The 71,812-nt window shown below is 37.2% G+C and overlaps 7 protein-coding genes across 7 annotated transcripts; 5 read left to right on the top strand and 2 right to left on the bottom strand.

The window, feature by feature from the left end:
- Nucleotides 1–29,488: 29,488 nt before the first annotated feature.
- On the top strand, nucleotides 29,489–29,725 carry K441DRAFT_583922 (uncharacterized protein; the record flags this gene model as incomplete). The annotated part of the gene is given in 2 exon segments (XM_067644521.1): nucleotides 29,489–29,569; nucleotides 29,588–29,725. Coding segments are annotated over 2 exon segments (219 nt in total), but the record flags the coding sequence as incomplete, so codon positions are not given.
- An 11,284-nt stretch (nucleotides 29,726–41,009) lies between these two features.
- K441DRAFT_278290 (uncharacterized protein) lies at nucleotides 41,010–41,425 on the bottom strand. Its single transcript, XM_067640917.1, has one exon. It carries the CDS (start codon nucleotides 41,314–41,316, stop codon nucleotides 41,077–41,079), a length of 240 nt encoding a protein of 79 aa, XP_067498979.1. The 5' UTR covers nucleotides 41,317–41,425; the 3' UTR covers nucleotides 41,010–41,076.
- A 697-nt stretch (nucleotides 41,426–42,122) lies between these two features.
- K441DRAFT_735136 (uncharacterized protein) lies at nucleotides 42,123–44,475 on the top strand (the record flags this gene model as incomplete). The annotated part of the gene is made up of 5 exons (XM_067654293.1): nucleotides 42,123–42,258; nucleotides 42,317–42,352; nucleotides 42,618–42,706; nucleotides 43,111–43,409; nucleotides 43,466–44,475. 5 exons carry the CDS (start codon nucleotides 42,123–42,125, stop codon nucleotides 44,100–44,102), a joined length of 1,197 nt encoding a protein of 398 aa, XP_067498978.1. The 3' UTR covers nucleotides 44,103–44,475.
- A 19,933-nt stretch (nucleotides 44,476–64,408) lies between these two features.
- On the bottom strand, nucleotides 64,409–64,580 carry K441DRAFT_735132 (uncharacterized protein; the record flags this gene model as incomplete). Its single annotated transcript, XM_067654292.1, has 1 exon — nucleotides 64,409–64,580. A coding segment is annotated over one exon (153 nt), but the record flags the coding sequence as incomplete, so codon positions are not given.
- Nucleotides 64,581–68,206: 3,626 nt separating this feature from the next.
- Nucleotides 68,207–68,777, top strand: K441DRAFT_278185 (uncharacterized protein). The gene is made up of 2 exons (XM_067640916.1): nucleotides 68,207–68,388; nucleotides 68,437–68,777. The coding sequence occupies exons 1-2, from the start codon at nucleotides 68,243–68,245 to the stop codon at nucleotides 68,693–68,695; spliced, it is 405 nt and encodes a 134-aa protein (XP_067498976.1). The 5' UTR covers nucleotides 68,207–68,242; the 3' UTR covers nucleotides 68,696–68,777.
- Nucleotides 68,778–70,130: 1,353 nt separating this feature from the next.
- K441DRAFT_488694 (ankyrin) lies at nucleotides 70,131–70,523 on the top strand (the record flags this gene model as incomplete). Its single annotated transcript, XM_067641963.1, has 1 exon — nucleotides 70,131–70,523. A coding segment is annotated over one exon (393 nt), but the record flags the coding sequence as incomplete, so codon positions are not given.
- A 492-nt stretch (nucleotides 70,524–71,015) lies between these two features.
- K441DRAFT_477668 (ankyrin) lies at nucleotides 71,016–71,381 on the top strand (the record flags this gene model as incomplete). Its single annotated transcript, XM_067641889.1, has 1 exon — nucleotides 71,016–71,381. A coding segment is annotated over one exon (366 nt), but the record flags the coding sequence as incomplete, so codon positions are not given.
- Between the last annotated feature and the right edge of the window lie 431 nt (nucleotides 71,382–71,812).

Genomic DNA, 71,812 nt, shown 5'->3' with positions numbered 1-71,812 from the left:
CTATTAGTAGCGTAGATATTCTAAAATTAAGGGTAGTAGATAGTGGCTAGCTAGTATAGAATAAACTCTAATATACTCCTACGGCTTAAGGTTATTAAGTAGATTAGGCAGATTTATATAGGCCTAGAGGGTTAGCGTGAGTCTGAATGCTGGCTTTATTATTCTTGAGTATAATTTATAGAGGAAATATGCTAGGCTATATATTTATTATATTGTATTAATCTGTTCTATTTTAAGTATGGTTTAGAAAAGCTTTATATATAGTATATATATCTTAACTTCTAAGAAGCCTCTTAAAGCCTTATCTATTAGGCCCCTTAGGGCTATTTTAGTGCGGTCATTAAGTTTAAGTAGGTACTTTATATAATAGCGGCGCCTAATCATAATATAAATATATTCTCTATATCATATAGTAATTTTTACTATCCTAGTTCGAGTAAAGAGCCCTTAGATAGCTCTATGTATACTACCGTTAATAGGATTATTAAGAGCGCGGACATTACTAACGGCGTTGCTAGCGATTAAAGATTGACTAGTAGGATATAAGGGTTATATCTATTTTGTATATCGCTAAGGCGTCGTTACGGGCCTCTCCTTCTACCTACCCAATTGTAACTTAGCGGCTGATTTAGCTAATATTAAATATAAACTATAGATTATCTATTAGAATAATAACAATTGATTTAATAGAATACTATAGATAAGACGAACTTTACTTTAGACTTACTTAATCCGCATATAATATATATCAACCTATTAATATTTGCGGATATCTACAGAACTAAGCCATAGCAAGCCACGGGCATCTTTAAATGTCTTTACCCCTACATAATCGAGTTGCTAATACGCGCGCTAACTAATTAGACCTATGGACAACATAGCCGTGCAGCCGTTTATTTACTATCACGGTAAATATACTTATTTAATAGGTATTACTTTCCTCTACCTCTACCTCCCTAGATTATGATATCTGCGATGAATTTTATATTATATATACCTATGTAAGGATAGGAAAATTTAAACAAAACCCTAAAAACAACCCCCCCTTAATTTTTTTTTTTCTTTTATGTGTTCTGTTTTTCTAGCTTTTATTAGTCTTTATTTATTATATTCTTTTATATATATATTATGCCATTATTATATTTTTTTTTATTCATCGCGCTAACAATTAACGTTATAAATAATATCGAACTACGGCCGCTAACGGCGTAGAGTTAGGTAAAGACATTTATAGAGAGAGTTCCGAACTCTTGTGCTTAGCTATAGCTTCTTTTTTTCTAGCTGCTATATATCCTCGCTAATACTATTACTAGAGACCTAAAAATTACGCAATACCTTCATTATAAATATATAGGCTAAGAGTAATAAAATAGTTTTATTATATATATGTCGGGGTAGAGTAAGCTTATAACTGATGCTTACAGGGCGCTTATCTAAGCTATCAAAACACTAATAGATAGTAGTACTATAGTTTATAACATTTATAACTAACTGATAGTATGGCATAAATTCTCCTTCCCGCTATCAAGTTACTAATTTGTTATATATGTCAGGGATATATGCCCGGTTTAGTACCTCTATCTCATATAATATCAGATATAATTACCTATTACGTGTAATATCGTAAGTAATACGGACTCTTTAATCGCTAGCAACGCGTAGTAATGATGTCGCCGCTCTTAATACCTTATTAAGGTATTATACATAGAGCTATCATAAGTGTCCGAATTGACATCGTAAACCTGAGATCAGTTATATCTTATCTATAGATTCAATATGTATAATTTATTTTTTAAAGATGTAGGCCGACCGTATTTATAAGTAACACTTAGCTACTAAACTTATACGCTAAAATATAGCACCGGTCAAAGCGCGATATATAAATCTTAATAGACTTCTTAGATTATTATCATATATTACATCATTAAATATGTTTATAAACTAACTAGCTTAATAGCCCTTTTATAAAGCTGACATCTAATAATCCACTTCCATTATCTACTATTATTAATTAACCACAGCTGACCTTATATATCCTCCTCTCTAACCTCTAGGCCTAGTATAATTGCACTAATATCTACCCACTTTAAATAAACCTTAGCCTTATGGAGTACTATTAGAGTTATTCTACTAGCTAGCCTACATCTACTACCTATTTAGAATCTAACGTTCTACATATAGAAGGAATATCCTTTAATCCCTTTAGGTTTAACTTGCGCCAATCTATACGTAACTTTATTATACGGCATATATATATAAATATATATAGGCGGTGCTACCTTCGCCTTCTAACGTTGGTCGTATATACCCACTTACTATCGGCTACTAGTCTATTACTAGTATGCTACCGTTCGCGCTATTAAAAGGGTTATTTTTTTTGTAACTATACCCCTGTCTAAATATCTATCTTAATTTCCTCTTCTATATGACAGTAAATTCTTTCTAGTGATATACTATTAATGATATACTATTATTAAGTACTATAGCGCTAATATATAAATGCTTTAAATTACCTTAAGTAATTAATTTGCCTATAATATCCATTAGCTATAAAGCTGCTCTACTTAGGACTCTTCTATACGGTCTTAAATAATACTTTTACATCTATTCGTCTATAGTCTTTAGCGTTTATAATAGTAGTATATGCTTAGTAAATTTTAAATAGATTCTTAGTAAAGTCTTCTTCCCCTTATTATAGGTAGGCTTTATCTCCTCGTAAAAGTGTGATAGGCTTATAACTAAAAGGACCGGTTTCTATATAGGTCTACTAGAATATCTTTCGTATACTACTAAGTCCTATAAGATAAACCTTCTAAGAGATAATAATAATGTTATTTTTAACGCTCTATATGCCCGTACCTAATGAGTTTAGATAACTTACTCCATTAATGCTATACTAACCCTCCTCGTGGACTATAGCCTCTGGCTAGATCAGTTAACAGTAGTTATCGTTAGGGTGGCGTACTCTTAACCCATAAAATCTTAAAGCAGCCTAATTGTTACAGTAAATAGCCGGCTATTATTAATGGTTATACTACAACTCCCCGCGAGTTATAGCATTTATAGAATAGTTAGCATAATATATATGCGTCACTTATCTATTTTAAGCTCTATAGCTTTCTAACTCGTACTATACCTTTTATCTCCCTCTTTTAATCTTCTCCCTTTACCTAATATAATTTTTCTTATAATCAATACTCACAACCTTATAAATACCCTTACTACTTCACTATGAATGTAAATAATAATTCCTTTATATTATCTCTTTAATTATCATTTATTATATATACTACTCAAACTTTTTACTAATAAATTTAAGAACTATTTATTACTACTTCTATAATATATCTTTTATATAATCTATCTACTAATCATTACTTTAAATATATCCTTTTTATTTATATTAATTCTGTTCCTATTCTTAACACGGTCTCGGTATACGTGATTCTATATCCTATGGTTATATAATTATATATCAGAGAGAGATCCTAGGCCTTTTATGAGCGGAGGTAGTTCTTACACTGTAATCCACTATACTGAATAGCTGTTTAGCTTCTTTTCTCTATTATGCGAGCGTTATTTTCTTTTACCTAGAGAGTTACAAAGGGGGCTATTAGGTAGATAGATAACTATGCCCTAGGATAATATGCAGGTCTTCCTAGTGCCTTATTTTTCTTTATTTATCCTTATACCTTTTAAATTGACTCTAGGATGTTATAATGGTATTCATTCCCATAGCGAGGATAATATTAGGACCTAAAGGTTTTTATAATAGGGAGACGCGTGATAGTAAGGAAAGGAGTAGTTGATAAGGGTAGGATATACTGCTTAACGGATATCATAAAGGACGAGTTTAAGAGCGTTTACTGCGGAGCTATAGGGCCTATAGAGACTCCTTATTAAAATTACTACCTTTATACGCTTATAGATATTCCTACTACGCCACTATATACTTACCCGCGGCGGGTAATAGGCGCTCCGCTAAGATCTTAAACCTATATTTACCTTTAAGTTAAGGGAAGGTCCTACGCGCATATGCCCCTAATATTACTATACGCGCCAGTAAGTAGAACTAGGTATAGCCGCCTCTTTAGACTATTAGAGCTCTATATAATAAAAAGCCGCTTATTTATATATTTAGCGGGCTAGCTTTTACCTCCTATATTACTAGGACTTTAGCGACAAGCTATTCCTAAACTTTAGTAAGCGGTTAGTGTAGTATAATATCCGCCTAATTAAGAGCAGTGCTGGGGGACTATAAGACGGCCTTTTTATACAACTTATAGTGGAAGTAGATTACTAAGGTATTCTAAGCTATTGGCGTCTTCTTATAGAAGAAAACCTATATTAGGTAAAGCGCTAGCGCTAAAATAGCGGAGCTAAAAGGGGTTAGTAAGGATTATATTAAACGCGCTAGCAGGTAAAACTAGAAGTAGATAGTTAGCTATTATTTAAACTTACTACCGCGGGAGTTTATACGGATAATAGCCGGCTATTTACTATAAATAGGCTGCTTTAAGATTTATAGGGTAAGCGTCGCCCCCCTAATATACTACTATTGACGATCTAGCCAGAGCTAGACATCTAAAAGGGTTAGTTTAGCCCTTAAGTTAGCTAAGTTAATAACCTTGCGGCTATAGGCGCCATAAACCTCCTGTTTTTATCTCTAGGAGGTTATCCTATAGGACTTAGTAGTCCTCCGCAAGATATCCCTAAGTAGCCCTATATAGAACTACCCGGTCTTTTAGTATAAGGCCTATCTACCCTTTACGCTAGAAGGTTAAAGCCTATCTATAATAGGAGGAAGAAGGCCTTAGACTAGTTATTACATACTTTAACTCGGCTTATACTTAGTCTATTATAAACCGCCTAAAGACTATAGCCGCCCGAGCACGCTAAGCCTAATAGGTTATTATTTAACGCGTAATAGCTAAGCTCCTAGTAGGCGCAGTCTTTATAGCTTTACATTACTTACATCTAGCAGCCTTACCTTTTAGCTATAAGGTTCCCCTTTTAGTATTTATATATTCGCGTCTAATAGTATACTTACTAATAGTACTGTCTATTTAAACGGCCATACCTACTTAGCGGCCTTTATCTTATTTACGGAATATAAGCTAGGATATAATTAGCCTAGGTAAGTTACTATAGCTTCCCACTTTTACTAGCGCCGGCCTATAAGCTATAGCTATAGGCTATAGCCGTAGTAAAGGCCTAGAGCCTAGGTTAGCCGCCTAAGTAGTTCCGCCCGTATATTATTATATGCTAATATAGTAAAGGTCTATATAGGCCCTTTGGCGCAAGTAGAACTAAAAAGGCTTTAAAGTAACTCTTCTATAGTAGCGTTAGATTCTAACTAATAGGGGTAGTAAATAGCGGGCTGGCTAGTAGGTAAGCTCTAATAGTACTCCCTATGGCTTAAGGTTATTAAGGAGATTAGGCCGGGTTATATAGGCCTAAAGGGTTAGCGCAGGAAGCGGCTATATAGTAGGTTAATTAATAGTAAGGAGCTGGATATATGTACTTAAATTAGATTAGCTTTGTAAACGGCTTTAAAGATAGGTAAAAAAGCTTTAAAATATATATAATATCTTAACTTCTAAGAAGTCCTTCTTAAAGCCTTATATCTATAGCCCCTTAGGGGCTTATTAGTATTAGGATATATAGTTTAGTAGGGTACTTATATAGTAATATATACAACTAGCTTCTACCCCCTATTTTGTAAAAAAGCTCCTAAAATTTTATATTTGGTACGCGGGTATTTAATCTCGCCTAATTGTCTACTATATATAGTAAATTATAGCGAAGCTGTATTACCTTAGCTGCTAGAACCTTACTTCTATAGTATTACTAATCTTTATTATATTATAGGTTTCCACCCCTATAATATTGCTAAATTTTATTAATACGTGCAGAGATTCGTTATATTGCGTTTTAGTAGGGGTATAGCCTAAAGAGAAAGCGTTTATATTAAGGTAGCGTGCGTTAGCAAGCTCTAAATTGCTTTAATTAATTCCCCTAGCTAACTAGGGCGATTCGCTAGGGCAACTAAAAAGGTCCTTATGTTATAATAGTGGTGTACGGCTTAGCTAGCGGCCTGCTTAGTTACTAAGGTATATATCATACATATAACCCCCGTTAACATTACGGATATTTATAGCTAAGCCTATAGCCAAGCCGTAGACATCTTTAAATTCTTTACCCATACTAATTAAGCGCTAATACGTCGCGTACTTATTACCTTTAAAGCTTTGCTGCCTTTTATTAGCTATATCAGTAGGGTTACTCTTACTGGTATATATGTTCTCTACCTACGCCTCCACTAGTCTTTATCTGGTCTTTATATAAATAGGCCCCCCCTTATAGCGCATATACTAGTAGCGGCCTCGTCTATATATTTTCCCTGAAACTCTTATTCGCTTATATCACGTCCGCGATAGTCAATACAGTCTGCGCATGCTATAGTTATCTATTTTACACATGGCCGACATTAATCGCTCTCACGATCGTGCGCCTATTCAACCGGCCTTTACAGCTCGACTTCCTCTTAACTTGAAACTCCTATACGAGATTATAGCATCCTCTCTAGTTAAGTGAGCCTATATGATTCCCTACCTACTCCTCTCGGTTATATGTCTTCGTACCTATGCTAACATGACTGGTACTACAGCTATAGCTGTCAGGTTCTCCTAGGACCGTTGTCCATATAGCTAAAGCTTAATTAGATCCGTAAGGTCTTTAGTCACATATATCAATACTTATATATTATAAATAAGCGCTAGGACCAGCTCAGTTATTCTATACGACCGGTTCTGCGTTAGCGTAAGGTATGACATCCTAAATATGCTTATCTTAAATGCGCGGTCATTATAGTCATAGTTCGCTAGCGGATATTACATATTGGAGTAATTCGCATGGTCCGGTTCTGTAGCTAGTAAAATTAGGAGGTATAACTATGACCAGTCCGTAGTCTTAACAGGTTATAGGCAGATTAAGCGGGTCTCCTAGCCGCATATAGTACGCGAGGTAGCGGTATATATAACTAGTCCGAATAAATATACTACGGGCAGAGAATCAGAATTAGTTAGCAGCTTCGCTGGACTTCATTATACAACCGGCTAGTTATAACGGATAGAAAAGCCTTTAAAATAAGCTTTATTGATAAGTCTACTTTGTCTCAGTCTTCATATTATACTATCTAATAGATGACTTTAATGGAGGTACCTATTGTAAGCCATCTGCTTCTATATGTCTCTCCGTGTATTAGGACTTTAATATTAAGCGTAACGATATTAAGTTTAATAGGGATGCTTAGGGTGCTCGTACGATGGCGCCGGGCGCGATAGCTTTAAACATAACGAATGCTCTACGTCCTAATACTGACGCGCCGATTCTTAGCAATCCTATGAGTGAGCGTAGCTAGTTAAACATATGCGCTCAGGCCGCTCTACACTGCATAAGCGCTCGACGAGCGGTGTTGATGAGTTGCTTCGTTAGCGCTTCGCATTTAGAATTACTATTAAGGAAAAGATACTTCTACGCGTTAGCGCGTATTATCAGTAATTATTTATAACGCTATTTTAATCTTAGTACGCGACAATTAATGGCATGTCCTTTAAGATATAAGGACGCTGCTAGAGAAGCTGTCCCTAAGGGGGGTTTATTATTTTCTATATACCGCAGATATAACTAGGGAGGAGAGGTAGAAAAATAGCCTATTAAATAAGTAGTTTACCCGTATACGGGTAATAAATGGGCTCGCTAGGCTATAGCTATTAGTACGCGCGTATTAGCTACTCGAGTGCTTATCACGGCAGTGAATAGGGGCAATATTGTAAAAAGTGTCCACCGGCTTAGCTATAAGGCTTAGCTGTAGATATCGTAAATACCCGTAAATGGTTACTATAGATTATTATGCGGCTTAGGAGACTATAGAGCTCTATCTAGCTATAACACACTATAGTAATATCTATAGTTTAATTATATAGCTAATCACCCTAAGTTACGATGTTGGTAGTAAAGGCCTGTACGTTAGCGCTATATAAGATATTAATCTCATAGTCCGATCTTTAATGGATTAGCAAGGTCTTAGTAAGGTTTGCAGCTCTTATACCTATTAAGTTGTCATAGTAGACTGTCTAAGGGCTCTTTACGTGCGCACTAGATATATAAAGATAGTGCTATAGATTTAATAGGACTGTTTAATATGAAGATTAGGCGCCGCTATTATATAAGTACCCTACTAAACTTATACCGCACTAAAATAAGCCCCTAAGGGGCTATAGATAAAGGCTTTAAGAGGACTTCTTAGAAGTTAGATATATATACTATTTTAAAGCTTTTCTACCTACTTAAAGCCGTTTATAAAGCTAATCTAATAAGCACTGCATTTACTNCTACTATTAATTAACCTACTATATAGCCGCTTCCTCGCTAACCCTCTAGGCCTATATAATCTGCCTAATCTCCTTAATAACCTTAAGCCGTAGGGAGTACTATTAGAGTTTATTCTACTAGCTAGCCTACTATCTACTACCCTATTTAGAATCTAACGCTACTATAGAAGGATTACCTTTAAGCCCTTTAGTTTACTTGCGCCAAAGGGCCTATACGGACTTTATTATACGGCATATATAATATATAGGCGGCTACTTAGGCAGCTACTTGGGCTTAGGCCCTTACTACGGCTATAGCTATAGCTATAGCTACGGCGGCGCTAGTAAAGGGGAAGCTATAGTACTTACCCGGGCTAATATATCCTAGCTTAATTCCGTAATAGATAAAGGCGCTAGTAGATATACTATTAATAGATATACTATTAGTAAGTATACTATTAGACGCGAATATATAAATGCTAAAGGGACCTTAAGCTAAAAGGTAAGGCTGCTAGATATAAGCAATTAAAGCTATAAAGACTGCGCCTACTAGGACTCGGCTATACGGTTAAATAATACTTATAGCTTACATACTTAGGCGTCTATAGTCTTTAGGCGGTTTATAATAGCTAGTATAGCTTAGTAAAGTATTAATAGCTAGCTAAGGCCTTCTTCCTCCTATTATAGGTAGGCTTTAACCTTCCGCGTAAAGGGTAGATAGGCCTTATACTAAAAGACCGGGTGGTTCTATATAGGGCTACTTAGGAATATCTTGCGGAGGACTACTAAGTCCTATAGGATAACCTTCTAGAGATAAAATAGGAGGTTTATAGCGCCTATAGCCGCGAGGTTGTTAACTTAACTAACTTAAGGGCTAAACTAACCCTTCTAGATATCTAGCTCTGGCTAGATCGTTAACAGTAGTATATTAGGGGGGGCGACGCTTACCCTATAAATCTTAAAGCAGCCTATTTACAGTAAATAGCCGGCTATTATCTATATAAACTCCCGCGGTAGCAAGTTTAAATAGTAGCTAACTATCTACTTCTAGTTTTACCTACTAGCGTGTCTAATCTAGTCCTTACTAAACCCTTTTAGCTCCGCTGTTTTAGCGCTAGCGCTTTACCTAATATAGGTTTTCTTCTATAAGAAGACGCCAACGGCTTAGAATACCTTAGTAACCTACTTCCACTATAAGTTATATAAAAAGGCCGTCTTATAGTCCCCAGCACTGCTCTTAATTAGGCGGATATTATACTACTCTAACCGCTTACTAAAGTTTAGAAATAGCTTATTACTAAAGTCCTAGTAATATAGGAGGTAGAAAGCTAGCCTACTAAGCATATAAATAAGCGGCTTTTTATTATATAGAGCTCTAATAGTCTTAAGGCGACTATACCAGTTCTACTTACTAGCGCGTATAGTAAATATTAGGGGCATATAGCGCGTAGGACCTTCCCCTTTAAACTTAAAGGTAAATAGGTTTAAGATCTTGGCGGAGCGCCTATTGCCGCTATAGGTAAGTATATAGTGGCTTAGTAGGATATCTATAAGCGTATAAAGGTAGTATTTTAGTAAGAAGTCTCTATAGGCCTATAGCTCGCGGTAGACGCTCTTAAACTTATCCTCTATATATTCGTTAAGTAGTATATCCCTACCCTTATCTATAAACTACTCTTTTTCCTACTACGCGTCCCTCTATTATAGAACCTTTAGGTAATCCCTAATATTATCCTCCCGTAGGGACTAGTAGTTATTTATCCCTATACCCTTCTACGTCTAATAAAGGTCCGTTAGGGTAGTAATATAGCTATAAACTAAGCGCTAGGAGAGCCGTGTCTTATCCTAGGGCATATTATTACTAGCCTTACGGCTTTTTACTTTTAGTGGCCGGCCTATAACCTCCTTAATAAGAAAAAAAAGTAGCTTCTTTTCTATAACGGTATTNCTATTATAATACTNCTTTNNCTTATAAAAGGCCTAGAAAGACACGCGTTAGTTATAAATATACTACTCTATAAAGCACCTACCTACTTACCTTAAACTCTTTCTACTTTAGCTTATAATTTAGAGACNTATTTTTAGGTCTCTTAGAATATATAANGGTAAGAATACTCTNCGTATTAGCGCGTAGTTTAGCATTATTTATAACGTTAATCTTTACGCGACTAATTAATAGCATTTTTAAGATATATAGGACGCTGCTAAAGAAGCTGCGCCCTAAGGGGGGGTTCCTATTTTCCTATATACGCAGATATAGACTAGGGAGAAGAGGTAGAGAAAGCATACCTACTAGATAAGTAATTTTACCGCATAGGGTAAATAAACGGGCGCACAGCTGGGCTAATAGGCTAATAGTATACGCGTATTAGCGACTTAATTAGTAGGGGTAAAGATATTTAAAGATATCCACGGCTTAGCTGTAGGCTTAGCTATAAACATCTGTAAATATTAATAGGGGTTATATATATTATATGCGGCTTAGCGACTAAGCGGGCGCTTAGCTAAGCTATAAACACTAATAGTATATTTACGGTTTAATTTATATAGCTAAATTAGCTATTAAGTCACGATTTAGCAGGTAGGAGGCCTGTACGCTTAGCGCTATATAGATATTACCCTATATCTACAGTTGATCTTTAATCGCCAGTAACGCCGTAGTAATATTACGCTTTTAATACCTGTTAAATAGTATGCGTAAAGCTATCTAAAGGCTCTTTACTCGCACTAGGATGGTAAGAATTAGCTATAGGTTAATAGAGATATTTACATTTTAGATTAGGCGCCGCTATTAATAATAATTTATTACTTAACGTTTAATTTAGATCCCTATTGGGCCTACGCGGACTACTCCTTATTTATATATAGGGAGAAAACTCAACTTAAGAAAGACTTAACTTAAGAAAACCCCGTAATCTATCTTTTTACCTTTTAGGACTCGCCTATAAGGCGCCTATAAGGCGCCTATAAGTCACCTATAGTGCTCCTACTACCTTACTTTTTAACCTCTTTAGGAACCACTACTGCCGTAATAAGCCTACGGACGCGCTAGTATTGTANACTTTACTCTACTACTATAGAGTTATTAGGGGGCGCCCATTACTCGCCCCCCTACCCTCTATTATTATTTCCTTTATAACCTAAAACTAGTTTAGTATATTTTAGCTAATAAGCCACTAGGTAACCGCCTTAAGGCCTTTTTATATTAAGAGTAGTGTCTTATAGTTCTCTATACTAGCTACTAAGAGTATTACTTCTTAGTTAGTGTATAAGGGGCATAACAGTATTACGTATTTTAGTGTCTATTTTAGCTAGCTATATTTATATTTTAGGCTATTTACTAGGATACCCACCTAGTAGAGCTAGTCTTTTAGTCCTATTATTCCTATTCTTAAGAGTATTACTATTATATTTTCTACCTTTATTAGGCCTTTTTAAAGCCCTAGGGTGTTTACCCCTTATAGCGTTAACTATGCTACAGCCTAGGTTTCTCTTACCTTAGTTAGCCTCTATACCTTTAACTCCTATATACCTCTCTAGCGTTAGTCCAGCCAGTATTATATTATAGTAGATGGTTTCCTAGCGTTCTTTTATACTCTACTTTAGCTCCTTTCTCTTTCTTACTATTATCCTTACTGGCCTCTTATACGTTTCCTTTTCTCCTCTATATAGGCCTAGGCCCTAAAGCAGCACTATTTTTCTTCTACTTTTTTTACCTATTTCTCCAATATATCTTCCCTACTTTAGGGTTATTAGTTTATTCTCCTATAAGGCGCCCTAGGGTCCCTCTATAGTTTATTTAGGCGTATCTTAATATACTTTATAATATTAGAGTTACGTTTCTTTTACGCCCTTTATATTGCAGCGGCTTTAATATATAGTTATAGGGGGGGAATATTAGCTTCCTTCTTAAGTAGTACTATAGCCATTTGCTTATATCCGCCTATTATACTCTAGAGGCAGGCTATTTAGACCTTTTAGAGTGGTTTAAGGAGCGATTTAGGGGGGCCTTTCTTAGATTCTCTAATGGCCCAAATACTNGACCTATATATTATGGTTAGCCGGACAACTACTATATATAGTAGGCGTNACCTNTAAAAGTATAGACCTTATATAGAGTTAANAATCCTAGATAATNTAATATACTATACTTAGCCCTTATAGGCCGCTTNCGCCGTATATACGCTNTANTAGAGCTTACTATCTACCTATACTCCTAATACTCTTAGGCCCTAAACTAGTTAACCCCTAAAGCCTTAAATATAAATTATATGCTAAAGATCTATAGATTAGTTGCGTTTTCTTATAAAATAGATTAGCTAGTATTTCTCTAGTAAGAATTAGACTTTATATTGTCTTGCCTATTTTATATAGGTATTATAAGCTTTTTTTAGTGTTCTATAATTTTCTACGGCTATTAGCCCATATATAATTAGGTTTGTGTCGTTAATAAAGCCTATCCCCTAGGTCACCCCTTCCTTAAAGAAGTTAAGTAGGTTGCTTATAAAGAAAAGGAAGAGTATAGGTAAGAGGGGTAATCCTTATAGTATTCCTGTTGCAACTATAATAAGGGGGCTTTAATATCCGCTAAAGACTAATAATATTTCTTTTTAACCTATAAACCCTTAAATAAATTATATAATCTATTCTAGGAAGCCTTTTACCCTAAGAATATATAGGAGACGCTTATAGGGTACGTTATTATAGGCGCTACTAATATCTAGGCTAAGTATTAATACTATAAAGTCCTTTCACATCGCCTATATAGATTTAATAGTGGTAGCAAGTAGCGTAAGTGCTAATAGTGTTAAGCGGTTCTTTCTTACCCCTATTTAGCTTTGTAGTAGTAAGGCATATTCCTTAGCCGTATCTACTATATAATTCGCTATTACCGTAAGGCAATAGGGCGGTAGCTCCCTAGAAGTAAGTAGTCTACTTTACCTTCTTTATATAGGATAAACGTTGTTATAGCTCTTCTAAGTCTTGGGTAGTAGCCTATTACAAAGTATACTCTAGCTATATTTATAAGCCAAAGTGCTATTAGTAGTCCATAGGTCTTTAGGGCTTTATTTAAGATCCTATCTAGTCCTAGTATTATATTATTTAAAAGGCGGCTAATAGTTCTGGCCATTTCTTTAATTATTATATTACTATTAACCCTTAAGCAAGTTACCGGTGCTTTACCTATAATATTACTAAGGTCTACTAAAGCTGGTTAAGGGGAAAATCTTTCTATAAGGATCTTTACCTTCTTATTATTGTTGCTTATAGCCAGTAATTTACCTAGTCTTCGTAGGGGCGGAAGGTATAGGTCTTCTACTAGGCGTCCCGCCTTTTTCTTTACCTATTTTACTATTCTCTAGAGACCTTTATTATAGGGGAGGCTTAGGTTAGTAGTATACTTATTTATAAACCATCTTCAGCTATTCCTTACTTCTTTTTTTAGGGTATTCTTTAGCTGGTTTCTTATATCTTTATATTATCTCTTATCTTTAGGATTATAGCTACTTATATATTTTCTTTTTACTTATTATTAGCTAGTAATAAGAACCGCGCATTATATAGACCATATATATCGCGTATAGGGGCCTAGTTTTAAGACCGGGCAGTACTTTTTTAGCCTATTTTTAATTGCTATCTAAATCCTTTCTAGTCTTTGGTCGATTTCCTTAGGGGTAGCTAATAAGCCTCGCTTATTTAGTATTGGGTGGATTTCTTCTAGGCCTTAAAGTTGTTATTTAACTATATTAAGGAAGCTGTTTGTCTTAAGCTTTCTTATTATATATCTTTTACTATTAGGTTACGCCTTAATATTTAGATCTAGCTATATTTAGATAGGGATATGGTCTAGAGCGAGTACCTATTCTTCTTTAGGGTTGTACCTTTTAAGTCTCTAGTATAGGCCTTCGTCTATAAATATAAGGTTAATTATACTTCTGGCGGTGTCTTATTGCTATATAATTACTCCTAAGGGGGTGGCCAGCTTAAGGCCCTAGGTATTTATAGCTCTTAGTAGGTACTCTACTTATTATTTAGTAGTAATATAGATACCCTCCTACTACGGGTAGTGGAGGTTTATATCTCCTAATAAAATAGACTCTATACCTTCGGTTTTTAGTAAGCTTATTATTAATATAATATTCTCTGTTTATAGGACCCCTTTAACCCTAGGGTTATACATATTAATAATCTATACTAGTCCCTTATATATCTGGATTGTTATAACTATAATATCTAGGTTAACTGCCTGCTATAACTATAAGGATAGGCTAATAGCCTTACTAATTATAAAGTATACGCGTATAGCTACTTTTAGTTCATATAGAAGCTAGAATCCTTAGGGGTAGTATATTAATTATATATAGGCATTATAATACGGCTCTTGTATAGTAAGGATATAGTATTTCTCTAGGTCTAGGCTATCTAGTAAAGGCCTTGCGAGACGGTAGTTTGTATTACCGCAGTTATACTATATAATAGATAGGTAGTAAACCCCCAGCGAGGGTCCTTCGCCTCTCCTTTATTCCTTACTTCTTCTATTTCTACTTTCTTTAGGATATTTAGAACTTCTATCTCTTATATCTATACCCTAGTTACTACTTATTTTATATAGAGCTTTCTATTTCCATATCTTATATTTCTACTAGCGCTTCTATATCTAAATCTGTTATTATCTCCAGTTCTTCCCCTATTCTTACTAGTTAGCTATATACCCTTTAAGAGTTAGCTATAAATGTTATATTTACCGCGTTAAGTCTAATTCTTAATTATCCTAGTCTTAAGCTTGCTATAGCTGTCTATAAGGGTCTTCCTATAGGGTATCCTCTCCCTTATATCCCCTGTAACCCTTATATCCCTATACAGTCTAGTAATATTACGTGGCGTCGCTTCTAGCCCATTAAGGCTTGGGATGGCTGGCCTAGCCCCCTAGTATTAAAGGTAGGAAACGCTAGAAAGGCACCCGCGCCCCCCTAGCTTATTACCTATTATTTCTATTTATATAACCTAGTATATAGTTATTTCTATAGCTGTTAAGCCCTTACCTTCTATCTCCTATATTTAATATAATCTACTCTCTTCTACGCCTTATATATGCTTTAGTGGCAGTTTACGTATTTTATTTAGTTTTAATTTAAGCAGTGTCTTATATTATAGGGGCCTATATAGTAGCCGTAGCACACCTATACTGCGTATATAGATTAGGTGTGTCCCTATTATACATAGCAATAGTATTATTTTAGGCGGAGTTTATAGTTATAGAGCCTTACGTTATATATAAGGCTATTTATAATAATACCTTTTTAAATAAGGAGTTTTTGTATTTCTAGTATATATATGCTAATAATAAGGGAGCTATATATTTAACCGGCGTTTCCCTAGCGAGTCTCTAGCGACCCTTGTATTCTTTTATTATTCTTATTATATACTTAGTTTATATTTTCCTATTAAAGCTATTAAATTTAGGTAATCTTAAGTCCTAGTATAAGGCGTTCCGTTTGTTTTACTATCTTATATATAGTTACTATATTATCCGCCTAGCGTCCCTTTTCTACCCTAAGGCTTAGGGGAACCACTAGGACTTTAACTAGGTAATCTTTATAAAGCACTTTTATACTAATACGTTCTCCTAGCTTATTCCCTACCCTAATAGCTCGTTCCTTTACCTATTAGTCCCTTAGGGTAACTCTAATATCTCTACTCCTAAGGTATTAGACTATAATACTGTTATAAACCTCTTTATAAATCTCCATAAGGACTTCTATTTCTAATTATCCTCTAAGCTCTTCTACTTTTTCTATATTTAGTTATATTATAATTATATACCTAGATATTGTCTTTAGGGGGGTAGGTTCCCTATACTATAGATATATAGCTATGGCGGCCTAGGTACGGTTCGCCGGTAAAGAGGGGTTTTATTTATTTTTAATTTTGCTTAGCCGTTAGAGGATTTAATTAAGGGTTTACTAGAGGGGCGCCTAGGGTTCGCTAAACTAGCGGAGCCATTCTACTAGCTGCATTAGTTTGTTATAGCTAATAGTTACTCCTCTATAACTATAGATACTAACCGCGTCTAATAGGCTTTATATTTTATTAAATGCCTTCTTAATAGAGGTCTTTCTGCTTTATAGTATGGTATTCGCCCGTTTTTATTATAGAGGGCTATTACTAGACGTGGTTTTGGTGGACGCGTATAAGTATAAACTACCGTTATTTAATATATGCCTCCCCTACAATATATATATCTTAGGGGGATTCTCTAGGTGTTTTTTAGGGTTCTTTTAGTTGGTTTTAGTCTTTTTAGGCTAGGTGCAGTAAGAGCTCCGCTATTTCCGAATTTTATTTAGGTTAGATTAAGGTTATTAAGGCGCCGCTATTATATAAGTACCCTATTAAACTTATACCGCACTAAAATAAGCCCCTAAGGGGCTATAGATAAAGGCTTTAAGAGGACTCCTTAGAAGTTAGATATATATACTATTTTAAAGCTTTTTTATCTATTTAAAGCCGTTTATAAAGCTAATTTAATAAGCACTATATCCGCTCCTACTGTTAATTAACCTATTATATAGCCGCTTTCTCGCTAACCCTCTAGGCCTATATAACCTACTTAATTTCCTTAATAACCTTAAGCTATAGGGAGTACTATTAGAGCTTGTTCTACTAGCCAGCCTATTATTTACTGCCCTATTTAGAATCTAGCGCTACTATAAAAGGATTACCTCTAAGCCCTTTAGTCTACTTACGCTAAAGGGCCTATACGGACTTTACCGTATAGTATATATAATATATAGGCGGCTACTTAGGCAGCTGCTTGGGCTTAGGCCCTTACTATAGCTATAGCTATAGCTATAGCTGCGGCGGCGCTAATAAAGAGGAAGCTATAGTACTTACCTAGGCTAATATATTTTAGCTTAATTCCGTAATAAATAGAGGCGCTAATAAACGTGCTATTAGTAAACATACTATTAATAGGTGTGCTATTAGACGTAAATATACGGATACTAAAGGGACCTTAAGCTGAAAGGTAAGGCTACTAAATATAAGTAATTAAAGCTATAAAGACTACGCCTACTAGGACTTAGCTATATAGTTAAATAATGCCTATAGCTTACGTACTTAGGCGTCTATAGTTTTTAGGCAGTCTATAATAGCTAGTACGGCCTAGTAGAGTATTAATAGCTAGCTAGGGCCTTCTTCCTCCTATTATAGGTAGGCTTTAACCTTCCATATAAAGGGTAGATAGGCTTTATACTAAAAGACCGGGTGGTTCTATATAGGGCTACTTAGGAATATCTCGCGGAGGACTACTAAGTTCTATAAAATAACCTTCTAGAGATAAAATAGGAGGTTTATAGCGCTTATAGCCATAAGGTTATTAACCTAGCCAACCTAAGGGCTAAACTAACCCTTTTAAATGTCTAGCTCTAGCTAGATTATCAACAGTAGTATATTAAGGGGGGTAATACTTACCCTACAAATCTTAAAGCAGCCTATCTACGGTAAATAGCCAGCTATTATCTGTATAAACTCCCACGGTAGTAAGTTTAAGTAATAGCTAACTATCTACTTTTAGTTCTACCTACTAGCGCGTCTAATCTAGTCCTTACTAACCCCTTTTAGCTCTACTATTTTAGCGCTAGCGCTTTGCCTAATATAGGTCTTCTTTTATAAGAAGACGCTAACGGCCTAAAATACCTTAGTAACCTACTCCCGCTATAAGTTATATAAGAAGGCCGTTTTATAGTCCCTAGCGCTACTCCTAATTAGGCGGATATTATACTACGCTAACTATTTACCAAAGTTTAGGAACGGCTTATTACTAAGGTCCTAGTAATATAGGAGGTAAAAAACTAGCCTACTAAGTATATAGATAAGCGGCTTCTTATTATATAGAGCTCTAATAGTCGTAAGGCGGCTATACTAGTTCTACTTACTAGCGCGTATAGTAAATATTAGGGTATATAGCGCGTAGGACCTTCCCCCTTAAACTTAAAGGTAAATAGGTTTAAGATCTTNGCGGAGCACCTATTACTGCCGTAGGTAAGNATATAGTGGCCTANTAGAATATCTATAAGCGTATAAAGGTAGCATTCTAGTAAGGAGTCTCNGTAGGCCTATAGCTTGTAGTAAACGCTCTTAAACTCGTCCTNTNTATATCCGTTAAGTAGTATATCTCTACCCTTATCTATAAACTACTCCTTTTCCTACTACGCGTCTCTCCGTTATAGAACCTTTAGGTAATCCCTAACGTTATCCTCCCGCGGGGACTAGTAGCTATTTATCCCTATACCCTTCTACGTCTAGTAGAGGTCTATTAGGGTAGTAATATAATTATAAACTAAGCGCTAGGAGAGCCGCGTCTTATCCTAGGGTATATTATTACTAGCCTTACAGCTTTTTACTTTTAGTAGCCGGCCTATAACCTCCTTAATAAGGAAAAGAAGTAGCTTCTCTTCTGTAACAGTATTATTATTATAGTACTACTTCCACTTATAAAAGGCCTAGGAAGACGCGCGTTAGTTATAAGTATACTACTCCATAAAGCACCTACCTACTTACCTTAAACTCTTTCTACTTTAGCTTATAATTTAGAGACGTATTTTTAGGTCTCTTAAAATACATAAGGGTAAGGATACTCTACACGTTAGCGCGTAGTTCGGCATTATTTATAATGTTAATCTTTACGCGACTAATTAACGGCATTTTTAAGATATATAGGACGCTGCTAGAGAAGCTGCGCCCTAAGGGGGGGTTTTTATTTTCCTATATACGCAGACATAAACTAGGGAGGAGAGGTAGAGAAAGCATACCTACTAGATAAGTGATCTTACCGCATAGGGTAAATAAACAGGCGCACGGCTAGGCCAATAGGCCAATAGTACGCGCGCATTAGCAACTCGATTAGTAGGGGTAAAGACATTCGAAGATGTCCACGGCTTGGCTATAGGCTCGGCCGTGGATATCCGCGAATGTCGACGGGGGTTGTATATATTATGTGCGGCTCAGCGACTAATCGGGCGCTCAGCCGAGCCGTGAACACCACTATATAATAGCGGCGCCTAATCTAAAACACAAATATCTCTATTAATCTATAGCTAATTTTTACCATCTTAGTGCGAGTAAAGAGCCCTCGGACAGCTCTACGCATACCGCTTAACGGGTATCAAGAGCGCGACGTTGCTGCGGCGTTGCTGGCGATCGAAGATCGACTGTGGATAGGGGTAACATCCATATAGCGCTAAGCGCACGGGCCTCCTGCCTGCCAAATCGTGACTTAGCGGCTGATTCAGCTATATAAATCGAACTGTAGACATACTATTGATGTATACGACCAGCTTCCACCCCCCCCTTCGGCGAGGGCTCCAAAATTTTAAATTCGGTACGCGCATCTAATCTCGTCTGGTCGCCACCAACTGTATATAGTAATTGTAGCGAAGCCGCATGCTTGGCTGCAAGAACTTTGGTTTTGTAGTGTCGTGATCTTCGTCAATACCGTAGGTTTCCACCCATACAACATTGCCAAATTTCATCGGCAATTGCGGAGACGGCTTTATATTCGCGTTTTGGCGGAGGCATAAGCAAAAGAGGAAGCGTACGTTAAGGAAATATATATTAGGGGAGCGTCGTCAAGTAAGTTCTAAATTTGATTTTCCTGGCCAACTAGAATAATTCTCCATGGCAACCAAAATGGTCCTTGCGTGTAGCTATAACCGTTCGCTACAATTACTAGCGAGATTAGATGCGCGTACCGAATTTAAAATTTTGGAGCACTCGCTAAAGGGGGGGGAGGTAAAAGCTGGTCGTGCACATTACTATACTAGTAGAATTTAAGCTATTTTCTAAATCTTAAGATAATTAGATATTTATATATCACGGAACAAGGGCAGTGGCTATAGAGCGTATATATTTGAGGAGTTTACAAGATGTTGCGCGATCGATTGTAAGGGTTAAGGGCGTAAGGAGGTAATATACCTACGCGTAGCTAACATAAGCTATACGCGAGGTGTATGTAAAAGCACGGGGCTCTCCTATAGAGGCCCCTACGGTGGGGTTTTATAACACTACTCCCCCTCCTATAGAGGCGGAGCTCTGGCGACGCTATAGTTACTATATATATATAAAAAGGACACTTAAGGTATAGAAAAGAAGAAAGGGGGGTATTACTAAAGGTTTAAAATAATATTATATAATAAGGCTTAGTATCTAAAAATCTAACTAATTAAATAACTTTAACCGCTAGTTAAAGTTCCTAGATATCTTAATAATATTCTAATTATATAATTGCACTTTACTATAATCTAACGGTAATTTACCCTTACGTAATAATATATAACGGTTTAACTTTATAAGGGCTCCTATAGAGAATTAAGTATAAAATCTTTACTTAAACCTAGTTTCTATAGGTTTATATAATAAAAGTTGCTAATTAAATCCTTTATATTTTTAAAGTATTCCTATAGTTGCTATTCTAGCTAATTTATATTAAATCCTATATATATAACTCTGTAGTAAAGCCATTATTCTTTACCTTTACTAAAGTATTTAAAGTTAATAATTTATTTAATGGTCTACTTCTTATAGTTTTTATCTTTATTCTTATCTTAAATTAGTACTAGTAGGGGTTTAGGCTATATCTACTTTAGTAAGGGGTTAAGCTAATAGAGGTATAGTAGCTATAGGTAAAATACAGGCTATATTCTATAGGTGGCTGGAATAAGTAAAAGTTCTAGCTTATATACAGCTCCCCTATTAATAACTTATTTAATTAAATAGGGGCTAAGGTTCTTATAATTAAGTGACTTTATAGGCCTCTATATAGAGATATTATATATATTTAGCTATACCTAGTCGCTAATATATATCTCTAGTGGTAGCGTTTTATAGCAGTTAGTAAAGTAAGCCTACTTTACTTAAGCCTAGGCTATTTCTCCCTTATAGTAGTTAAGTAGATTTTTTATACGGTCTATATACTAGTTAGTAAGTAGTATCTTAAGGCGTTTTTTATATAGAAGTTTCTTATTAATAGGTTTTAGTAGCTCTATACTAAATTAGGGGTAATAACTCTTATTTATAAAGAATAGAGTAAGTCTTATAGTAGTTAAGACATAGTTATTTACTGCGAATTTGCTTAATAAAAGGTAATCTACCTAGTTATCTTAACTATAGGCGACTACCTATTATAGGTATGCTTTTATACTGGTATTAGCGTTTTTTAGTTACCTAGCAGTTTTTATTATAGAACCCTACTATAGGGGCCTCTATAGGAGAGCCCCGTGCTCTTATATATACCTTATATTAGCTACGCGTAGGTATATTACCTCCTTACGCCCTTAACCTTTATAATTAATCGCGTAACGTCTTATAGACTCCTTAAATACATACGCTTTATAGCTATTACCCTTATTCTATAACATTACGTTACGCCTTTTTACTACTAACGCTTAGCCTATAACCAATTTTATATCTCTATAATACTATAGGCGCTACTAAAAGTAGCGTATCTATAAATTACCTTACTTTATACTTCTAAGGAATCTATAATAGTAAGATAATATTCCTTACTAGCTACTATATTAAACCTAAAGAATAATCTAATACCTATACTTAACCTATAACGCTAATTAATCCTAGAAGAATTTAAATTATTAGCCCTAGCCTTAACCCTTAAAGAGATAGACACTAATAATATCTTATCTTTTATTAACTATATAACTATAGTATAAGGGCGCGGAAAGACTTTAGGGAAGATTTAAAGGAATAATATAAATTCTATCTAAATCTAAGGGTATATAGCTCTCGCTAAGAACAAGACGTTGCGTAAAGAAGAGAAGGGAATAATAAGAGAATTATATAATTAAATAGTTAGGGGCTTAGTGGTCAATGCGTGCGTATATACGCACGCGGTCTTTGACGGACTTTAGTAAAATTTAATTAATTTAGTAGAATTTGGTTAAAGCGTCGGAATTTATCTATTAAGTGTTTCACTAAGACATTCCTACTATAACTAGGCTAGTCCCATTATAGTACCCCCCTTTTAGCTAAAGGTCCAAATAATTTAATTTTAATTAAGACTTATAACTTATCGCGTATTATATTTTCGCGTTAAGTGGCGGTATAGAGTTTTACTAGTTCTAATCGTAAATAGACTAATTAGGATTTTCTATACCCGGTATAAAAAATCGCTATTAGCTTAGTTAGGGCGGTAAGTAGAACTAATATCTTTATAGTAGGTCTTAGCAAGGCAAATCTAACTAATTAGACAACTTTAACCAGCGGTTAAAGTTCCTTAATATCTTACGTATTACATAATTATATCATAAACGTTATAATATATTTTAAGTTTTTTTTAATTTTAAGCTTCCTACTATTATATTTTGTGTATTTATATCAGGTAGTAATTATTTACTTTTATATTATATCTATTTAGCCAGAGTAGGCCGCGAAGAATGGTCTTTATAGAATTCTTTTACTAGGGAAGGCGCGTTAGTCTTAATCTAATTATAGGTTTCCTAAGTTTATATTTTATATCCTTTCTATTTAATAAGAAGTTTAAATTATTTAAATTATATCTTCTATCGCATATTATTAATTAAGTTAATAAAGTAAAAACTATTACCATTATTAATAATTACAGGAGATAGCGGTAGTACTTCGCAAGTTATAGGTTTACCCTTTAAAGGTTATAGTAAGTTTACGTAAAATATTAGATGTATTTTTATCTTAGTTAGCAGTTTAAGTTTATAAGCGTACAGGCTTAGTTTCTTCTTAACTTAGTATAAACCCATAAACTTCCAGTCTAGTTTCTTTAAGGGTTATTAAGTCTTTAGGTTTTATATATTTAGGTAAACTATATTACCTTCCTTAAAGTCCCACGCGGGAGCTTATCCTTTATTTATATGCTATTCCTATACCGTTTAAGCGTATTCTAATTTACTTTATAATAGTTCCGTTAACTGCTTTATTTAATTAGCAAAGTTATATACGTTAATTAGTTAAATCCTCTTAATTATAGGTCCTATTATATTAATTTCGGGTTATAGTTTAAATCTAAGTTAAGGGTCTTATCCGTAGGTTGCGTAGAACGGCGTTACGCCTATTAATTCGTTTCTCGTATTATTTATAGTAAACTTAGCTAACGGTAGCCACTTTTCCTAGTTGTCTTATAGGTAGGAGCAGTATATTTATAGGTATTATTCTATAATTACGTTCGCAATTTTAGTTTAACTATCTATCTCTAAATAAAATACAGTTAAGAGTTATATTTATATACTTAATTGTTTATATAGGGCTTACCAGAAGTCTAAAATAAACTAGCTTCCGTAGTTAGATATTATTAAATTAAAAAGTCTATATAGCTTAAAGACGTACTTAATAAAACATTCGGCTACTAATATTATATTAATTAAGTCTATAGGAATTGTATATCGCATTTTTATAAGACGGTTAATAACTACTATAATATTTGTAAACCTATTACTATTAGGCAGGTCGACTATAAAGTTAATTAAGATATCTCGCTATCTTTGTATTAGAATTAGCAACGGTTAAAGTACTCCTTACTTCTTTATATAAGAGGTCTTTCCATACACGCACATTTTATATACTTAAACATATTTTCGTATATAGTTATACATTATAGGCCAGTAATATACTTATTAGATAATCTTATAGGTCTTTATATAGCTAGGATGCCCTATTATAGGGGAATTATATACAAATTCGAGTATCTTAAATTATAAGGGTTTAGAATTTGGGACTACTATCTTCTATTAATAGTATACCTAATTATTACAAATTTTACATTTAGCGAGTGTAATGTCCTTATATTGCCGTTTCCCTATTTAAATCGCTTTTATTATATTTACTATTTAGGGGTTATTCTTATATTCGTGTTCTATTAATTTATTAATTTCTAATTTATTCCTATTAAGCTCCGCGTCTAAAAATATAGGGCGTAGTTTCTTAAAGCGTTTAGGGGGCAGTAAAATTCGCGATTAATTTATAATCCGTTTATTAAAGGCGTTTATAGGTAAGTCCTATAATTATTATATTAATAAGTTAGGCTTCTAATTAAGTTTGCTAGGTTAGTATATAATCTTAAAGTTAAATTATAAGAGGTTTTTAGCCTAACAAATTTGGCGCTATATTAATTGCTTTATAGTTATAAAGTACTATAGGTTTTTATAGTCTGTTAATACGCGTATTAGGAATAATAATCCTTTAAATTCTGAACGCTATTATTTAAAGCATCTAATAATTATAAGTAGTTCCTTATTATATATCTTATAGTTTAATTTAGCAGGGGTAAGTTTCTGGGAGAGAAAGGCTACTAGGTATAGCTTGCCGTTCTTATTATATTGCGATAATCCTCCTTCTAGTGCATAATTAGATAAGTCTGTTTTAATAATATATTTAAGATCCGGATTAAAGTAGGCGAGAATTAGAGCAGTTGTAAAATAATATTTTAGGTCGTTAAAAGCTTATTCGCATTTAGTAGTCTATTTAAATCTTATATTCTTCCTTATTAAGTTTACTAATAGCTAAATAATTTTTAAGAAGTAATTAATAAATTAATAGTAGAAATCCTTAGATATCTTATATACTACTAGGACTTTCCTAGTTTATAATTATAGCGATTTTCTTAAGGTCTATTTTAATTCCATCGCGAGATATAATTAGGCCTAAGTACGTAACTTTAGACGCATGGAACTTGTATTTCTTAATATCGTATTATAAGCCCGCGTCTTACAGGCGTTTAAGGACTATTTAAATGTGCTTTTAATACTTAAAAAGCAAAGACGAGTAAATTAAGATATTATTAATATACGCGGTAATAAATACATTAAGGAATTCGCGAAGCGTATTATTAACGTATTACTAAAACGTACTAGGACCGTTTTTTACACTAAACGGCATTACTAGGTATTTAAAAAGTCCCCATTATATACAGAAAGCCGTATATTTCTTATCTCCTTTATAAATACGGATTTAATTAAAGGCAGTAACTACGTTAAGCTTTATAAAGTATTATACTTTTACTAAGTAGTTAAACGTTTCTTAAAGTAGAGGAATTAGATATTGGTTTTAAATCGTAATTGCATTTAGGGCTTAATAATTAATATAGAACCTTAAGCCTCCTTTAGGTTTCTTAATAAATAGTATAAATAAGGTAAATAGTAATTAACTAGGGCGAATAAATCCTTTTTCTAGGTGCTCTTTAAGGTATTATTACATTATAAGCAGCTCTTCTTATAACATACCGTATAACGGGCCGAACTTTAACATTATACTAGGTTTAAGTTCTATCTTAAAATTATACTCGTCTTAATACGGGGGTAGTTAGTTTATAAATTGTTTCTTAAATGTATTAATTAGATTATAATATTCTTTAAATATAAAAGGTTGGGGGTTAATATATTGCTTCGGTTTTAACGCTTTTTTAATATCTTCTAGTGTTATAGCAAAGATCTTATAGTTTTATTTTCTTACTAATAAGTAAAAGGGTGCGGCTTATACCATATATATTTTAAGGGGTTTTAATATATTATCTTCGCATTCTTTACTATAATTAGCAGTTATAACTTTATTATATTAGTTTAAGGTTTATAGTAAGGGCAATTTATATTATATTAAATTTAAATAGTTATATATATATTTATAGGGCAAGTAGTGTTTTAAGTAATAACTTCAGTAGTAAGTTATACGGAATTTTAGTGTTTCTTTAACCTAGCTAATTAAAGGGTTATATTATTTTAGCTATCCGTATCTAAGTATTACCTTATAATACTTTAAGGGTGTTATAAATAGGGAAATATATTTAAGGTATTCGCCTATCCATATCTTTATAAGAGCGTAATATATTAATTTGCTATATATTAAAGGTGTTACAGAACCCCACCATAGGGGCCTCCATAGGAGAGCCCCATGCTCTTACGTACACCTTACGTACAGCTTATGTCAGCTACGCGTAGGTATATTACCTCCTTACGCCCTTAACCCTTACGATTAATCGCGTAACGTTTTATAGACTCCTTAAATACATACGCTCTATAGCTACTGCCCTCGTTTTATAACATTACATTATGCCTTTTTACTACTAACGCTTAGCCTATAACTAATTCTACGTCTTTATAATACTATAGACGCTACTAGAAGTAGCGTATCTATAAATTACCTTACTTTATACTTCTAAGGAACCCATAATAGTAAGATAATATTCCTTATTAGCTACTATATTAAACCTAAAGAATAATCTAATACCTATACTTAACCTACGACGCCAATTAATCCTAGGAGAATTTAATTTATTAGCCCTAACCCCTAAGGAGATAGACACTAATAATGTCTTATCTTTTATTAACTATATAACTACGGACAAGTAAATAGAAGGGCTATTACCTATTAAAATTAAAATACAAGACGCCGAGACGTTTATAAAAATAGTAGCATAAAACCCTAATAAATACTACCGCCTTCTATAGAACTACTACCTAAAGCTTATATAAGCTAAGATGTATACTACCTAAGATTGTAATATTATCTAAGACCTATAAGCTTATAAGGCGCTCGCTGATAATATACGTTAAGAAACTAAAGATAACCTTTGTATGTCTAAACGCGACATCTAATAGTTAAAGAAGAATAAGATTGCACTAATTGCTATAGTTACTAAAAAAAGGCATAATTAAATATCTATAATCTTAGCTTAATAAGTATATTTGTAATAATACTAGATACCTTTTTACTATATATAACGCCACCTAAGTCTTTACGCCCCTGGTAACTTCACCTACTTAACGCTTAATAGAGGGTCAGCGCTAAGCAGCTTTACCTAATAGGAATCCCTACTAAAGCAGCAATAATAAAAGCTATAATAATTAGACTTAAACTGCTACCGTAGGATCTAATATACGCTATCCTAATCCCCTAGTTTTTTAAGGAGATTATAAGGAATATAGCTACTAGAAGATATAAATCCGTAAGAAACTAACTTAGAGTGCCTACCTTTTTCCTATAGAAGATATTAAGATTAGCTATATTATCGGGCGAATAAAGGGTATACTATTTAATAGACTCTTCGCCTAATAGGAGACTAGTAGCCTATAAAAGTGGCAGTCTTACTAAGAAGTCCTTAATAATCTTAACCTAATGTACTATAACTATAACCTACTAGCCACCAACTAAGCTAAACTATATACCCTAAAGATAAGCCCTACTAAATTATTTAATAAGTTTTATATTAAATTCTAGGAATATACCGAAGCCCTTGCCTAAGACGATACTAAAAACTAAAAGGATCTCCTTAAAAAAGTTACTTATTGCCTTAGTTACGTAGCCGCTAGCTATAACTATAACGATGTTTATAAGATAGTAGCAGCCCTATAGAAGATTAAACGATAACTAAATTAGATTACTACTGCTAACTCTTGCTTAAAGACCTTTCTATAGAAGCTCTCTAGGCCTACTAAACCTATATATACTAAGCCACCGACACCTACTACTTTAGGTGCTACTGGAGCTAATATTAACCTCTCTATACTAACTTTTCTGTAAAAACTCCTAGATGGAGAGCGCGAGCTACTTTAGAAATTAGGACGCTGCTATAGATGCCGTTAAAAAGGCTGTTATTATAATAACCTAAACTGCCTAATAGCTAGGTTTAGTACCTACCGCCTAATACCTAACCTAATACCCTAAATACTAAATATATCGCTACGCGCTACTACCATATAAGATAAAGATATAGTAATAGTAGTAGAATTAGATGTGGAGATGGAAAACGCTAAATCCTAGCCCTAAGTTATAGGTTAAGACGCCCTAATAATAGAGGGATCTATATATCGGCCTACTTAATAGATAACTTAGTAAAAATAAACGGACGGAAATAGATAGCTTTACCTATAATAGGAACTACTGCCATAAAGTAATATAAAAGCCGTTTTATAATTAACTATAGAGCTATTAACTAATTTATAGATACTTAACTTATATATACTTATAACCTATCTACCTTACCCCTTACTAAAGCCCGCGCCCTATAACTCGCTAATAGTAGTTATACCGTATAAAAGATTACCTATATAGTATAACTTTACTTAGATATAAACAGGCACCAGAAAGAGCTTTAGGCCTATATTATACTACTTACCAACTACCCTATTATTCTTAGAATGAGCTAGCTTAAATAATATAACCCCGCTATTAACTGGAAAAAGAAAGAAGCAACTTTTAACTCTAAATACTATAGAGAGACTTACCTAGGATATAGCCTAGCCGCCTTTATTTACTTACCAGGATATTAACCTAAGAAACCCCTTATTACCCTACCTATAATTAACTACTACTATATAAGTACCGCAGCCTTCTACTGTATAGTACGTAGGAAAGGCTAGACCGTTGCTATAGCTTTTTAATTATAACTATATAAGCTTAATAAAGAATAGGACTACGTCCTCTATAGTAATAGAATAGATATAGTTAACCTTTTAGAAAATAACGCCTCTATAAAACTTTATAGACTTTTACCTTTAGACTTTAAGAAGTTTATAAAACTTAAAAAATGATTTACTAATAAAGAACTCCGTAAGCTCCTTCCTAAGAGATACTATAACTTTATTAATATATGCTTATAAAAGGGCGCAGATATACTCCCCCCACATTAACCTAATAACTATACTATTAATATTAAATAAGGAAAAATACTACTTTATAAGAAACCCTACTTAATATTAAAAGATAAACTTTTAGTTATAAGAAAGTATATTAATAAGCACCTTAATAAAGGGTTTATTTATCCTAGTATATTACTAGCAGCCGCCCCTATCCTTCTTACTAAGAAGCTAAAAGGAGGTATTTAATTCTACGTTAACTATAAAGGACTTAACGCTATTATAATTAAAAACTAATACCTAGTACCGCTTATACGGGAGACCCTTAAGCAGCTTAACTAAGCTTAATATTATCGCCGCCTTTAACTATCTTTAAATACAGAAAGGTAATAAATAGAAAACTATATTTATATTGCGCTTTAGCTAATTTAAATATATTATTATACCCTTTAGTATATATAATAGCCCAGGTACCTTATAAGCTATATTAATAACGCCTTATAGGACTACCTTAATAACTTCTACTCCGCGTACCTAGACGATATACTTATTTATAATAATAACCCTTTTAAGTATACTAAACACGTTTAAAAGGTCCTATAGCGCCTTAGGGATGTAGGACTTTATATTAATTTAAAGAAATATAAATTCTTAGTTATAGAAGTAAAATACCTTAAACTAATTATTACTATTAAGAGTGTTTATATAGACCCTAAGAAGATATATATAATTACTAAATAGCAAGCCCCTAACTATATTAAGGATATATATAAGCCTTCCTTAGTTTTACTAACTTCTATTAAAAATTTATATATAACTTCTTAGGCGTAATAGCACTATTTATAGCAATAATATAAATAAAGGGCCTCTTTATAAAAGGAAGAAAAATATATTTACGCTTTACCTAGACACCTAAATATAAGAAGGCGTTCTAAAACCTTAAAAATGCCTTTACTAAAGTACCTATCCTAGCCTACTTTATACTAGGATAATAACTCTATCTTAAAACTAACTCCTTAAACTATGTTAATATAGGCATCCTTTCCTAAATAGATAATAATAGTTTTTTTTACCTAGTTATATTCTACTTATCTAAGCTTATACTATAAGAGTATAACTATAAAATCTATAATAAAGAACTCCTTATAATTATATAAGCGTTTAAAAAATTCTAATTAGAACTTTTTTTAGTAAAGCCTAACTAGCTAACTAAAGTCCTTATAGACTATTATAACTTTAAGTACTTTATAACTATAAAATAGCTAAACTAACGCTAAGTATATTAAAATAAGTTCCTTTCTAGTTTTAACTTTAAAATTATATATAGACTAAAAGTATAAGGTATTAAACCTAATAACCTAATACGCTGCTTATAAGACCTTCCTTAGTTTAAAAATAACCCCTATAATTAGTTCTAATAATAAATAATCCTAAAAGTATAAAATTTAGCCTTAGGTATACTACCTATAATAAAGCTAACTATATCTTAGCTTTATACTATAGAACTAAAGTTACCTCTTAAAATTAATAAGCTTATTACTACGGTATAAAACACCTCTATTAACTTATTACTATATTAACTTATTACCATAAAGACTGCTAGCGTCTATACACTACCTACTAACCTCTAAAGCTTAGGCTAGATTAATATAGCAGCCTTAGAAGTAAAAGAAAATAGGCTCTACTATAAAGGTCGCCTATTTATCCCTAATTTAGAAATTTTATAACGGCAACTAATCTAAATAGCCTATAACCTCTAATTAAGCGGCTATCTAGGTAAAAGAGAAACCTATAAGCTTCTTAGCCAATATTATTTCTAGCTAAAAATAATAAACTTAGTTAAATACTTTATAGGTATTTACTATAGTTATAAGCGCGCTAAGGCCTTTAATATAAAGTATTAAGGACTACTATACCCTCTACTAGTGCCTATATAATAATAGGCAGATATTGCTATAGATTTTATTATTAACCTACTACCCTATAAACAATACGGCCGTACCTATAAGAACATCCTTATAATAATATACTAACTTATAAAAGAGCGCCACTACGTCCTAACTAAAGGTATAGCCGTTAGCAACATTACTAACGCCTTCCTTTACGAAGTTTACCGACTATATAGGTTACCTAATTTAATTACGTCTAACTAAGGTATATAATTTAACTCTAATATATAGAGACGAATCTGCCAACGCCTTAGTATCTCTATTAAGATATCTATATCCTTCTACTATAAAACTACTAGGCAACTAGAAAACGCTAATGCTAGTATAAAAGCGTACCTACAATAGGTAGTCGCCTATAGTTAAGATAACTAGGTAAATTACCTCCTATTAGGTGAATTTGCAGTAAATAACTATATCTTAACTACTATAGGACTTACCCCATTCTTTGTAAATAAGGGTTATTACCCCTAATCTAGTATAGAGCCACCAGAACCTATTAATAAGAAACTACTATATAGAAAACGCCTTAAAATGCTACTTGCCGACTAGCATATAGACTATATAAAAAATCTACTCGACTACTATAAGGAAGAAATGGCCTAGGCTTAAGCAAAGTAAGCCTACTTCGCTAACTACTATAAAACGCCACCACCGGAGATACGTGTTAGCGACTAGGTATAGCTAAATACACATAATATCTCTATATAGAGGCCTATAAAGTCACTTAATTATAAAAACCTTAGCCCCTATTTAATTAAATAAGTTATTAATAGGGGAGCCGTATATAAGCTAGAACTCCTACCTACCCTAACTACCTGTGGGATATAGCCTATATTTTACCTATAGCTACTATACCTCTATTAGCTAAACCCCTTACTATGGCAGATATAGCCTAAACCTCTACTAGTATTAATCTAAGATAAGAACGAAGACGAGAACTATAAGGAGTGGACTATTAAATAAATTATTAACTCTAAATACTTTAGTAAAGGTAAAGGATAATAACTCTACTACAGAGCTATATATATAGGATTTAATATAAATTAGCCAGAATAGTAATTATAAGAAAACTTTAAAAATATAAAGGATCTAATTAGTAACTTTTACTATATAAACCTACAGAAACCGGGTTTAAGTAGAGATTTTATACCTAATCCTCTATAGGAGCCCTTATAGAGTTAAACCGTTATATATTACTATATAAGGGCAAATTACCGTTAAATTGTAGTAAAGTATAATTACGTAACTAAAATATCGTTAAAATATTTAGGAACTTTAACTGGCAGTTAAAGTTATTTAATTAGTTAGATTCTTAGATGCTAAGCCTTATTATATAACGTTGTTTTAAACCTTTAGTGATACTCCCCTTTCTTCTTTTCTATACCTTAAGTGTCCCTTTTATATATATATAGTAACCATAACGTCGCCGGAGCTCTACCTTTATAGAAGGGGGGGGTAGTGTTACGGAACCCTACCGTAGGGCCTTTATAGGAGAGCCCCGTGCTTTTATATATACCTCGCGTATAGCTTATATTAGCTACGCGTAGGTATATTACCTCCTTACGCCCTCGGCCCTTATAATTGATTACGTAATATTTTATAGACTCCTTAAATACATACGCTCTATAGCCACTACCCTCGTTTTATAATAGTTTTATAGTAAAAGGATATAGATATCTTAACGGAGATGCTAAGGCGTTAGTAGATTTGTCTCTATATATTAGAGTTAAATTATATACCTTAGTTAGACATAATTAAGTTAGGTAACCTATATAGTTAGTAAACTCCGTAAAAAAAAAGGCGTTAGTAACGTTGCTAACAACTATACCTTTAGTTAGGACATAGTGGCGCTCTTTTATAAGTTGGTATATTATTATAAGAATATTCTTATAGGTATGGCTATATCGTTTATAGGGTAGTAGGTTAATAATAAAATCTATAGCAATATCTGCCTATTATTATATAGGTACTAATAGAGGGTATAGTAGTCCTTAATACTTTATATTAAAGGCCTTAGCGCGCTTATAACTATAGTAGGCGCCTATAAAGCGTTTAACTAAGTTTATTATTTTTAGCTAGAAGTAATATCGGCTAAAAAGCTTATAGGTTTCTTCTCTACCTAAATAGCCGCTTAATTAAAGGTTATAGGCTATTTAAATTAGTTGCTATTATAAAATTTCTAAATTAGGGATAAATAGGCGACCTTTATAATAGAGCCTATTCTCTTTTACTTCTAAGGCTGCTATATTAATCTAGCCTAAGCTTTAAAGGTTAGTAGGTAGTATACGGGCGCTAGCAGTCTTTACAGTAATAAGTTTATATAGTAATAGGTTAATAAAGGTGTTATATACCGTGGTAATAAGCTTATTAATTTTAGGAGGTAACTTTAGTTCTATAGTATAAAGCTAAGGTATAATTAGCTTTATTATAGGTAATATACCTAAGGCTAAATTTTATACTTTTAGGATTATCTATTATTAGAACTAATTATAGGGGTTATTTTTAAACTAAGGAAGGTCTTATAAGCAGCGTATTAGGCTATTAGGTTTAGTACTTTATACTCCTAGTCTATATATAATTTTAAAGTTAAAACTAAAGAGGAACTTATTTTAATATACTTAGCATTAGTTTAGCTACTTTATAGTTATAAAGTACTTAAGGTTATAATAGTTTATAAGGACTTTAATTAGCTAGTTAAGCTCTACTAAGGAAAGTTCTAGTTAAAAAAATTTAACACTTATATAATTATAAGGAGTTCTTTACTATAGATCTTATAGCTATACCCCTATAATATAAGCTTAGATAAGTAGAATATAACTAGGTAAAGAAGGCCGTTATTACCTATTTAGGAAAAAACGCCTGCGTTAATATAGTCTAAGGAGTTAGTTTTAAGATAGAGTTATTATCCTAGTATAAAGTAAGCTAGGATAGGTACTTTAGTAAAGGCATTTTTAAGGGTTTAGAACGCCTTCTTATATTTAGGCGTTTAGGTAAAGCATAGATATGTTTTTCTTCCTTTTATAAAGAGGCCCTTTATTTATATTATTGCTATAAGTAGTGCTACTATACTTAAAAAGTTATATATAAATTTCTAATAGAAGTTAATAAAATTAAGGAAGGCTTATACGTCCTTAATGTAATTAAGGGCTTACTATTTAGTAATTATACGTACCTTCTTAGGGTCTATATAGACACCCTTAGTAGTAATAATTAGTTTAAGGTATTTTACTTCTATAACTAAAAATTCGCATTTCTTTAAATTAATATAAAGTTTTATGTCTCTAAGGCGCTATAGGACCTTTTAAACGTATTTAGTATACTTAAAAGGGTTATTACTATAAATAAGTATATTATCTAGGTACGTAAAGTAAAAGTTATTAAGATAGTCCTATAAGGCGTTATTAATATAGCTTTAAAAGGCGCCTAGGCCGTTATATACGCTAAAGGGTATAATAATATATTTAAATTAGCTAAAGCGCGATATAAATACGGTTTTCTATTTATTACCTCTCTATATTTAGAGATAGTTAAAGGCGGCAATAATATTAAGCTTAGTATAGATTTTAGCTTAGCTAAGCCGCTTAAGGGTCTCCTATATAAGCAGTACTAGGTATTAGTTTTTAATTATAATAGCGTTAAATCCTTTATAGTTAACGTAGAATTAAATACCTCCTTTTAGCTTCTTAGTAAGAAGGATAGGGGCAGCTGCTAGTAATATACTAGGATAAATAAACCCTTTATTAAGGTGCTTGTTAATATACTTTCTTATAACTAGAAGTTTATCTTTTAATATTANGTANGGTCTCTTATAANGTAGNNTTTTTNCTTATTTAATATTAATAGTATAGTTATTAGGTTAATATAGGGGGAGTATATCTACGCCCTTTTATAAGTATATATTAATAAAGTTATAGTACCTCTTAGGGAGAAGCTTATAGAGTTCTTTATTAGTAAATCCTTTTTTAAGTTTTATAAACCTTTTAAAGTCTAAAGGTAAAAGTCTATATAGTTTCGTAGAGGCGTTATCTTTTAGAAGGTTAATTATATCTATCCTATTACTATAAAGGATATAGTTTTATTTTTTTTATTAAGCTTATATAGTTATAATTAGAAAGCTATAATAATGGTCTAGCCTTTTCTATATACTATATAGTAGAAGACCGCAGCATTTATATAGTAGTAGTTAATTATAGGTAGAATAATAAGGGGTTTCTTAGGTTAATATTTTAGTAAGTAAATAAAAGCGGCTAGGCTATATCCTAGGTAAGTCTCTCTATAGTATTTAGAGTTAAAAATTACTTTTCTCTTTTTCTAGTTAATAGTATGGTTATATTATTTAAGCTAGCTTATTCTAAGAATAATAGGGTAGTTAGTAAGTAGTATAATATAGGCCTAAAGTTCTTTCTAGTGCCCGTTTATATCTAAGTAAAGTTATACTATATAGGTAATCTTCTATGCAGTATAACTACTATTAGTAAGTTATAGGGTATAGGCTTTAGTAAGGGGTAAGGTAGGTAGGTTATAAGTATATATAAGTTAAATATTTATAAATTAGTTAATAGCTCTATAGTTAATTATAGAACGGCTTTTATATTATTTTATAGTAGTAGTTCCTATTATAAGTAAAACTATCTATTTCCATCCGTTTATTTTTACTAAGTTATTTATTAAATAGGCCAATATATAGATCCCTTTATTATTAGGGTGTCCTAACCTATAACTTAGGGCTAAAACTTAGCGTTTTCCGCTTCTATATCTAAATTTACTACTATTACTATATCTTTATCTTATATAGTAGTGGCGTATAGTAACGTATTTAGTGTTTAGGGTATTAGGTTAGGTATTAAGTAGTAAATACTAAACCTAGCTATTAGGCAGTTTAGGTTATTATAATAATAGCCTTTTTAACGGCATCTATAGTAGTATTCTAGTTTTTAAAGTAGCTTATACTCTCTATTTAGGAGTTTTTATAGAAAGGTTAGTATAGAGAGGTTAATATTGGCTCTAGTGGTACTTAAGGTAGTAGGCGTTAGTAGCTTAGTATATATAGGTTTAATAGGCCTAAAGAGCTTCTATAAAGAGGTCTTTAAGTAAGGATTAATAGTAGTAATCTAATTTAGTTGTTATTTAATCTTCTATAGGGCTGCTACTATTTTATAAATATTGTTATAGTTATAGCTAGCGGCTGCGTAACTAAGGCGATAAGTAACTTTTTTAAGGAGATCCTCTTAGTCTTTAGTATTATCTTAAGTAAGGGCTTTAGTATATTCCTAGAATTTAATATAAAACTTATTAAATAATTTAATAGGGCTTATCTTTAGGGTATATAGTTTAGCTTAGTTAGTAGCTAGTAGGTTATAGTTATAGTATATTAGGTTAAGATTATTAAGGACTTTTTAATAAGACTACTACTTTTAGGGGCTACTAGTCTTCTATTAGGCGAAGAGTCTGTTAAATAATATACCCTTTATTCGCCTAATAATATAGCTAATCTTAGTGTCTTTTATAGGAAAAAAGTAGGCACTCTAAGTTAATTTCTTGCGGATTTATATCTTCTAATAGCTATATTTCTTATAGTCTCTTTAAAAGACTAGGGGATTAGGGTAATATATATTAGACCTTATAGTAATAGTTTAGGTCTAATTATTATAGTTTTTATTATTACTGCTTTAGTAGGGGTTTCTATTAGGTAAAGCTGCTTAACGCTAACCCTCTATTAAGCATTAAGTAAGTAAAGTTACTAGGGGCGTAAAGACTTAGGTAGTGTTATATATAGTAAAAAGGTATCTAGCGTTATTATAAATATACTTATTAAGCTAAGATTATAGGTATTTAATTATACTTTCTTTTTTAATAACTGTAGCAATTAGTATAATCTTATTCTTTTTTAACTATTAAACGTCGCGTTTAAATATATAAAGGTTATCTTTAGTTTTTTAATATATATTATTAGCGAGCGCCTTATAAGCTTATAGGTCTTAGATAATATTATAATCTTAAGTAGTACGCATTTTAGCTTATATAAGCTTTAGGTAGTAGTTCTATAAAAGGCGGTAGTATTTATTAGGGTCTTATACTACCATTTTTATAAACATCTCGGCGTCTTATATTTTAATTTTAATAGGTAATAGCCCTTTTATTTACTTATCCGTAATTATATAGTTAATAAAAGATAAGATATTATTAGTATCTATTTCCTTAGGGGTTAAGGCTAAGGCTAATAAATTAAATTCTTCTAGGATTAATTGGCGTTATAGGTTAAGTATAGGTATTAGATTATTCTTTAGGTTTAATATAGTAGCTAGTAAGAAATATTGTCTTACTATTATAGGTTCTTTAAAAGTATAAAGTAAGGTAATTTATAGATACGCTACTTTTAGCAGCGCCTATAGTATTATAAAGACGTAGAATTAGTTATAGGCTAAGCGTTGGTAGTAAAAAGGCGCAACGTAATGTTATAGAACGAGGGCAGTGGCTATAGAGCGTATGTATTCGAGGAGTCTATAAGACGTTGCGCGATCGATCGTAATGGTCGAGGGTTACCTCAGCGAGCTCAGACGCGATTTTTTAGCTAGCATCGGAATAACCTACGCCGTCTTCCGAATTGCAAAATCACGTCTGAGAGGGTTTGGCGAGTTTTGTTAAAAGCATAAGCAAAATCCACAAAATGGATATTGCGGATATCTAATTCATTCATTCATATAACGCGTTATTATTACCAAAAGTTAATACAATATTTTTAAGACCTAGGGCTTCTAAATAGTACAAATTTTATAATACGGCTATTGCTTAGTCCTGACATTAATTTCGTCAAAGTTAAAAAACGCGTTGTTAAAAGCATAAGCATATATTATATCTTATTGAATAGTCTGCTAATATAGATAAAACTATACAGATATATAGACATCTACTACTCAAAGCCATTGCACCATTTAGTAGGTGCTATAGTTGGGTCCTTTCTTGAAAATATCCTCCCTTGGCCCGGAGTGCCTCTACTACTACTAGGGGTAAGCTTTGAGCAGAGCCTTGTGCAGAGCCTTAGTAGAGCTTCGTGCAGAGCTTTAGTAGAGCTTCGTGCAGAGCTTTGTGCAGAGCTTCGTGCAGAGCTTCGTGCAGAGCTTTGTGCAGAGCCTCGTGCAGAGCCACATGCAAGCGTGCAGACGTGTAGATGTGCAGACGTGCAGACGTTCGTACGGGCGATCGATTGCAGAGACGTTTATAGAGACGGGCGTTCGTACGGGCAATTGTAGAACCTTCCTAGTATATTAGTGCTGCGTGTTAGTAGAGCTTTTACAGAGCCTCGTGCAGAGCTTCGTGCAGAGATTCGAGCAGAGCTTCAAGCAGAGCTTCGAGCAGAGCTTCAAGCAGAGCTTCGAGCAGGGCTTCGAGCAGAGCTTCGAGCAGAGCTTCGAGCAGGGCTTCGAGCAGAGCTTCGAGCAGGGCTTCGAGCAGAGCTTCGAGCAGGGCTTCGAGCAGAGCTTCGAGCAGAGCTTCGTGCGGAGCTTCGGGCGGAGCTTCGTGCGGAGCCTCGTGCAGAGCTTTTGCAGAGCTTTGGTAGAGCTCCGTGCAGAGCTCCGTGCAGAGCTCCGTGCAGGTCTCTCCCTGAGCTTCGTTCCGCAGAGCTCTCGCAAAGCTCCACAGCTCTCGCAAAGCTCCACAGCTCTCGCAAAGCTCCACAGCTCTACGCAGAGGGCTGGCGGCGTGGGCGTGGGCGTGGGCGTAAGCGTTCAGCACCGGTGTTTACGAGCGGCTCGGCGGTGCAGAGGTAGAATTGGGGCGTCTACGGCGACGAATTCCTCTTAACGTCGCGCGCGTATAAGGAGCTAAAGATCTCATAACTTATAGAGTAGGCTTTTCTCTATAATTTGGTGTAGTTTTTATATTGATAGGTGTTATAGGAGGGTAGATCAATTTCGTTAAAGTTGATGAGGTCTTCTCATATAAACCGTGTTTAGGTTTTCCTACGAATCTCGCCAAAGTCTCTCAGACCAAGAAAACGATTGCCGTCCTAAATCAGCCTAGCGGACGGTGCGGATATTCCTATATCCGCACAATCGATTTCTTGGTCTGAGCTTCTGAGGTAAGGTCGAGGGCGTAAGGAGGTGATAACGTGTTCTATCAGTAAGCTACGCACATCAGTAAGCTGCGCACCAAAAATCACACCAAAAACCGGAAAATTCGAACCTTAATATCTTAACAACGACTAGGTAATAAATTCTAAAAATTTAATAGGTAATAGATAGCACTTAGAAATAGAGGCTATTAAATTTCTAAGAGCGAAACTTTTAAAAAAATTTATATATTAAGGAAAAAGGTAAAATATTTTAAATTTAGGGCCAAAAAACTACTATTTTAAAAACTATAAGCTTTTAACATTTAAATTTTTAATACCCTTTAGATTTAGGTACTGCATATAATATATTAAATTTTTAGAATTTATTACCCAGTTGTTGTTAAGATATTAAGGTTCGAATTTTCCGGTTTTTGGTGTGATTTTTGGTGCGCAGCTTACTGATGTGCGCAGCTTACTGATAGAATACGTTATAACGTAATCTATAAGCTAGTGCGCCAAATACCCAAGTGCGCCAGCCCTATCTGAACGCGACGCGTTTATCTATTACCACATTAGATAGTACTACCAAAACGATAAGAAGCCTTACATCGAAAAGGTAGGCTTAATCTTTAATTAAAATGGAGTAGAATACACGTATAGAAATACACGTATAGAGGATATTGTAAATAAGCCTAGTTAAGCACGGCAACGAGCACCACTAAAGTGCAGCATATGCCAGTCGCTTGAGCATAGTGCTAGGGCATGTCCAGAGCGTCAAAGAACTATATAATATGTATATTATTATAATGGATTAAGTGGCTGTTAAAATGTATATATTTTTTGTTAGGGCTGGCGCACTAGGGTATTTGGCGCACTGGCTTATAGATTACGTTACCTACGCGTAGCTGACATAAGCTGTACGCGAGAGCACGGGGCTCTCCTATGGAGGCCCCTGCGGTGGGGTTCCGTGACATTATCCCTTCGTCTGGCAGCCAAAACCTCACGCTAGCAAGGGGGGGTTCCGGGGGTCAAGTGGCATCGCTTCAATGCATATTACATAAGATTTATACTTATTAGGCTTTGCAGGTTAATTAGTTAGTTTAGAGCTAAAATCAAAGTTAGAATTATAATCCATTTTTAAAGTATAATATAAAAGAATACACTGTAGAGCACGTTCGTATTCTCTAGAATGCTTATATAATAAGATAAGGACCAATAATATTACAGTACTACGTGTATGCGCAAGGGGCCCCTACTAGCGTGAGGTTTTGGCTGCCAGACGAAGGGATAAGTGTTAGAGAATAGTTTAACTTATACGCTTAGGCCTAATAAGAGCTTAGTAAGGTTATTAGCGTTTTATTAAATAATACTAACCTAAAGGAGCTAGATAAGCTAGTTAAGAAAATAGCTAACTTATAAAGTATTATTAATTTAATAATGCCCTCCTATTATCTCTTAAGTAAATAATATAAGTCGTGTAGTAAATATATATACTAAATAAGTCTTAACGTCCTAATAAAGAAGTTACTACCTAATATTAGTAGCACTACTTAATAGTAGTTTAACTAGTAGATTACTATAGTAAAATACCAGACGATAAATCCACATCAGGAAACCACGACCTCCGGATCGGGCAAGGCGCATGCACGGGCCTGCTGCTGCTTTCGCGAGGTATAAGAACCGCGTCCCTTCATACTTCACGCTCCTTTCCCTCCTTCCTTTTCACACAACCCAACGACACCTCTCGCAACGCTTGGCCCACTTCTTCTCACTTCTACAGGCGCCTCGTTTTCAGCCCTTCTGCCTAGCCTAGGCTCACCTAATCGGCCACGCCGCAGCTCAGATTCATGCATCGAGCAGGATCCCCCAATCGCCCCTCCCAATTTCGATGCTGTGGACCCCTCTACGACGCCAATGACCTCAGACCAGTCTCGCATTGGCCGAGATACGAGCTGAGCCAGCTCCGAGCGCTCTCGATCTGCCTCGCCGTGGCACCATCACTGATCCTCATGCCAGAAACCTTCAGAGACTGAGATGTCGCGGATTTAGGCTTGCACTCGTTGCAGCACCCAGCCAGTCGCGAAAATGCCTCACAACGACGTGGCCTGAGATCTGCCTAGCTGCGCCGCCGGCGGGTTACGTGTCAGCAGCGAGTCGGCGAGTTCCCCTGCGAAGTAGGGCATGTGACGGAGAGTCGTGCCTTGATTTGGGCTGACTTGAGACAGTAGCTTAGAATCTGCCTGCGTATCCTTGGGGGCTGCGTGCTCCGGAGCTCCTCCTTCGGTGCCCTGTACGCCGAATACGAGACCTACGACGCCGACGACTGTCATGCGACCCTCTCTGTCACGAATCAACGGCGATCTGCCTTGGCCGGAGCACTTCAAGGAGGCGCTACATTGGTTAGGAGCGTTTCTCAGGAGCAGGATCTGCTTGGTTGGGTTGCGGATCACGGTATATCGTCAGGGCCAGTGGTGAAACTGGGCTGGTTAGGCGGTTAGGGGAGGGAAGGGGAACAGAAGGACGGCAGGCAGATTGTGCGGTCTCGGATATGTTGGTATCCGCTACGCCAACACGGCTGAGTAGATCCTTTGGAGCTGCATGTGGGTCGCCCAGATTGCAAGTTCTTACGGATGGCTTCCTTCCGGGCAAAGCATCGCGTCATGTCCACACGGCATGTATGGCAGACTGGGTGGATGATATCCTACCACGTCTTTTCCTGCTGAACGGGGAAGGTCGACAGAGCCTAGCCTGGGGGAAACGGCCGCCAACACTGATGCCTGGTTCGGCGGCATGGCTAGGTGCAGGATTGGGCAATCACAGCACTGTTTCTCGATCTTCGGGGAGACCGAGGATAACGGACTGTGCTGGCTGTCGGACACGGCATGGGCCCTTTGGCAGAGTCGTATTGGACTGAAAACTTGGAGTGGGACTCGGAACTGAGAATTCATGCACTGTATCGTTTTGGTTGGTGGCAGTTAGGAACGGCAAATGGACGGCTAATTGTGTGAGGTAAGATTAGACCAATTCCCGCAGGAAGCTTCTCTCAAACTACCCTTTAAACCTCGCCGTTTCCCTCTTGCAAAAATCAGCATTCCTTGAGCCGCTTCTCCTATTTTACTCCTGAAATTCGTCTACAATGGTTGCCATGGGCAGCCGCTCCATTTTCAGGAGTTCCATCTTTGTGAACCACCCCAAATCTTTGATTACACTGTACCAGAGAAAACACGGTAATATATCTCTGAGCCTAGCAGGCAAACCGGCTGGATCTCATGGTATGCTGAAGATTCAAAAACCTCATGGAAACTCGTATCTAATCTGTTCATGACATAGCAGGCACCAAGTACGCCATCGACCGTTCTAGTGACGGTGAGTCAGATGACGACCTCCTAACTCTGACGCAGTTGGCGCGGCGTCCTTTGGGCAGGGAAGACTCAAAGGCAGAGTCTCCAAGCCTTAAGCGCAAGCCCTAGCTCGACAAGTCGGTCACCAATGCGAGTAGTATGCCAATTGGCGAAGCACAACCAAGATTAGGAGCTGGACGTTGAGGGGGTGATCCCGGTAATTTCATCGCTCTTCTTTGCTATAAACCCCAACAGCTAATGATCCGCGGCCGGTCCCTTGACCATTGAAGATGACGAGCTGGATAGTACGGACGACGAAGACGAAGCGGCTTCGGGCCAAGGAGATACCTGCAGTGCTGGCCGAGATGCGATCGTGACTGTCCGATCGCGAAGCAAGATACCTCCAGTCTGAGCAAGTTCAATAATCCGCCTGGTAGCGAGGGATGGTATGACACTGAGGCCGGCTGCTTCATTGGCGAGGAACCACACCTCTCCACCACTCCCCTCGGCCGTCACGCGACCAGATCGACCAGCATGACAATAATGCAAATGCCCGACGGATGTCCGAGGAGCCACTCACCTCTCTCCTGCCTGAAACATTGAACGAGAACGGTAGAGAGGGCAGTAAGGATGACTTCTCTGAACTTGAAAGGGACTTGTTTCTTGCTTCTGAAGAGCAAGAGAAGTTGTTGTCGGCCCGCTCCTAGCTCTCTGTCTTCCTCAGTGCTTTACTGAGCTATCGCACACTCGGGTTAGTCAGGATCATGAACAAGGTGCAACTAGTCAAGGCAGATTAGAGGGCTACGAGACGACTCTAAGCTTCGCGATCAAGCTCTTGGTGAGAAGAAGCCGCCAGAGCAACAGGAACAACAGGAGGTTGCAGCAGAGGAAATTAGGGAAGAAGAAAAGGGTAACGAAGATGACAGTGAGGAGCGGGACCAACACGAAGAGAAACTGAGGCACGAGGCGAAAAAGATCAGCGGCGTGGGCTATTCCGAGAGTAGCCATGATAGCGATGACACGAACGACGAGGACGGCAAAGACCCACGACTTACAAGTAGTCTTCGCGCCGAAAATGCACTGTCACTCGTGGCTCTTTCTGGTGCTTCAGGAAGAAGCGGTGATACAATCTCTCTAGCAAGGAGGATGAAAGTGCAAGGCCAGCCAAGCGACAGAGGCTACTTCCGTCCTACGATCTATCTCCAAAGCCAAGTCAAGACAAATGGGGGAGCCATAGCGATAGTCATAGCAATGACGAGCTTAACTACAATCCCGAGTTGGATGAGGATGATAGAAGGCCAAATCCTGCTAAGCGGAAACGACAATCCTCATCAAACAATGGCCCAACGAAAAAGAAGCGCAAGCACCGTCTTGAGCGGAAATCTACCCGCCAGCATCAACTAAACTCCAAGCCCCATCGGCACTATCCGAAATCACAATCCCCTCTTGATCAGGCTTCGAGTCGCCGCAGCCTCCGGTGGAGAGAGTCAATTGCTTTCGCCGGCACCTTCGACGACACAAACCATGGATACAGAGACGCCATCCGACTGCAGCAACCTGCGCGGATCATCCGTGACTTCTTACTGACGCTGATCGAGGTCACGTTCCGTCCTTACCCCCAACGCTGCTGCTCCTTTACAGCGGTGGTATGGAATAGTTATAACGGGCGAAAATCTCTTTTAACCAGCTTACCCGACTCATCGAGAGTATTGGNCATGTTGGGAAGATTAACGACTTTACGGTTAAGCTGCTGCAACAATATTCGTTCCTCTTAATTGGTTAGCGGGCATACCTTATCCCGGGTCTCGTCTAGTGGAACGACTCTATCAACTACCGAGGAGGCAGACCCTCTCCACGACGATACGCCTTTAACCCTACGCTAGCATAGCAGAGTTGTCGATACCGGGGTTATTGTATCGGGAGGGAGTGATCCACCAAGCAGCGATGATGATGGTGGTTTAAGCGATAGCGATCCTGACTCCAGCAGCGATAATAACGGAAGATAAGTAGGGGCATTTAAGTATAAGGAAGAATACCCCATGGGACGCTATAGATGAGCAGCGCTTGCTAGCATACAAGAAAGAGGACAAGTCTTAGCCGTGCATCTTCCAGAAGTTCCCAGGTAGGACTCCGCCGTTAGTACACACGCGCTGGAACATGATACGGCCCAGAGGCGAGTAGGCTTCTTCCTGCAGGTGGACGGAGAAATAGTTCAACCACTCTTCGCTTCCCTTTCCCAGGGCATCTGCTCTGTGATGCAGTCATCCTCGTCCTTCACAATCCCGGGGACGAAGGTTGTATTTATGCCACCAGCGATGAGGACGACGAGGGCTTACGACATGCAAGCGGTGGAAGATGAGGGAGGAAGGCTGGTCGTGAGAAGACATCCCATGCCAGACTTGCTAATAAACAAACCCCGTTTGCCAGTTTGTTTACTTGTTTGCTTTGTAATCAAACAACCAATCAAGCCTAAAGGTCTAATTTTAGTAGTCAATCAAGCCCTATATCGTCCCGTTTGATTGAGTTGGTTTGCTCGTTTGATATATAAGATATAGGTATTATTTTTGGTCAAGGGGAGGTTCTTAGTGGTTAAGTTTTAGACAGTTCTAAAATATACCATGATCGTGATATAATATACGCGCTGAAAATAAACATCCAAACGCGTCTTTCTAACTTAACCCTCTAAAATCTCCTCTTTTACTTACTAATTCCTATCGCTATACTGCCTATATTATATTTTCCCAACCTACTAAGGCTAGCCCTATTAATTTAGCAGAGAATACGCCTATAATCGCGCCTAGTAAAGCCTACAAAGGTTCCGATACCTTATTAAAATTAACCCCCCTCTAGGACGAATATAAAGGCCTTAATTAGGACCGTATAAAGAGATATTAACGGCCTTATTAAGACCTCCTTAGAACTTTAAGCTTTATATAGGACTATAGCTAGCGGCTCTAGTAAAGATTTAGTAAGAAAATAACCGTTTTTTTATATAAATATTGCCATCTATATAAGATTAAGGTAACCCTATATAAAACTAGTAGAGCTACTACTTCTGCAGTAGAATATCTTACTAAGGATATAAATAGCTACTAGGTTAATTCTTGTGGTCCTATTAATTATACAATATCTTAAAAGTAGAAGGCTTTAACTATTTTAGAGTAAATTTAACGAACCTATTATATATTATAAGCAGTTGCTAATAAGCTTATTAAGTCCTATAACTCCAATATCTTTAAATAAGCAGTTATACTATAAATTGCCGCCGGAAACTACCCTCTATAAGAAGTCGAGCGACCTAAATTTTAAGCCCTAATTACGGCCGCAAATAAAGACGCTAAGCTTAATCTCTACTAAAACCACGAGTTAATTTATAGTTAAGTTCTTACTAAATATAATAGTAATAAAGGTGTAGTAACGGAAGAACTGGCGCGATTAATAATAAGATTTTATATATCATCTAATAGCTAGACAACGCGCGATAAGAAGAAGGCTCTTACTAGTATCTACGTTTACTATTTAAACCATTAAGGCTAGATTTAAGATTTTATGCTTACTCTACTAAAGCAGCTTAGCCTATATAGCGGCTATAACTACCACGATGTTATTGGTAGTACTATTACTAAATATAATCTTAGTAGTTAAATTGGCTAATTTATTATAGATAACGCCTATAATAATAATACCTGTATTAACTTCCTTGCAGTAAAGCTTAGATTTAATAAAGAGCAATATTAAGTGCGGTGTATTACTTATATATTTAATCTAGTGGCTTAATTAAGTCTATTTAGAACTAATAAAGATACGTTTAAGAATAGTAATAAGAACTTAACAGTAGGTAGGCGTTCTCTTACTATTAATTTAATTAAAACTAAGGCTTTTATAGAAAGAGCAGCAGTTTCTAGAGAAGTAGTAAAAGGAAGGCCCGCTTAAAACTCTTATTAATTTTATTTATTTAATTTGTTTACTATAAAAGTATAAATAGTTCTATACCTTCTAGTGAGAGGAAAACGCTATACTACTACGCGCCGATTTTAAAGTCCTTAAGCTTATTAAGCCTATTAAGGCTAGGTAGAATAGTTATTTAATAATATTTAAACGGGCCATTAAGCTTTAAGGCCCTATTTCCTTAATAACATAGCACAATATTAATAAATAAAATAGAAAGCTCGTAATAATTAAGTCTAGTTAATAATATAGAAAAAATCCAAAGCTATATTAAAAGCCTCTTAATTAACCTCTTTATATATAAGTCGGCGGCCTTACTTCCTATAATTGGGACGTTATTAAACAATATATTTAGCTTCTTAAGCCGCTTTAGCAGGCTATACTTAAGCTTAAAGGAAGAGGTAAGGCTAGGCGCAATAGCGTAATATAGGAAGTTATTCCTTATATGGACATGTCTATATAGCCAAGCGAGCACTACAGCACCCCTGCATCTTAGCAACACCAACATCATCAACATTTACAAAATTGAGCCTTGCTTGCTTGCTTTCTATATTAGTCTTATTTAAGAGCTAATGCCTTATTTACTTAATTTCTAATAATTAATTATTGCTGTTGATGACTTAACAACCTATACGCTCGTCTAAACCTTCGCGAATTATCCGTAAAACCCTTAAAAACTTAACCAATAATAACACACTCGACGAGCTAAACTCCTCAGAGGTTACCTACTAGTCTCCCTTACCTTCCCCTACACCTTTAGGCGATACGCCGGCATTATAGTCTCCATCCTCTATAATAGCGCCTCTCTCCACGGCTTAACGTAAGACTTTAGCCGCTAAAAAAGCTAAAGAACGGCTCTAATAACTATATAAGGAGGACCTAAGAATTAGAAGAGCTTAGGTAAAGGAGGTTAAGGACTAGGCAACCGACTAGAAAATAAGACTCCTTTAGGAACAAAAGGACCGTACTAAAATGCTACATATCCGAAAAGAATAGGAAGATTAGGTGACTAAACTCTATATATTAAGCCTTACTATAGTAATAGCGAGATTAGCTACGGTAGTGTTATCCTTAACCCCAATTAATAAACTAGGTAAGTTGCTCCCCTATATAGCTAATATCCTAAATACCCTTCTCCCTAGCGTCCTAAATAAAGAGATACTTAAGGTATTTTAGGGTACTTTTTTGCCTAATAACCTCTCTCGCCTCCGGATACACTAGCTCTAGTTTAAGCCTTAAAATAATATCCTTATTATTAACAGCGTCCTTTTTATAAGACTAAAAGAAGGGACGATAAAGGACTACCCGTTAGTTAAAGTGTGGGTAAAGGGCTTCCTTAACTATATAATAATTTTAATTATTATATATAAGAATCTTTCGGTAAATCTTATTCCCTAAATACTTACCTTCTATAATTAAGTTATCTAGCTATCTACTACCTACTAAATTGCTCCCTTAATAACTATGGCCTTAGAGCACCACTTTATAGTTATTTAAAAGAACTAGTTAGAGCTAGCTAACTAGAAGATCTCCAGTAACTTCCTAGATATTTATTGCAATCCCAGTACTTATAAATCTATATCTATCTTAAAACGTGCGTAAGTAAGTACTAATATCTTAAGGACCTATTATAGCTTTAATAAAGGGAAGTGTGACCTAGGTAAGGATTACAAGTTCCTATATACCTATAGTAAGTGCGGAGGCCCGTATACTGCGAGGAATTATAAATAGCAATTACTAGAGGAAAGTATTAATAAGGAAAAGGAAGAGGAGGAAGAGGATTTTATTAAGCTATACCTATACTCCACTAAAACCGTGCTCCACCCTTATAGTACAGGTAGGCTAAATACTATACCATTATTTCTAGTTTTCCTACCCTCCTCTCCTCTACAGGACTCTCCCTCCCCCTTAATTATTTAAGCATAGGGGCGTTATCTATCCCTATACCCTAGTAACCTCTAACGCAATATTATTAGTATCTTAAAGTTCGGATACTAAATTAGGGCAGACCTAGAAATTAAGCTCCTCTCCTAAAAGAACTAAGCCTTAATAGCCGCAAATACAGTCCTAATCTTAGAGAAGATTAGCGCCGATCTAGATATAGGCAGGATTATAATAGTAACGTCTCCCGTTATATCCTTACTACTAGGTTTAGTACCTAAAGTACGGACAGGATCTGGACAGTAACTCTTGGCAGTAACTTTACTGTCCGAATCTTTTGATCGACGGCGGCTCAGCAGGCGGTAAAGGAAGCCAAGACACTACTCAGGGCCTATTTTAGCCTTCCCGTCATCTATTTTTACTCTTTCTTGTGCTGTACATATCTCCCCTTACGCGTCTCCTTCTACGCGTCTCTCTACGCGTCTCTCTACGCATCTCCTTCCACGTGTCTCTCTACGCGTCTCCTTCTACGTGTCTCTCTACGCGTCTCCCTTTGTAAGAGAGGCACGGGCAAGGCACGGGCAGAGACGCGAGCAGAGGTACGAGCAAAGCCACAAGCAGAGTCCAAGCAGACACAAGCAGAGCCACAGGCAGGGCTACAAGCAGAGCCACGAGCAGAGCTATAAGCAGAGCCACGAGCAGAGCCACGAGCAGAGCCACGAGCAGGGCCATGAGCAGGGCCACGAGCAGAGAGAGGAGCAGAGGGGGGCAAAGGGAGAAGTAAAAGGGCAGCCTAGATAGGAAGGTGGGTCGGTAGGGATGGGAGGTAGGTCTAGATGAACAGTGCTTAATTAGTTGATCTACAAGGGTAAATTAAGGCTGAGCTTTGATATTCCCTTTCTAGACACCCCTTTCTACCTCTACACCTCGCACCTCTATACCTCTACACTTCTCTACATCTCTGCTTGTGGCTCTGCTCGTGGCTCCACTCGTGTCTCTGCTCGTGGCTCCACTCGTGTCTCTGCTCGTGTCTCTGCTTGTGGCTCTGCTTGTGGCTCTGCTTGTGGCTCTGCCTGTGGCTCTGCCTGTGGCTCTGCCTGTGGCTCTGCCCATGGCTCTGCTTGTGGCTCTGCTCGTGCGTCTACTTATGTCTCTGCCCGTGTCTCTACCCGTGTCTCCTTGCGTCTCCTTATGCGTCTCTTTGCACGTCTTATGGGGGGTTAGGCAGAGAGGTGTAGAGACAGACGTAGAGATATAAGGTGCAGAGGCGTAGAGGTGTAAAGGTGTAGAGGTGTAGAGGCGCAGGAGGAGGGCCTCTCTCCCCTTACGCGTCTCTCCTTACGCGTCTCTTTCTACGCGTCTCTTTCTATGCGTCTCTCGCTACGCGTCTCCCTTTGTAAGAGAGGCACGGGCAAGGCACAGGCAGAGACGCGAGCAGAGAGAGGTACGAGCAGAGCCACAAGCAGAGCCACAAGTAGAGCCACGAGTAGAGCCACGAGTACAGCTACGAGCAGGGCCACGAGCAGGGCCACAAGCAGAGGGAACAGAGGGGGCAAAGGGAGAAGTAAAGGGAGCAGCCTAGATAGGAAGGTGGGTCGGTGGGGATAGGAAGTGGGTCTAGATGAACAGTGCTTAGTTGATCTACAGGGGTAAATTAAGGCTCAGCTTTGATATTCCCTTTCCAAACACCCCTTTCTACCTCCACGCCTTATACCTCTATACCTCTACACCTCTCTACGTCTTACTTGTGGCTCTGCTTATGGCTCCACTTATGGCTCTGCTCGTGGCTCTGCCTGTAGCTCTGCTTGTGGCTCTGCTCGTGCGTCTACTCGTGTCCCTGTCGGTGTCTCTGTCGGTGTCTCCTTGCGTCTCTTTATACGTCTCTTTATGCGTCTCTTTGCACGTCTTATGGGGTGTCAGGTAGAGAGGTGTAGAGACACGTAGAGATATAAAGGTGCAGAGGCGCAGAGGCGTAGAGGCGCAGGGGGAGGCGCCTCTGGGGTAAGCCGTACTAAATTAAGCTACGACTCTAATAAATAAGCTCTAAGCCACTAATTTTGCACCGGCAGAATGAAACTTGGCAAAAGATTCGGACAGTAAAGTTACTGCCAAGAGTTACTGTCCGGATCCTGTCCGCCTAAAGTAGATAGGGGATAGCGCCGTATTTATAACTTATCCTTACTATCTAGCCGATCTATTAACGACTTAATCCCTATAGTATTCGCCACACTATAATATTTAATAGTTGATTAGGTTCTCTAACACGTTATATATATAGGCCATAGTTATATAATTGTTAAGAGGGATATTAAGGACGCCTTTTAGAATATCCTACTTTCTATTAAAGCTTAACGCCTTATAGGGTTCTCCTAGAAGGGTATAGTGTATTTTAAATGTTGCCTCTTATTCGGCCTTCGAACTGCATCCTTTTTATTTAATCTTTTTATAGAGGGATTCTACTAGATACTTATTTAATATATCCCAAACGCCGCCTTAAGGCACTATTTAGATAACTTTATCTTTATACTCTCTAATACTTCTATCCTCCCTTAATTGCTTAGTATATATAACTAATTAAGCGATAAATTAGGCATCCTATAAAACGAATTAAAGAATATTGAAAGCACTATAGCTAAAGTTCTAGGTTATATTATAGATACTCTAAAGTCTAAGCTACGTCTTTCTCCTTTAAAACAGGCCACTATAATTAAGGAGATTAATAAAGCGTTAAGTGGTAGATCCCTAACGCTAGTTTAGAGTTAAAAACTGGCTAATAAACTCGCTTAGAGCGCCTAGGTAATTAGGCTTAGGCGTTTATATAACCACTCTATTTAGGAGTTTATCTCCACTTTTATAAAGGTAAGTAGTTATCCTCGCTAACGGCTAATAGCTGAACTTCGCCAAGACTTATTATGGTAGAGGAATACTCTTACCCTTTTAAATAGTATCCTCTTCTTTAACAATACAGATTAAAAATAATTCTATCTCTTCTTAAATATATCCAGGATTCTTAGTTATAGGGCCTTCTTCTTCCTTAAGGATTCTTAAGGGACAATATGGCCGCCCTATTCGGTATCTCTACCCTAAGACAATTCTTTAAGCTGCTACCCTAATGTAGAATACCGCCTTACCCTAATTAATAAGTAGGAGGTTTAAGCAATTATAACCTTATTCTAGCTCTAGATAACGCAGTAGGAGTATAGCTTAGTTTATATCTATATAGATAATATAATAGCACTCTTAGGATTCTAAAATATAGTGGTAAAAAAACCGGGTAATTACCCGCTCCGTAAGATCCTCTAACTAGCCGCAGCCTATAATATTACGCTCTATATAGAGTAGGTTTCCTCTATAAAAAATAGGCTAGCTAATGCTCTATCTTATTTTAATCGTAATAGGGTATTATTACTATACCCGCATTAGGATACTTCTAATTTACTATTACTATATGCTTCTTTATTATATTTAATCTAACGCCGAAATAGGAGACCTAGTCCCTCTTAAAGACCCCCTACCTAATTTCTGGATTAAGGTAAAAGCCCCCTTAGAATACTTCGGCTAACTATTATGGCACGGCCTCTCCGATAGAACGAGAGATTTATACTATCCCGTAATTAAGAGTTGGGAGGGCTACTATGACTTTTATAAAGCGGTAAAGTACCTAGCGCCCCTTTACTACCTAGGAGAATAGATTACCTAACGGATCTTTAGTAATACTAGTCTAGGAATAAGCCGTATTAAGCCTACTATAATTTAAGCCTATGTCTCTATAATTTAATCCCACTATATTAACGCTAATTATAACACCTCCGTCTTTAATAATCCTATTATTAAGAGGATCCTAGACGGTGCAACATCTATAAATCCCTCTACTACGGCTAAAAGATTGCTAATTACTAAAGATATCCTCGCCTAATTAGTTACCCTAAATGCCCAATCCATTAAGGATCTTAACTTTAACACTGCCGTTACTACGGCCTTTACAGGATTCCTTTATTTAGGCGAGATTACCTATACTAAGGCTTAGAAAGATAGCTATGCCTTCTCTACTATAAAATATACTAGAAACGACATAACGTTAGTAGAGGACTATATAATATTACGTCTAAAGCGTAGTAAAACGGATATTAATTACTAAGGAGTCTTAATTATAATTGCCGCTTTAGGGTAACCTAAATGCGCAGTTCAAGCTATAAAACACCTATTTTAAAACAACCCCCAACCTAGAAACGCCCCTCTCTTTCGCTTTAAGAGATTGGCCTTTATAAGCTACGCGGTTAGGAATAAGCTAAAGTATAGAGTTACCGCTCTTGGCCTTTACTCTAAGCTCTATAACGGACACTTATTTTAGAAAGGCGCTGCTTAATACGCTTAAGATAACGGTTTTATAGACGGCCAAATATAGTAACTAAGCCGGTGGTCCTCACAAGCGTTCTAGCTTTACTATTTATTATCCCTAAAAGACCTATTTTAGCTAAGTATAAACTTCTAACGTGAAACGCTAATACCGTTCTTATTATTACTCGCCCTAGATATAATGGGCGAAGGTATTTAGGCATAATAGCGTGTAGGAGTGCCTATTTTGGCACGCTAATATATTAACTTAAATCTCTCCTTCCCCCCCTTTTTTCTTTTTTTTTTTTCCCCTACTCTACCTTATATAGTACGGGCGCTGCGCTTCTAGGTCTATGGGCATTACGTTTAGTTAAGGCAGGGCAATCCCTTGTAAATAGCCTTGCGAATATACCCATTCTTAATTAATACCTTTAAGCCTGTACCTACCAATTAGATTAATTCTTAATCCTCTTCTCCGCAAGCGTGTAAATAATAGATAGATATATCTATATGGCTAAGCAAGTACTACAGCACCCCTACATCTTAGCAACACTAATATCATCAACATTCACAAAATTAAGCCTTGCTTACTTGCTTTCCCTCCCACCTACACCTTTTCTTTAGTTATATATTTTGGGCTTTATAAATAGATACTGCAGTAATATACTTGCGTATGGGTCCATGGGCATCACGTTTAGTTAAGGCAGGGTAATCCCCTGTAAATGGCCTTGCGAATATACCCATTCTCAATTAATGCCTTTAAGCCCGTACCCACCAATCAGATTAATTCTTAATCCTCTTCTCCGCAAGCGTGTAAATAATAGATAGAGTTTTTAATAAGGCACTATAAAGAAGCTAAAGCTCGATTAACTAAGGTAACGACGGAAGATTATCCTAATTAAGAGGTAATTAAGAATTACTATAAAATTAATATTAATCGCGAGTAGGCGAAGCTTTAAAAATACTATATAGCGCTTAATTAGACGCCTATCTATTATATAGCTTGCCTACTATACCCTAACCTTAAGTAATTCTGTTAAAATAACTAGAAAAAGAGGCTTAATTAGATAACTAGCTATAACGCTTCCTTTTAAAAGCTCTGGCTTAAGTATAAAGAAAAGAAGCTATAGTTGGCAAGGTAAGCCTCTAAGAAAAATTAGCCTTTGCAATCTAATATTAATAACTTTATTAGAAGCTTTATAGGCACCGCCTTTACTATAGCACCCTCCTTATCTAATAATTAAGAAGATGAGTATAAGTAGTAAAAGAAACTTAATCTACTAATAGAAGATTGCCTATTAGCTTATAATCTATTCTTATATTAGAGGATAATAGTAATAGAGTTTCCTAACCTTAGTTAAATGGCGCTTAATATACTAAGTATACTACCATTAAGCTATAACTGCGAATAATTATTTAGTAAGCTAGGTGATATGCTTAAGCCTTATTGCTTATAAATGCGGCCTAATATTATCGCAGCCTTATAGTGTATACGAAGCTAAAACCATAACGGCTTTATTAAACGCAGAAAATAACCTTTCCTAATAAGGAAATTGTATACTAGTTCGGACTTAACCGGAGATTGCGCTATTTAATTTGGTTTGCTGACTTTTAAATAGAGCGATAAGTCCTACCTAAATTTTTAATTTAGCCTCTAACTTTGGTGCTATTGCGAGCCGCGATCTCCTACTTTAGGAGCTGTTTTATATACATATAATAATATATAGGGAGGATTGGCTATATAGCCGGATCGATGTTGCTGCCGTTGTAGAGGCGATTGATTTTTTGGGCATCTTTTATTGACCCGAGGTACGAGTGGTCTATATTTTCGGGTTCTGGATTTCAAACTCCCGCCAAGCCGGCTTCTCATTGGTTAGAAAAAAAGTGCGCGCGGTAAGTTGTGGCAGAATCCTCGTAACGAACTTCAAAACATCGAGCTCTACCAAAGTTCTACAAGCTCTGCACCAAGCTCTACCAAAGCCCTGCAAAAGCTCTACACGAAGCTCTACACAAAGCTCTACAAAAGCTCTACTAAAAGACTTTACAACACCTCTACCCACCCAGTGTACTAGCCACGCAGTGAAATAGACCACGCAGTACGCAGGGGGGTCCAAGGGGGTCTCCCCCTTAAAGCTCTGCTCGAAGCTCTGCTCGAAGCCCTATACGGAGCTCTAAAGCTCTACTAATACGCAGCACCAATATACTAGGAAGTCTCACAATTATCTCTACGAACGTCTCTACAATTGCCTATATGATCGTCCGTATAAACGGCTCTGCAAACGGCTCTACAATACGTCTACAAGATCGCCCGTACGAACGCCCATACAATTAATTAGACGCCTGTATAAACGTCTCTACGAGCGTCTATAAACGTCTCTACAAACGTCTATAAACGTCTCTACAAACGTCTATAATCGCCCATACAATCGTCCATACAAACGTCTGTACAAATGCCTGCACGAATGCCTGCACGAACACCTACACGAACGCCTATACAAACCTCTACTTAAACCTCTATAAAGTCGTTTATAAGGCCTTCAAAAACAAGAGGCTCTGCTTAAAGCTTTATTAAGGCTCTGCTTAAAGCTTTATTAAGGCTCTACTTAAAGCTCTATTAAAGCCGTACTTAAAGCTCTACTCGAAGCTCTACCAAAGCTCTACTCAAAGCTCTATCAAAGCTCTACAAAAGCTCTGCACGAACCTCCGTACGAACCTCTACAAAAGCTCTACTAAAAGCTCTACTAAAGCCTCTACCAAAGCCTCTGCAAGAGCTCTGCCCACGCAGTAAATAGAGCACACAGTCCCCAGGGGGGGGGGGGTCCAAGGGGGTCTCCCCCTTGAGCTTAAAGCTCTACTAATACGCAGCACTAATATACTAGGAAGGCTCTATAATCGTCTACACAAACAGCTCTACAAACGGCTCTACAAACGTCTACACAATTGCCCGTACGAACGCCTATACAATTAATTAATTAATTAAACACCCATACAATCAATTAATTAAACGCCTATATGAACGATCAATCACACGTCCATGCAATTGCCTGTAAAATTATCTCTATAAACATCTCTGCAGTTAATCGCCCGTGCGAACGCCTGTATATAGCTCTGCATAAGGCTCTGCACGAAGCTCTACTAAAACTCTACACGAAGCTCTACTAAAGCTCTAGATAAAGCTCTACTAAAGCTCTATACAAAGCTCTACCAAAGTTCTACTAAAGTTCTGCACGAAGCTCTATTGAAGCTCTATATGAAGCTCTACCGAAGCTCTACAAAAGCTCTATAAAAGCTCTGCAAAAGCTCTACTAAACGCTTTACCAAATCCTCTGCAAGAGCTCTGCCTATGCGGTAAATAAAGCACGCAGTACGCATAGGGGTCCAAGGGGGTCTCCCCCTTGAGCTTAAAGCTCTACTTAAAACTCTACTTAAAGCTTAATACGGAGCTCTAAAGCTCTACTAATATGCAGCACTGATATACTAGGAAGGCTCTATAATCGTCTATACAAACAGCTCTATAAATGGCTCTACAAACGTCTACACGATCGCCCGTACGAACACCTATATAATTAGTCAATTAATCGATTAATTAATTAATTAATTAACTAAACGGCCTACAAACGTCTCTACGAACGGCTCTACAAATGGCTCTATATATTGCTTTATGTACAGCTCTACAAACGTCCAGATAATTAATTAATCAATTAATTGCCTATACGAACGCCCGTACGAACGATCAATTAAACGCTTATATAATTGCCTATACAATAATCTCTACAAATATCTCTGCAGTTAATCGCCAGAACACGTCTGCACGTCTACACGTCTGCACATGGCTCTACGCAAGGCTCTGCATAAAGCTCCGCACGAGGCTCTACCAAAGCTCTGCACGAGGCTCTACCAAAGCTCTATACAAGGCTCCATTAAAGCTCTGCACAAGGCTCCGCCTAAAGCTTACCCCCTACTACAAAGCACAACGAAAGTATAGGATTTACGAAACAAATCTATACCTAATAGTATATGTTAATTAAGCTCTATAACGTAAGTGACAGAGTTATAACGGCGATAGGGTTATGACGGTCGGCTAGTACCGCCTTCCTAAGTGGGCTCACGAACATCAAAATACTGCCGAATGCCCGATTGTAGGTAAAATACTAGTAAAAGGCATCGCACAGCATCACAATATTACTGAGATTTTATAAAGCCTTAATTTAATATAATAGAGGCCCTATATCAATATCTTTTGGTGTTTTCAGTACCAACTAACATCCTCGTCTACATCCGACACCTCATCGTTGCTTAATCTACCTAGCTCATCGTCTACTTCATCATCGTCCACTTCCTCATCTGCCTGTGTAGACTGCTAAGAGGCCTCTTTTGCCTTCTTTGCAGCGTCTTGTAGAGCCTTAGAGCGAGCTATAGCCTCTGTAGCTGCTGCGAAGGAGTCCTCCCATTGCTTCTGCAGTATTGCTAAGGCTTCTGCTTTAGATTTCGCCTCCTCTACTGCTTAAGCAGCTGCCATATAAGCTTCTATAGTCTTCTTTCTATTTAATATATTGCCCGTAGTTACCGACGCCTTCTGCGCTCTTTTTGCAGCTCAATTAGCCTCTCCTAAGTCCTTCTTATGTTGATCTGCACAGTGATCTAATTGGACTGGGTTAAAGTTGGAGCTCCAGCGCGGAGCCAGGTCTGCATTGGAGGTAGATCCTGTCAATTTAATTAGTAGATAGAGTGGGTTTAAAGCCGTAGAGCTTCTGGAGCTCCAGTTCTCTAACCTAATTTAAATAGGTGGAGTAAAAGGATAGAGTGTAGAGGTGTTAATGCATATAAGTAAGCCAATCAGCTGCTTTAATGATGAGCTCCTGTCTTAAAAGTAGTGTATTAGCTATACAATCTAAAGACTCCGATGCATACACCCGCCGTTATTATCGCTCCTATCGTCGTTGTTGCTTCCATTAAGTTATCCTTACCTTTTACCTTACCTCCGCTATAGATTAATATTTATTAATTTATGGCCCGCCTGCATTTGATAATATTATACTCGTACTAAAGAGTATTAATCCGGCAGCTGATAAGTTAAAAACAATTAAGGAGTTTAAGCTCTATGGTGAGTAATACGTTTAATATAAAGCCTTAATAAAAGGCCCAAAATATATAAAGCAGCGATCCTTATTAATTTGGAAGTGGGGTAAGGATATTTAGTTGAAATTTTCTAAGGATTGCCGAACGTTTTACTACTGTTATATTTATAAGCGATTAAAGTATAAGCAGGAGCTCTGCGTAGTGTTATCTGGAAGGTCTATAGCTATGGATTACCTTATAGAGGATTACTATATAGATAAGATAACAGGTAAGCTTTTTACTAAGAAGGAAGTTAACCTAAATTAGCTAATACTTAAAGGTTATCCAGAGGCCAGATTACTTAATTTAAATTATAACTTTAAAGCCTTTAAAGCCCTCCTAATCTGATGGATTGTTTATTGCTATATTGCCTTCTTCTAGTTTAAGAATACCTACTTTTGTTAACTCCTCTACTTCCTCTACCCGGGCCTTATTAAGTTCCTCCCTTAAGTAAGCCGAATAATTTGTAAATAGGTAATATAATCGTTTAAGAAGCGGAAGGAGTTACTAAGGGAAGAGTTAAAGGACGCCTGTAGTATAATATTAGTGTCCTTTAATCTCTAGACGTTACTAAATTTGTATATAATTCTTAGAGTTATAAGCTACTTTATTAATAAAGACGGTAGGCGTCGCTAAGTAGTTCTTAGGCTTTATAAAGTAGTTAGTAAATATAGTGGTAAGAATATAGCAGGCGTCCTTATAGATCTATTTCGAGACTATAGGATTTCGGGTAATATTGGGTATTTTATAGCTGATAATGCGGAGTTAAACGATACTTGTATTAATATAATTCTTTAAGCCCTATATCTAAATATGTTAGCTAAGTTACGTAAAGGATATAGGCTTTATTGCTTTGGCTATATTACTAACCTTTACGCCTAGGCCTTTATTATTAGAAATAATGTAGAAGGAACTTGTAAAGAACTGGCAACTGTGTATCGCGAAATGGACTTTAAGAAGGTTAAGGAGTTATGGAGAAAGCGCAGAGCTATTAGATTACTTTATAACTTTATGTAATATATTTATATAATACCCTAGCGTTATAGCTTTTTCCGGGGGATTAAAATGGGAGGGCCTTTGGCGGAATTTAATAGATTAGAGGTAAGTAACGAGATCTTATATAAAGCTTTAGTGTTAAGATCTAACAGCTTAGCACTGGATTTTATTTTTACCGGTAGAAAATTAATAAAATCTTACTAGTGTTAAAAAAGTTAAATGTTTTCCTATATCTATACTAACTACCTACTAGCTTATTTAAAATAACCAGACGTGTTAGAACTTATTATTCTTAGTTATATTACGCTTTCTAAACTATAAAGAATGTATTTAGAAGTTCTATATAGAGTATATACCTACCCCAGGCGTAAGATAGCTTTTTAAAGACGACCTTCTCTAATAGCGCCACTGGCAGCAGCTTAAACACCTATATAACCACCTAGAAACGTTTTATAAGGCAACTATTATAGTAGAAGGCCAGAAAACGGGCCTTACTAACTACTTTTAAACACTTGATTGGCTTTTACTAAAGCTTAAAAATACTAAATATAAGTTTATTAAGCTCTTAATGTAAATATAAAAGAAGGCTAAGGTATAAGGTTATCGCTACTTGGTAGGCTGCGTAGGTGTAGCCTAGTAGAAGTATAAGAAATACTACCTTAAAGTAGATAATATAGCAGCTTACTATATAGCAATCGTTCTTAATCTAACACTTAAGATATAATAGTTTACTAATCGTTAGGGCGACTATATGGAAAAGAAGGAGTAGATCTTAAAGGTAGAGGAGGTAGTTAAGGTCCTCTAGCTTAAATATAAAGGCAAGAACTTCCTACTAGATTAGTCGCCTTTATCTATATCTAATTCTACGCTATAGCCGCCCTTTATAAGAGAGATAATATATACCTCTACTTAAGCTTATAAACGCCTTAAGAGGACCTATAAAGCATAAGACGAACCACCGTTAATTAATCGCTTTAAGGAATATCTTTCTACTAATCGCGTACTTATTAACGAGAATTAATACTTTAATGTTATATAATACTGGCAGGATTAATACGAAAGCCAGCCCAATCTTACTTAATTTGCTCTTAATATATTAGCCGTACCTCTAATAAGCAATAAATATAAGCGACTTTTTAGTAGTTGTAAGATCCTTATTAAGGATTAACGCGCCTAATTATAGATGGATATAATTAAGGCAAATGAGGTTCTTTAGCACGCGTATAGGCCTCCGCTAAAAGGCACGTTTAATAATTAGGAAGTGGGTGAGGTAGAAGGAGAGCCTTATAAAAGGATACTATTTAAAGCTGCCGCTAAAGCTTAACTAGCTGCCGTAGTTGCTGTAGAGGCTGCCACTTAAGTAAAGGACGATGGGGTTAATAATAAGGAGGATCTGGAGGATCTAGAGAATTAATATGCGGCTATTAAAGCTGATTAGGATGCGGTGATTGATAAGGTAATTAATAGGGTGTAAATAGTTATATTACTACTACCTTTTTTATTATAACACTATACTGACGCCAAGCCTTTCTATATATAGTATATATATGCATTAGAGCTTTATAGAGCTCCTAGAGTCTATCTATTTACTAGCTAGATAGACTAGAGCTGAGCTTAAATCCACTCTAACCTAGTCTAATTAAATTACTAGATCTGCAGCCTTTTTAGCCTTTATAGTAGTAGCCTAAGCCTCCTTCCTTTCTTAAACTTATGCCTAAGCAATTATAGCTATTTCCTTTTTCTCCTTTCTATGCTGCTGTCTAGTATTCTTAGTCCTCTGCCTAGCCTCCTCTATAGCCTCCCTAGCGTTAATAAGTGCTTTAGCCCATTCGGTAGTAAGGACCAATTTAGTAGAAAGTACTACCCGCTTCTTTTTTTTCTTAGCTCTCCTATCTGCAGCGCCATTGTAAAGCTCTGTGTTTTCTAGCTATAGTATTTCTATGCCTTTTATTCATTGTATCTATATAGCTTATAAGCTTCCTAACAACAACGTTAATTGCTTTAATAGTGGTATCTAAATAACGGATTATATAGCTATACCGAGCTCGATCGGAGTGGCTTTTTAGAGTCTTTAGATGTAGAGGTGAGGATAAAAGCGTTGGTTTGTTTAAGGGCTAAGGTATACATAGTCGCGCATAGGAAGGTTGCCCTATAAGGCGTTAAAGGACTTAATTAGGGTTAAAAGGAAGAAGGCCTACAGCTTTAAATGCACTGTTAATAAGTTTGGGTATATATATTTAAGGCCTAATCTCGCCCAGGATCTGTAAAAAGTAGTCTCTATTAATACCAGTAACACCACAAGCTAAGTATTTATTAACTTTAGCTAAATATAGGCGCTTAACCACTAAAAAGATAACAAGATCTAGAGGCTGTAAGAAGTGGGTTAAGTAAGGTGGAAGATATATAGGAATAATCTTATACTTCTAGCAGAACTTTATAAACTTAATATTAGTATAAGAGATATGCCTATCCATAATAAGCAATCGGTAGCTATAGTGTTTAACGTTTAGTATATTAATTTTAGAGGCCTTCTATACCTCTATTCGTTAAATATAACGCTTAAAATGTTAAAGCTACTTAAGGCCCATTTCTTTATTTAACTAGCCATTCTCCGTTATTTTAATTGAGCACTCGCCTATAGCTTCCTCTGCTGTTTCCCATAGTATATTTATATGCTACTTCCCTTTAAAAATAATAAACGGTGGAATTATCTATCCATGCATGCCAATTGAGTTAATTTAGGTGACCCACTCCCTATTGCCATTAATTGTCTTAAAGTTAATAATTCTGCCTCTTAGTATAACTACTTTTACAGAAAAAGCTAGTCCCATTGCATAGCCCGTCTCATCTATATTCTACCTATTAAATTCGCTAATATTGTATTGGGTAATAGCGTCGGTATAGTCGGTAAAGAATCTCTAAATAAGGCCGGGATTGTTATTTGCGAGAGCTCGTTCTTAATTAATTAAACATACATAGTAGTAACGAAGCTCATTCTGCCGTTTTAGGAAGTTATACACCCACTTTATACTAAGAGGGTCGACATAGACGTATTAAGGAAGGTTGGCGTACTCCCGGTAAAAGACTACTGTAGCAATTAATTGAACGGTATGCTGCCGATATGGAAATCCGGCGTTTGCAAGATATATAAGGTGTTAAACGATTGCATCTTCGCCAGCAACAGTAATACGATTCTAGTTGGTATGGGCGACTTTATGGGGCTATTGCTTTCCATTAAGACGGCGTCGCAATGTCTATATCTACCTCATAGGAATTTACATAAGTTTCCCGGTCTTTATAGAGCCTAGAATGCCAGGCAATAATAGCGCTCTGTATTTTCTCTTCCCTGCTAGGTTGTAGGAGCCAGCGGGGCATTATGGTGTTAGTAAAAGATTTTTTGATTTAGTCGCAAGCATTTAAAATAAGATAAAGTTGCTGCTATTTTGATTTTGGAACCGGCAATATACTACATTAGGAAGGCGGTACTAGCCGACCGTTATAACCCTATCGCCGTTATAACTCTGTCACTTACGTTACAATAAGGCTCTAAATTAAAGCTTTGGGTTAATTAACCGGCTTATTAATCATAAACTCGGGTCGGGATTTTCGTTGGGGGGTACCAACGATCCGCATGTTATAGGAAAACTTTATCTCATGAATCAGACGCTCCGCAGAAGATTTGTTCCGTGACACGCTAAAACACATGCTAACTCTTGGACCAATTAGAACAACGCACTAATTTCAGCCCCCTGCGCACCCCTGTCACCTGACAAAATCTTCTGCGGAGCGTCTGAGAGCTTATGGGCGTCGCTTTAGTGAGAATCGAATGTTTTAAATCAAATTCTGTGTATTTCTATGAGCCGTGTCCCAACCATAATATTTATAATATATATGCTTGATGTAATGGATTCTTTAGGTAATTATATATTTGTAAATATATACTATAGGCCTATATCTAGAGTATTAAGGAGCGAGATACATCGTCGTAAAAGTTAAGTTATACGGAGGTCGGTAACCAAAGTTTTTACACCTTCCTAATTAGGAAGTTTGGCTCACCGCCTACCGGCAGAACATGAAGTTCAGCCCTAGCCGCATTAAAATTGTACTTAAAGCTTCGAACGAAAGGCAATATATATAGATTTGATTAACTAATCAATAAGCTAACTATTTAGAAGGTGTTCAGCTTTGCGCAGGCGTAGCTTTCGGCTCTGCGGAGGCTTAGAAAGGTCCCCCACTAGTTAAGCAGAGTCCTCTACATGCTCAATTCGCTGCCGTCTTTCTGCCTTCTTCAAAATCTTCTATATAGAGCTTTAGTGTAGAGGCTCTGGCGGAGGCTCTACAGGAGGCTCTGTAAAGCTTAAATCTACGTTAATAGAGCTTAATCTAACGTTAATTGACCTGCTAGCAGAGCTTCTGCTCTTATCTACGGTCTTATTAGAGGTAGTAGTAGAGCCCTTCTTCCTTACCCACTTCCTTGTCGGCTGATTAATTGTATTCCACCTAGTATCTACCTTATAGTGTTAAACTTCCTCCTGCCGCCGCTCCGGCTGCTGCTGAACTTAAGGCTCTATAAAGCCGACTTTAAACACTACCTTCTTTGAGTTTCTGCCCTTTATATCCGGTCGGTTCTAAATTAATTAAGGCTGCGGTGGAGGAGGCTTAATAGGTGGTAGAGGCTTAAGTGGAGGAGGCTTAGAGGTAGCTGTTGGCTAAGGGCGAGGCTGGTTAGGTGCCTATATAGCCCATTAGCGGCGGCGAAGCTTTAGGATGTAAATTTGGTGTAGAGGCTCGATATCCATTAAGGCGTTCGGTAGATGAGGTCCCATTTATATACGCTGCGGAAGCTTTGGCGGCTAAGGCTTCCTAAGCGGAGGCTTATTTAGATTAACACGATTAAGGCTTAAAAGCACCTACTGTCGCATATAATCAATTACTTAGCGGTAATATTAATTTATCTATTTAAGCGCCTTCCAATCTCTTACATCATTAGCAGCACCCTCGCGATATTTATTGCCTCCTCTGTAGCGAATAACCTCTTAAATATAACGTAGAATTCGCTCTATTTAAGCTTAAATCCGCCACTGTTTAAGCTCGTCCCATGCCTTTTGCTAAACTTGCTTAGCTTCTACTCGATTCTTTAGTGCGCCCTTCTTTATAGTAACTCGTTTGAGGTAGTACCAGCATAGCTTAATTATATTTAGATCGGGTAAATTACCTAGCCAAAGTAGACGCTAGAGGCCTACTACGTTAAAGTAGATCTGCTAGTACTTTAATAAATAAGCGGGAGCTTTATCCTCTTAGATAATTGTATTTAGGCAATTAATCTAGCACTTAATTACGAAGGGAATAAGGACTGGAAGGAGGCACTTAGTAAGGTAGCGATACCAATTAATACCACCTTTCTTAGCTATACGCTTAATAGCACCGTTTTCCTTACTTATTTAAAACTAAGGTTTCCTACCCAGCTTATTGCGGAGGCCCAGTTGTCTTAAACTAGTGGTAAGCTCCTATGCCTAACAAAGCTCTGGCTCTATCGCCTTGTTAATCTTTTAAAGCTCTAGCTTTAACGCCTTCTTCTTCTCTACAGTCTTAGGCTTCTAGATCAGGTATAGCGACTTCCAATTATATAAAAAGGCGCCCTAAAACATAAATTTATTAGCCCTCTTAAATTAAGGACGAATAGCTAACTTATTAACCTTTTCCTGAGCCAAGTGCTAGAGTTTATAGCCGCCTCTTCTATAGTGTAGAATAACGCCCGTTTTATTGCTCTATATAACGTCCTTCTAATCCTTAATCGTCTAATCCTTATATCGCAGGGCAAACTAATAGCGAGCTTCCTTTATAGCTTTTGTAAAATAAGGCTTCTTTATAGGCTTTGTTTTTCGGTATCTATGACGTCGCAGAACTCGCCAAACAGTTTGGGTAGAGCAGCCGCATTCAGCAGCGATATAAGCGCAGGACTTCTCTCGCCCATATTAATCAGAGGTAACTTTCTTAAGGATCTGTTATTCAAACTCGTAGGTAACTTTAGGCTTTCTACTAGGACGTGGGCCGTTAATAATATAGCCATTAATAATAAGAGGATTTGTAGTAGGATTCTAGCCACAATTAATAGCTTTTATAAACAAATACTGGAGGGCGCGTTGTTTAATTAAGGTAACGCTCTGGATGTGCTTAAGGGTAGCTCCCATAGCTTTCATGGCCAGGGCCTAAGCCCTAGTCGCGAGCTAATGGAAAACCATAGTTGGTACAGCAAGATTCAAGCTTAGAGAGTCCTTACCAGCAATTTTAGAGCGGCAGAGAGGCTGCAGAAGTATTCTACCGTCAGCGGTCAGCGGGCGGTAAGCCAAACTTCCTAATTAGGAAGGTGCAAAAACTTTAGTTACCGACCTCCGTATTTAAAACTGAATGTTTCTACTAAACTGACCGACTACCTATATCTAACTTCTCGCATAATAAAGCTATAATATTACTATAACGTAGAGGCGATAGAGAAGATAAAGGGCTTTTAGCTCGTAGTATTTTAGAGATAATTAGACGTAGAGAAGTATGTAAGGTATAGTAGTAAGACAAGATTTTTTTTTTTTTTTTTTTTAAAAATTATACACCGTTTTAGCTGCCCTAAAGGCGCCATGCTAGGTCTTTTATTTTAGATGCATACAACAATCTACCTAATATAAGCTTATCCTATACAAATAAAATATAAAGGAAATCTACCCGTTGTTGTATACACCTTTATAATTTTCTTGTATTATAGCCGTCTATAACTATATAGCCTAACAGCCCGAAAGGCCGTCTACTAACTCTACCTTAGGGTTCCCACAGGTAGTAATATTGGGGCCTCCACCTCCTTGTGACCGTTATAGTGTTAAAGCCGTAGGGATGGCGAATTAATGTGTGGTTAAGGTTGGGGGTAAGTAGCTTAGCGCCGCTAAAACTACAGTGTTTAATACCAGACGTGGGTTCTCTTTGTTGTAGACTAGCAGTTATAGTGCAACGGCCGTTCCTCTTAGTTGTTAACGGCTGTAGTCTTAAGCGCTGAGGTTTGGGGTATTCGGATTGACGTTAAGTCGTATTTGTATAGGACCTATGTACGCGTCGGATTTGATTCGATCGGTGGATAAGAGACTGCCTTCCTCTCCCTCCCCCTATTATGCGTGGCCGCTTATATCGTCGTCCACTTAAACTCGTCTTAGCTTCTCAATATAAGTCGGTTCACGGCTCCAACAGGTAAAGATACTAGACCCGGATACCACGGGAAGGTGCGAGTTTATTGTCCCTTAAGCTCGTCTTAGCTTCTTAATATAAGTCGGTTCACAACTCCGACAAGTAAAGATACTAGACACCGGACACCACGTGAAGGTGCGAGCCCATCGTCCGGCAGTAAGGCAAGATTATGATAGGATTTTAAAACTAGACCAACTACCTATGACTAACTTCTTGTAGAATAGAGCTATAATATTGCTATAACGTAGAGACGATAGAGAAGATAAAGAGCTTTTACCTCGTAGTATTTTAGAGATAATTAGACGTAGAGAAGTATATAAGGTATGGAGCTTCGAGCAGAGCTTCGAGCAGAGCNTCGNGCAGAGCCTCGTGCAGAGCTTCGAGAAAAGCCNTCGTGCAGAGCTTCAAGAAAGCCTCGTGCAGAGCTTCGAGCAGAGCCTCGTGCAGAGCTTCGAGCAGAACCTCATGCAGAGCTTCGAGCAGAGCAGCGAGGTAAGATTGCGACCGACGAGTTTTGCGACTGACGATTTTTGCGACCGATGAAAATACAACCAACGAAAATACGACCAACGAAAATACGACTAACTAATATAGCCACGACGTCGTTATTTATTGCAATAGATAGAGAAATTAAAGAGCTCCTACCTTATAGTATTTTTATAATAACTAGACGTTATAAAAGGGTTGAGATACAGCGTTGTAATGGAAGAGTTGTCGCCTAACAAGAAACATTGAGTTCTTATATAAAGAGGGCCCATAAGCTCTCAGACCCTTGGGGAGAAATTCCTCTTGGTGCGATCTGATTGGTCTAGGAGTTTACAGGAATCCACAGGACTAGGGTTCAGTAATCTAATTGGCTTAGGAGTGATGCTAGCCCTTAGCGCTACGCCGTGGCGCAATTTCTCCCCGGGGGTCTGATTTATGAGATAAGGAAAACTCTGCATTAAAGTTGGAGTCACGTGACCTTATCTGACTTTTATAAGCTTAGTACTATACCAAATGCCTATCACCAAATTGTAGTATAGAGCTCCTAGATCTTCCTACTGTCGCGTAAAAATGTATATAAATCTATCTAAATAGTCAAATCTAACTAAACCGTTTGCTAGTTTGATTAACCAAACGAAATAAACAAGCTTGAAGCTTTAAAATATCCAATCAACCAAACCAAAGATCGATGGTTTGAATTGTTTGTTTATTAGCAAGTCTGTCCCATGCTCACTCTCACCAGAGTAAAAGACGATCTAGGTTTACTACTCTTCAAGATCACACAGTAAATAGTAGTTGTCTCTGTACCGAGAAAACTAGTGTGTTTATAGGCATTTATTGAGAGCCAAGGTTGTACCTCTACCGAAGTCGACAGACGCCTCATTTTGAATTCAATCAATGCCTGCAAAGGGAGATCATATTGTACGGTCTGTATATCCGATTCCCGGCTTATCTATGCTCGAGTCCAATCACTTTCATAAAGCTATAGCATGAGCGACATTTTTTTATTGATTCACTACTTTGAATCTGCCTCCCTTGCTGCCATTTATTGATGCGTTGTCGATGCGTCGACTTATCAGTCTGCTCGATATATGGTGTAGACTCACGGCTGTCAATTCCATATCGTTCTCCACTTCGTCCAGTCCCACTTGGTGTGTATTTTTGCGAATAACTTACAATATCAAACAAATTTCTGGAATGTAAAGGGTTGGATCCGCACTAGGCCAGCTCCTCGTGTCTGCACCTGACGACAACACATCCCTTCGTTGTGCCTTCTCTTAACCACAGCCGCAGTCATGTTGCGTCGGATTATAGTGATCGCCTGTTCATAAAGCGGCTCAAACAAGAAGTCTGGATAAGGTCCCAGGAATGACTGAAACTCTGAAAGTGAGATAACAGATCCTGATATTATCTTCATATTTGTCACTTGAAGTCAAGTCCGTATACTTACTCTCCTCCGCGTCCTCGGATGCTTTGGAATAGTTTTCCAAGTAAGCCTAGGGTTACCATTCCCGCAGACAGGCTGTGCTGTGGATCGGGACTTGCGTGAGGGTAGTCTGAACGCCGTCGTTTTAAAGTACCCTGAAAGTTTACAATATCCAGACTCCTTGTCAGCGCGGCGCTGCCTTAACGAGCTTATCAGGTGAATGGCCCAAACACCGTCAAACAAAGATTTTGGAGCAGACCAATTGATCGGCGAGGCTAGAATCCTTAGGGTGGCGCAAATAACAATGTGAAGCGAGCAGAAGATTTCGGTCGCAGCCAATGGGTATTAACGGTGTGTCATTATGCCCCACAAACGAAACGGCCTAGGAAGCAAGTCCCGACATTTATTATTTCTTTATCAACCTTACGCGTGCTCATGTTCCTTTATGCAAACACCCATCAACATCGTTTCATTACCAAAAGCTTACTCTTACTCACAATGTCGCTCAAACTGGTCGATAAAGCTGCAGCTAAAACCGAAATGGACAAGCACAAAATCACGATACAAGATTTGTACTTAAAGGAAGATAGGACACTTAAAGAAATCATGGACATTATGGCTGGCTCCTACGACTTTGTCGCAACGTAAGACACCGTTTTTGAGCGAGAACGAAGAAGCTAACAGAACGTAAGCAAAACACAGTATGAGCGTCATTTCAGGAAATGGGGTTTCCGCAAGAATGTGAACCCGTCCGTATGGAAATTTATCAACCATCGACAGTCTAAAAGGAAGAGGGCGGGAAAGGAAAGTGATGTGTACATCGATGGTGTTCTTGTGCCCAAGGACAAGATTCGGAAGGAGATAGGCCGTAACTCTGTATCCACTATAGAGAAATATCGACGAGGTAATCCACCATACAATAGGAGTATCCCGATGACTAAGCCTGGCTAGCTCTAAGTCCAAAGACGCCTGAAAGGGTTTCGATCCGCACGCCCTCTCCATTACGCACCTTTCTGGTAGATAACCTCCCCTGGTTTGGATTTCAAGACCAATTTCACGAGCTTCTAAAGGCTCAAGGCAGTATGGGCTTGAATCTCTAACAAAGTAGCCATTCTCACTTGCTAAAATTCTGATAGTTGAGCTCCCTCGGTCCTCAGTCATCAGTTCGATCATGCATAACCATACTTCCGAATTAGCCGCAGTGGAACATCATATCCATCCTCTTAATTCACTATCATACTCCCCTCAGTCTGGTTTCATTATAGAAGATCCAGAATATGGCGCTTCCATAGATGAAGATTGGAAAAACATAATGAACGATCTCAACTTAGTGCCATTTTATGGAGGCTCATCGGATCTCAAGTGGACAGTGGAATCATTCGGTGATGTGTCAAGCTTCGTACAAGCTGTGTTTGGTCGCTGGGCTCCAAATCCGACTACACACGATAGTGAGAAAAATATCCAATCCATGTACTCGTACCTCCAACTTTTCATATTGGAAAGGCACGACGGGGAGCTTCTAGAAAGCGTTCGGGAGATCTTTGGGTCCAAAGGCGGGTTCCTGCAATTCCTCAGCTACGTTATCAATCTGCTGTCAAACAACATCCTCTCAGCGACTGAGAGCGACAAAATCGTCCAATGGGTTAATGGAATTCAGGGACACGGGTTCCTTTCATCCTTGCTCTCCTTTGATTCACCGACAATTGAAGCGTTTGCATCAAACCTCCTCGCAAGTGCACTGCGACTTAATGACGCATCAATCACACACATTATAATCCAAGCTGGAGCAAACCCCGATTCGCCTATGGGGTACAATGAATGGTCTCCTCTTCAGTATGCTGCGAGCAAGGGAAGCACCGAAATCGCGCAGATTTTACTTGATGCCGGTGCAGATGTCAACATCCCTCCAGTCTTTAACTATGGGCGTACCGCACTTCAAGCGGCAGCAGGGAACGGAAATATCGAGCTAGTTCGGATTTTACTTAATGCTGGTGCAGATGTTAACGCCCCTCCAGCCGATCGTGCTGGGAGTACCGCACTCCAAGCGGCAGCAGGGAACGGAAATATCGAGTTAATTCAGATTTTGTTCAACGCTGGTGCAGATGTCAACGCTCCTCCAGCAGATGAGGGGGGGCTCACTGCACTTCAAGAGGCAGTACACAGCGAGAATATCGAGTTAGTTCGGATTTTACTTGACACTGGTGCAGATATCAACGCCCATTCCACTGATATGGATCGGTGTCCTGCACTCCAAGCAGCAGCAATAAACGGAAATACTGAGCTAGTTCATGTTTTGCTTGATGCTGGCGCAGATGTTAATGCCCCTGTAACAGATACAGATCGGTATACTGCACTTCAAGCCGCAGCAACAAACGGAAATATTGAATTAGTTCAGATTTTACTTAACGCTGGTGCAGATATCAACGCCCCTTCAACTGATATAGGATGTACCGCACTCCAAGCGGCGGCGGGGGACACAAATATCGAGCTAGTTCAAATTTTACTTAATGCTGGCGCGGATGTCAACGCCCCTCCAGCTGATTTTATTGGACGTACTGCACTCCAAGAAGTAGCAGAACAAGGGGATATCGAGCTAGTTCAGATTTTGCTTGACGCTGGTGCAGATGTCAACGCTCCTCCAGCTGATGAAGGGTATACTGCACTTCAAACGGCAGCAGGGAACGGCAATATCGAGCTAGTTCAGATTTTGCTTGACGCTGGTGCGGATGTCAACGCTCCTCCAGCTGATACTGGGCGCACTGTACTTCAAATGGCAGCAGAAAACGAGGATATCGAGTTGGTTCAGATTTTACTTGATGCTAGTGCAGATATTAACGCCCCTCCAGCTAATATTTTAGGGCGTACTGCACTCCAAGCGGCAGCAGGGAACGGTAATATCGAGCTGGTTCAGATTTTGCTTGATGCTGGTGCAGATATTAACGCCCCTCCAGCTAATCGTTTTGGGTGTACCGCACTCCAAGCGGCAGCAGAAAACGGTAATATTGAGCTAGTTCGGATATTGCTCGATGCTGGTGCGGATGTCAACGCCCCCCCAGCTAAGTGTGGGCGTACTGTGCTTCAACAGGCGGCAAAAGAAGAAAATATTGAGCTAGTTCGGATTTTACTTAATGCTGATGCAGATGTTAACGCCCCTCCAGATGATGAAGATATGCGTACTGCACTCCAAGAGGCAGCGGAAAAAGAAAATATTGAGCTAGTTCAGATTTTGCTTGACGCTGGTGCAGATGTTAATGCTCCTCCAGCTAATAAAGGTGGGCGTACCGCGCTTCAAGCGGCAGCAGGGAAAGGCAATATCGAGCTAGTTCAGATTCTAGTTGATGCCGGTGCGGATGTCAATATTCCTCCAGCTAACGAACGTGGGTATACTGCACTTCAAGCTGCTGCAATCGGAGGATATGTAAGGATTGCTCAGTTACTTCTCAATACTAAAGCGGATGTGAATGCTGCATCTGCTATTATAAGAGGCAGGACAGCCCTTGAAGGAGCTGCGGAACACGGCCGCATTGATATGTTACAGCTGCTGCTCAACGCTGGGGTGGCCCCGAAGCAATTCAAAAGTGCGCGAGAATTGGCTGCGAGATATGGGCATGACGCTGTGTGTAAGGTTCTAGAAACTCGCCACAATGTGTCCACTAGAAGCTGAGAAAAGCTTCTTCGGTGCACGTATTCGAAAGGGATCACGTCTAAGCAGACGAAGTTAAATTTGAGCAACCGCCAACCACCAACCTCGACAAGCTTCAGCGCAGCAACCCGAGCGCAGCTTATGATAATGGAGGCTATAGGTCTAGAATCCAAGGTATGTTCTGAGATTGAGATGTTTGGCTGTAGTAACCATTACTGACTTGTGGAAATTTTTAGCAGAAATGGGCACTTTTAGTTGGAGCAGGGGAGGACGAAGCCAATGATGGGAATGACGGAGTGCAGCAGGAGGCGAATGATGCGGTAGCGGTGGCAACCGGCGATAAGCTTGGTCATACCGCAGCGGTCTCAGTGATGAATGGATTGATATTTTGACCAAATATCAATCATTATCATTAAGGGAGCTAA

Source organism: Cenococcum geophilum (assembly GCF_001692895.1).
Source record: "Cenococcum geophilum 1.58 unplaced genomic scaffold K441scaffold_56, whole genome shotgun sequence".
Taxonomy (NCBI): domain Eukaryota; kingdom Fungi; phylum Ascomycota; class Dothideomycetes; order Gloniales; family Gloniaceae; genus Cenococcum; species Cenococcum geophilum.
This window is presented reverse-complemented; position numbering and strand designations above follow the sequence as displayed.

What these genes read in the sequence shown, in the direction of transcription:
- K441DRAFT_278290 (XM_067640917.1), bottom strand. Translation starts at nt 41,316, where the DNA reads ATGACAGTCGTCGGCGTCGTAGGTCTCGTATTCGGCGTACAGGGCACC.
- K441DRAFT_278185 (XM_067640916.1), top strand. Translation starts at nt 68,243, where the DNA reads ATGTCGCTCAAACTGGTCGATAAAGCTGCAGCTAAAACCGAAATGGAC. An exon ending in TCCTACGACTTTGTCGCAAC is followed by an intron (nt 68,389 to 68,436) that starts GTAAGACACCGT and finishes ACAGAACGTAAG; the next exon opens with CAAAACACAGTATGAGCGTC.